The sequence below is a fragment of the Trichomycterus rosablanca genome, chromosome 1 (assembly GCF_030014385.1).
Source record: "Trichomycterus rosablanca isolate fTriRos1 chromosome 1, fTriRos1.hap1, whole genome shotgun sequence".
Classification (NCBI taxonomy): domain Eukaryota; kingdom Metazoa; phylum Chordata; class Actinopteri; order Siluriformes; family Trichomycteridae; genus Trichomycterus; species Trichomycterus rosablanca.
This window is the reverse complement of record NC_085988.1, coordinates 34,960,771-35,032,859: the sequence shown is the minus strand read 5'-3', so window position 1 is coordinate 35,032,859 and position 72,089 is coordinate 34,960,771. Positions and strand designations below refer to the sequence as shown.

General features: G+C 40.7%; 1 protein-coding gene across 1 annotated transcript; it reads left to right on the top strand.

Annotated features, from left to right (window-relative positions):
• The first annotated feature begins 27,073 nt into the window (after nucleotides 1–27,073).
• On the top strand, nucleotides 27,074–58,165 carry roraa (RAR-related orphan receptor A, paralog a). Its single transcript, XM_063000075.1, has 10 exons — nucleotides 27,074–27,158; nucleotides 30,877–30,962; nucleotides 36,015–36,156; nucleotides 44,519–44,911; nucleotides 47,436–47,557; nucleotides 48,772–48,904; nucleotides 51,579–51,686; nucleotides 54,003–54,113; nucleotides 55,422–55,534; nucleotides 57,670–58,165. The coding sequence occupies exons 1-10, from the start codon at nucleotides 27,074–27,076 to the stop codon at nucleotides 57,832–57,834; spliced, it is 1,458 nt and encodes a 485-aa protein (XP_062856145.1). The 3' UTR covers nucleotides 57,835–58,165.
• Nucleotides 58,166–72,089: the final 13,924 nt, after the last annotated feature.

Genomic DNA, 72,089 nt, shown 5'->3' with positions numbered 1-72,089 from the left:
CAGGGTGAAAGCAGGTTAAAAAGGTATGTAGAAAAACAGATGGACTACAGTCAGTATTTGTAGAACTATAAACTACAAAGTGCTTCTATATGGTAAGTGGAGCTGATAAAGTGGACAGTGTGTGTAGAAACCAGGAGGTGGTTTTAATGTTATGGCTGATCGGTCTATATATATAATAGGTGTACCTAATAAAGTGCTTGGTGAATGTCTCTATTTTTGCCTTTAATTAATCAATAGTGCCTACCAGAAGGAAGGATTCACTGCAATGTAGGAACCTAGATGCAACACCTCACACCCTCCTGACAGGTGCACTCCATGGATCGATTTAAGGAATGTGGTGCCCGGCTACAAAATTCTGACGCTGCACCTGCCTTCTGCGTGTTTGTCACATCGTTTCATTTAGCCGTTCGTGAGCCAATAGGGACCGTGTTCGGGGATTTTGTCATTTGTAATTAGCATTACGAGCTGCTTGTGTAGGTCACACATGCAGTAAAGGAGCATGTGTCATTTTCACCCTCATTACCTTTTGTCCGTGGTCAATTTCTGTTACACCATATGTTCATCATTTGGGACGATTGTGTCCCGGTCCTAAACGGCCAGTTGGGCAGACTATAGAAAGTGGGAATGGTACATAAACACATCGGTAGCGGTCTTTTAATTCATGGTTGCTGATGCTGAATTCCCATAGTGAGAGACTCATTCACATATGTTACTTTCTCATTAGAGCCTATGAAGACTCCCAGCTTTCTTTACACGAATGCTCTCTCAGTTTTTTTGCCTCTCTTTTTCCTCATTTCACTTAGCCTCTTCCTTAAAGACTTGATGCATTTTCTTCTGTGCCAGACAGCAAAACAGGCTTCAGTAGCCTGGACTTTTTAAACATCAGCTCAAACCGTCCATTTGCGCAGTCTCCAGACACAGACAAACTGTTTACTGTGGCCGAAGCTGCGGCCGAAAGAGCATCAGTTAGATTTCGGCCACGCTTACTTCATTTAAATCATAGCAGCATGCACCCTGTGTTTACATTTACTGCATTTAGCGGACACTTACAATATACACCGATCAGCCATAACATTAAAACCACCTCCTGGTTTCTACACTCACTGTCCATTTATCAGCTCCACTTACCATATAGAAGCACTTTATAGTTTATAGTTCTACAATTACTGACTGTAGTCGACCTGTTTCTCTACATACTTTTTTAACCTGCTTTCACCCTGTTCTTCAATGGTCAGGACCCCCACAGGACCACTACCGAGCAGGTATTATTTGGGTGGTGGATCATTCTTAGCACTGCAGTGACACTGACATGGTGGCGGTGTGTTAGTGTGTGTTGTGCTAGTATGAGTGGATCAGACACAGCAGTGCTGCTGGAGTTTTTAAATACCATGTCCACTCACTGTCCACTTTATTAGACACTCCTACCTAGTAGGTCCACCTTGTAGATATAAAGTCGGAGACAATCGCTCATCTATTGCTGCTGTTTGAGTTGGTCATCTTCTAGACCTTCATCAGTGGTCACAGGACGCTGCCCATGGGGTGCTGTTGGCTGGATATTTTTGGTTGGTGGACTATTCCCAGTCCAGCAGTGACAGTGAGGTGTTTAAAAACTCCATCAGTGCTGCTGTGTCTGATCCACCAGCACAACACACACTAACACACCAGCACCATGTCAGTGTCACTGCAGTGCTGAGAATGATCCACCACCCAAATAATACCTACTCTGTAGTGGTCCTGTGGGGGTCCTGACCATTGAAGAACAGCATGAAAGGGGGCTAACAAAGCATGCAGAGAAATAGATGGACTACAGTCAGTAATTGTAGAACTACAAAGTGCTTCTATATGGTAAGTGGAGCTGATAAAATGGACAGTGAGTGTAGAAACAAGGAGGTGGCTTTAATGTTATGGCTGATCGGTGTACAGTCTAAGCAATTGAGGGTTAAGTATGTGCCTTGCTCAAACAGTGGCAACCTGGCAGTGATGGGGTTTGAACCAGCAACCTTTTGATTACTAGTCCAGTACCTTAACAACTAGGCTATAACTGCCTCTAAGCCACCAAATAAAACAAATCATTTGTGCTGTGGAAGAAAAAATCCTATTGCAATTTATTTACACAGCAAGACTCTTGGCCCGGCACCTAAATTTTGGGAATGCATGTGTTTACTCTATATTTGGATGGCACTGGAGTGGATTAAGAACTCTGTACTGCAAGCCCATGGGATTTTGGCACACTTAAAAAGGGGGAAGTGCAGTTTGCATCCAAGCTCTAAGAAATTGCGCATTTTCCAAGCGACTGTAAATTCAAGCATTCTGATATATTGAAAAGATGTTGCTTTGATGTACAAATCCACGATTCAGCAGAGATCACTCCCCCATAGGTTAGGAGCTGCTAATTGCGAGAGATTGCTTCTGCATTTCTGATGAGGACAAGACCAGCGTTAATAAATAATAGGCTCCATGAAGGCAGAGGATTAGCCGGTGTGATAAGAACAATTCATTTGAATTGTTCGGCGAGATAACTGGGGAGGGTTTGAGCAGGAGAACCCGTGGTATGTACAGGGGTTAATGCCTGCAGCTGTACACTGTACTCACTGCTCTGATGTTGGGATATGAAAATGCATTCGGATGAAAGGAGGGAGTTACTGCCAGTTGGTTGCTTCAGATATTAACATTACAGTCCAAAGGTTTTAAGTGCACTATCAGATTTTTAGAGACGAGGGCATTTTTCCCTTTCCAGACTTCCAGATGTTTTTTTCTCCAAATATTCCCTTAACTGTCTAGATCTCTATATAACCGGATTGTAAAAATCTACCCTGACCACATCTGCATCTCAGGTGACCCTGTGTGAGGTTCTAACATCAAGGTGGAGAAGCACTGATTAAAACTATTATTAGAGAATAGACATGTTCACACTCAGGTGGAGCAACAGGATATTGCACCAGCACACCAGCACTGGGGTTCTTATCTCCCCGAGTTTGAAGCTCTGCTTTTGGTTGGTTTGGCGCACCCTAGCGGGCACAACTGGCAGTGCCTGCAGCAGACAAAATTGGCCACTAAAGTCTGCTGGGTGGGAAAAGACCGGACTAAAAAGGGGGTTGGGTCTTTGATGCCCTGATTAGTAGCCCGAGGCACTTGACCACAAGTGGAGGAACGTCTGAAGTATGGGCGAATAAGGGGTCGGTGGACTGTGCACACTTCGGAGGGAGTGTGTGTCAGGCAGATATACCAAACTCGGGGTCTCCAGCAGCGCAAGCAAAAAAAGGCAACTGTTCAAGGGTGGTGCAGCAGGTAAAGTATGCTAGCCCACTACCACTGAGATCCAGTGTTTGAATCAGCCGATCAGGACATTATTGGCTGTGTCTGTGGGAGGGGTTTCTGAACAGCCTAGTCATTGTGAGGTACACTTGTTAGTGTGCTCTTAGTATGGGTCCCAAGCCTGTATAAGAGTGTGTTTGGTCAGGAATGGTACGTGCCATAAAAACTGTGCCAATTCAGTCATGAGAACCAAAATGATTTACTTGGCAACCCTTAAAAAAAAAAATAGAAACCTTTGTCCCGTTTGTGTTGTTTGTATCAAGGAAAGCACCGTTAGCGTCCATATCCAACCATCTTTGCCTATCCCACACCCCCCTTTCTACTTGGTCCCTATTCTCACGCATGGAAATGAAACATGCCCGAATTGGGTGGACGGCTGTGTCGCCCCAGGAAACGTTGTTTCATCTTTTAATGTGCGTGCCCGGAGGGGGGGGGATGCCCACAGGGATACTGCAAATGGATGACACTTCAACCCTCATTAGTCAGGGGCGTTTATACGGTGCGCTCTTCCGCTGAACAGAGGCCTGGTGCAATGAACTGTGCTCATTGCTGCCCATGCGCCCCTCAGTCTGGGGCTTGTGACTGCTTTTTCTCTCTGCTTTTCATAATTTGAAGTGTCCAGCTGAGAGGACTTTATGTTCAGATTAACATCATGTTCCTGTGATTCTGCAGCGTTTATAAAACAGCTTTTTGATCGTGCACAGTGGACACTTGTAGTTCCCCAGTTACTGGTTGGAAACTGAATAACATTATAGGAAACACAATAAACTTCAGCATTCTTACTGTACCTCAGCGAGATTGCTTTTGCTGAACATAATTTGAGGAGTGATTTATACCCCATCTAGTCTGTTAAATGTGTGTAGCAGTATTATGCTCGGAGCAATTTACACGTGTACAATAAGGGGAAGCAAGTACTCAACCACTTCTGTTTCTGCTGTTTAATACTTCCACTTCAAAAATACACACAATGCTGACTTTGTACTTAGCAGTATGAACCTAATACATTCATAAGCACTCGAGCGGCTCAGAGGTCTGTTATGGTGCTATCGGCTGGCCGGGCGTCTACACAGACATGGCTATTGATTGGCACCCTGTTCAGGGTATTCCTGCCTTGCCAGTGTTTTTTTGGTGGAACCGGACTTGCCACAACCACCTCCTTGTTTTTACACTCACTGTACATTTTATCAGCTCCACTTACCATATAGAAGCACTTTGTAGTTCTACAAGTACTGACTGTAGTTTATCTGTTTCTCTACATACTTTGAGCCTTCTTTCACCCTGTTCTTCAATGGTCAGGACCCCCACAGGACCACCACAGAGCAGGTATTATTTAGGTGGTGGATGATTCTCAGCACTGCACAGACACTGACATGGTGGTGGTGTGTTAGTGTGTGTTGTGCTGGTATGGGTGGATCAAACACAGCAGCGCTGCTGGAGTTTTTAAACACTGTGTCCACTCACTGTCCACTTTATTAGACACGCCTACCTAGTTGGTTCACCTTGTAGATGTAAAGTCAGAGACGATCGATCATCTATTGCTGCTGTTTGAGTTGGTCATTTTCTAGACCTTCATCAGTGGTCACAGGACGCTGCCCACGGGGCATCGTTGGCTGGATATTTTTGGTTGGTGGACTATTCTCAGTCCAGCAGTGACAGTAAGGTGTTTAAAAACTCCAGCAAGCTGTGTCTTATCCACTCATACCAGCACAACACACACTAACACACCACCACCATGTCAGTGTCACTGCAGTGCTAAGAATGACCCACCACCCTACTCTGTGGTGGTACTGTGGGGGTCCTGACCATTGAAGAACAGGGTAACTGATGGACTACAGTCAGTAATTGTAGAACTACAAAGTGCTTCTATATGGTAAGTGGAGCTGATAAAATGGACAGTGAGTGTAGGAACAAGGAGGTGGTTTTAATGTTGTGTGTGGGTGTGGGTGTGGGGACTGTCCCGGTATTAATAGGGCAACATACATAGTGCCCAGGGTCACTTTCTGGGATTTACCACCAGTCAGCTGACTCTAAAAGCCTTTCCCAGCATGCATTCATGTCTCTCTGTTTTTTTCAAGGCTTTAGGTAGTCTGTTTATGCAATCATTTATCAAGCTGCATCTTTCTGTAGCCAGAATCAGAGCTCCGTGTCTTAATCTCTGCCCATCTCTGAGGTCAGTTCAACCAGAGATAAGACCGAAACATGCAGAGCACGGAACACCTACGAACACGTCGTACTTCATACGGCCGACTCTCACACAGATGCACTCAGTGACCTCCTTCCACAGGCGTGCATAGAGTGGTAAGCATGCTTTGCGCCTGGCTGCATAATCGGCTCTCGCTGAATGGAAGCAGGCCAGAGTTCACAGAGCTGTGAAAACAGTGGTGCAGGAGGCACTAGTGTGGTGGAAATAGTGTGTGAACTTTGGTTGACAGTAGAAAGTGAAGTCACTTCTCACAACGCTTAATCAGTGTTAGTACAGAAATACTGTACTGTTCAGGTCAAAAGTTTACATCCACAAGCATAAAGGTTTTCAGCTCTCGACATCCAGTCTGAGCTGTGCTTTTAGCCTGGCTAGTCTTTCAACCTGCACAATTGGCCGTGCCTGAGAGAGGGGGTCAAATGGGTTCCTTGTTGCTGCTTTGACTGCAACATCTGCTGGCAAATTCAGGGAGCTGCATGAGAGATTGTTCATTCACATAAACCCCTTCTAATGATTGAATTTATGTGTTTCAGCCACAGCGATTGCTAACAAATATAATAAATCAGTGATGTAAAGGATCCCAATTTGCAGCAAGAGATTAGGGAAGGCCCTTTCCTGTTCCAGCATGAGTGTGTCCCTGTGCACAAAGCAAGATCTATAAGGACATGAGTCTGGGCCTAAGCCTTACTGAACATGTTTGAAATGAACTAGAACATCAACAGAGGCTTTCCTAAACAACATCAGTGCCCAACCATACAAATGCAGAAAATATGTCATGTCATATCATAGCAGCCTGGTAGGAACCCCTTTAAATTTTTTAATTAGCCACACCCAATGCTAATTTGTGCCTAAGATCAATTTCTTTTTTTGTCATTTATCCTGGTCAGGGTTGTAGCAGGTCAGGTTTTAATAAGAAATACTGGCCTCAAGGCAGGAAGACCCTGGACAAGGCCCAAATCCTCATACTAAGCCAGTCACGTCTGTGTAGACACTTGGCTGGCCAACAGCACTGCTGGGATTGAACCCAGATCTGAGTTGTAGTGGGCTAGCATAATACACTAATACACCATCCGAACACCCCGGAACTAAATCAGTTATAGAAAATATAGATTTTACTTTTCCTGTTTCAGTGCAGGAAGCAAGACTCAAGACAAACTGGACTGTCACTTACCATCATCAGAGCCTAATTGTCCAGAAGAGTTGACACTGTTAAAGGGAAGGGGTGGGTGGAATAACATTATATTAAGTCACACATGGCGGCACCGAGGCTCAGTGTGTAGCACTGTCGCCTCACAGCAAGAAGGTCCTGGGGTAGATTCCCAGGTAGGGCGGTCCAGGTCCTTTCTGTGTAGAGTTTGCATGTTCTTCCCGTGTCTGTGTGGGTTTCCTTCGGGAGCTCCGGTTTCCTCCAACAGTCCGAAGACATGCAAGTGAGGTGAATTGGAGATACAAAATTGTCCATAACTACCGTTTCTGTCATGGATGTAACCAAAGTGTGTAAAACATGACGTTATAATCCTAATAAATAATAATCAATAATAATAGTCACATGGTTTTGGAAAGAGATGTCTAATAAGCTTATGCTCAGCTGTCTACATACTTTAGGCGAAATAGTATTTTTGCCTGAAGTAGTTATTGAGGGTTTTCTAAAATGCATTTATCACAATGCCCTACCCTTCAAAAATGAGTAATGATAAGATCACAGTGGGACTGACTGACCTACTGCTTCTGCAGGAGTGTAGAACATGCATTAACAGTCCTTCCAATTGTAACCTCCTCCACCGATGCAGACCCCACCCTGACCGTGGAGAGCTTCAGTCTATCAAGTACCCTTTCCAACACCACACTTCTTTCCTTTTACTGTACACGGGATCCATCTGTACAGGTGCAGCATCAATGTGGAACCTCTTTGACCACTCCCTCCCTCAGACACAGCAAATCCAGTGTGGTTTATAGCACAGCTGAGTTTTAAACTGGAGACCTCAAGATCTCAGAGCTAGCGCATTAGACCGCCAAGTCTGAAAATGTTGAAACAGCAGCTTTAAGTGTGTGTCAGCACAGCAAAAGCTTCAACTGCTCCCCGTTACTGACTACATTTTCACCCGACGTATGAGCGCTTCATCTCTGAATTCAGGTGTAGATTCTTAACGTCTCTTTTTTTAAGTGTCTGCCAGAGATTACAGGAATCTATAGGTCAGAATACTGCAGCTGTATAAGCACTTTCATGAGAAAAGACAGGCCAGCAGACAGACCGAAACTGAAAGAGAGAGAGAGAGAGAGGGAAGGAAATAAGCAGATGGAAGCAGTGAGAAATAGCAGCGAGTCGAACTGAATGCCTGAGAAAGCTCTGTTTTGGAGGTCCCATGACACAGCAGATCTGTTGAAAGGTTGGGTGCGTTTGGTTACAGCTCTATCTGGGTTTTATCAACGCATGGGGGATTCAGTATCACTCGCTAATGTAACAAGCCCCATTTGTCTCAGTCACACATCTCTGGAAGCGCCTTGCTGAAGCCATTGATGTCATTCATCAGGTCTGGCCTTGCTTGCTCTTTTCATCCACTGATGAGAGTACAGGGAAAATAGAGAGAGAGAGTAAGAAAGAGAAGGAAGCATTCTCATGACTGGGATTAGTCAGCCTGTCCGAGAGGCTGTTGCATTTCCACAATACGTTTTGCATCAGGAAAGGACAAAGCAACAATTATTTCCCATGTAAATGAGCATGTGAATTGATACACACACACCGATCAGCCATATCATTAAAACCACCTCCTTGTTTCTACACTCACTGTCCATTTTATCAGATACACTTACCATATAGAAGAACTTTGTAGTTCTACAATTACTGACTGTAGTCCATCTGTTTTCTTTATGTACTTTTTAGCCTGCTTTCACCCTGTTCTTCAAGAACCCCTCAGGACTCCCACAGGACCACCACAGATCAGCTATTATTTAGGTGGTGGATGATTCTCAGCACTGCAGTGACACTGACATGGTGGTGGTGTGTTAGTGTGTGTTGTGCTGGTATGAGTGGATCAGACAGCAGTGCTGCTGGAGTTTTTAAATACTGTGTCCACCCACTGTCCACTCTATTAGACACACCTACCTAGTTGGTCCACCTTGTAGATGTAAAGTCAGAGACGATCGCTCATCTATTGCTGCTGTTTGAGTTGGTCATCTTCTACACCTTCATCAGTGGTCACAGGACGCTGCCCACAGGGCGCTGTTGGCTGGACAGTGAGGTATTTAAAAACTCCAGCAGCACTGCTGTGTCTTATCCACTCATACCAGCACAACACACACTAACACACCACCACCGTGTCAGTGTCACTACAGTGCTAAGAATGACCCACCACCCAAATAATACCTACTCTGTGGGGGTCCTGACCATTGGAGAACAGGGTGAAAGCAGGCCAAAAAAGTATGTAGAGAAACTGATGGACTACAGTCAGTAATTGTAGAACTACAAAGTTCTTCTATATGGTAAGTGGAGCTGATAAAATGGACAAGGAAACAAGGAGGTGGTTTTAATGTCATGCTTGATCGATGTATACACTAAAACATCAAATCACAATGATTAACTCTGATAAATTCCTTCAACCGAATGACTGTCACCAGAGATAATGTTAATAAACCAGTATCCATGTACACTGCGGTGAAAAAGTATTTGCCCCTCACCTAGTTTTTTCTATTTTGGCTAATTTGTCACATTTAAATCATTCAGATCTCCCCGCTAATTTTAATATATTCTAAAGACAACACAAGTAAACATTACATTTGCGGCGTTTATCAGATGCTGTTATCTGAAGCAACTTACAATTATCACAGAATACATTTTTTGAGCAATTGAGGTTTAAGGAGCTTGCTCAGGAACCCAACCGTGGCAACTTGGCATTGGTCGGGCTTAAATAGGCAACCTTCTGATTACTAGTCCAGTACCTTAACCTCTGAGCTACCACTGACCCCAGTTTTGAACTAACACAGCTTTTAAACGATCATTCTATTTATTAAAGATAAAGATTCATCTAAAACCTATGTCACCGGGGCGCTCAAGTGATGCAGCACTATCAGCCAGTCGGCGACTACACAGACACGGTTGGTTATGTGTGAAGAAGGGGATGGCCGAAGCCCTGCAATGGATTAGCGGCCTGTGTTTTCCAGTTGTAATGGACTCCCTGCGACTTTGACCAGGGTGAACCGTTCAATGAAAATTAAATGACGTTTTTAAATACTCATGGAATTTGGAGCATGCGTGTGTGTGAGGTAAGGTCACAGTATTCTGTACATTTTTACCAATTCCGCACATTCTTCCAACTACACATCGGCGTAGCCAGGCAGCAGCTGGAATTGTTCCAGTTCATTCCAGAGCTGTTCAGTGAGGCTGAGGTCAGAGCTCTGTGCAGGCCACTGGAGTTTCTTTAAATCAAGCATTTTTTCATGTCTTTACAGACCTCGCTTTGTGCACAGAGGCACAGTCATGCTGGAACAAAAAGGGTCATCCCTAAACTGTTGCTGTAAAGTTGGAAGAATATAATTTCTTTATATAATTGATTTATTACATTGATTTATTTATTGCAGTGCTAGCAATTGTTGTGGCTGAAATACATGCATTTTATGTCCTGGCAGATGTGGGACTTGAACCAGCAACCTTTCAAAGACAATTATGGCTTTTATTCAGAGACTGCTTCACTGCCTAAACACTGGTGTTTTATTTTTAAGAGAGAATTGGCTCTGACAGAAGTAAAAGGAAAAAATAACACAAAGACATTCATGTTTCTGAGGATTTTTTAAAGCAAAGACTTGGCAGTTGGCAGCAGATGGTAGGAAAGCCGCTTGGGGCAGAAGCACTGTGCTTTTCTGAGTGGTCAATAATTGCTAAATAAAGAAATAAATATGCCACAGCGGAATGCATTAAGATACGAAGTGTTAATGCACCAAAGTCAAATACACTATATCAGGGGTGTCAAACTCATTTTCACCGAGGGCCACATCTGCACTATGGTGGCCCTCAAAGGGCCGATTGTAACGTATCCTGCTGTGATTGCAGTCTGCCTGTTAATTCTCTGACAATTTGTTGTTTTTCTTGGAAGCTAAATTCTGTGTTTGGTGTCAAAATGCCAAATTTATACTGTATATTTATATTGTACTCCTTTACCACAGACACGGCCCCATAAAAAAAAAAGAAAGAAAGAAAATGCCATCAAACTCATTAATAACTAAAACTGAACTGCTGTTTACTGTTGTTTACATGCCACACGGCACTTTATTAAAGCAATAAGCCACGAGAGACCGTGCGTTACTGCGACGCGAAGCGGAGTGCCTAAAACGTCTTTCCCCGTGATAAAATCATAGCAGGAACGCACGGTCTCGAGTGGCTTATTGCTTTTATAAAACGGCGGTCAACATAAAATATAATAAAATACAACAATGTTCAATTTATAAATGTTTTTATTTACAAAAACACTTACAAAAAGCATTCTTCCACGACCCCAGGTAGTTCGTTAACAGTGTTGCTAGGCAACATGAGGGCGAACATAACATTCACTTTTTCTTTTCAGTGGCGTATTAATATGGAATGATGTGAGGTGGTCATAGGTGTGCGTTTATAGGGGATTATACAACGGCTTCGAACGCGGCTCAGCCAATCAGATTTTAGGACCGGAACTATCCGCTTTATAAACATGCTGTATAATACTGTAACTGCATCTTACCTTACTTTACTATTTATCTTATACTATTTTTATATTTTCTGTACATATGCAAATTCTGCTGATAAATGTGTACATTGTCTACATATAGTCTTGTCTGTATATTGTATTGTTTGTAAATTGTAGAGAGCTAACAACAGCCGGAAACAAATTCCTTGTGTGTGTAAACATACTTGGCGAATAAAGCTGATTCTGATTCTGATAACACGAGACGTACCGTTTTTTCTTCTTTCCCATCTTTCATTACCTTCCTTCTGCTTCAATTCTCTCTTCTTGTACATTTTAGGATTATTTGTAAATATTTCTCAACATCACTTGTTGGAAAACCGCCTCAGTTAAACGCTGATGTGGAAACTCTGCCATCTAGTGGTGGGATGCGGTAACTTTGCGGGTCACAAAATCGACATGCATTATGTACGATTTTACAGTGTATTTTAAAACGATCATACGTCTTTTAAGCTCTCGCGGGCCACATAAAATAACGTGGTGGGCCGGATTTGGCCCGCCGGCCTTGAGTTTGACACGTTCACTATATGACTGAAAGTATTCGAACACCAAAGGAACTTACTTTTACATTTATGGCATTTAGCTGATGCTTTTATGCAAAGGAACATGCAATTGTGACTGTATACACTGTAGGCAATTGAGGGTTAAGCAGACATCCCAGGTCTCCCGGGAAGTTCCGGGAGTCTCCTGCATATACATAGCGGCTCCCTGATGCCCGCAAGTCAGATAAAATCTCCCGGAATCTAGAACGAGCGACCAAGAGCGACACAAACGCGCACGCAGGCGACACAGACTTGTTTCCCCGATCGCGTATTAAATCCGTTATCTGATATACAATCTAGCGCACTATGTAGGGAACATAAAACAATTGTCTAATATACTGTCTAGTGCACTATGTAGGGAGCATAAATCCATTATCTGATATACAATTTAGTGCACTATGTAGGGAACATAAAACAATTGTCTAATATACTGTCTAGTGCACTATGTAGGGAACATAAATCCATTATCTGATATACAATTTAGTGCACTATGTAGGGAACATAAAACAATTGTCTAATATACTGTCTAGTGCACTATGTAGGGAACATAAATCCATTATCTGATATACAATCTAGCGCACTATGTAGGGAACATAAAACAATTGTCTAATATACTGTCTAGTGCACTATGTAGGGAACATAAATCCATTATCTGATATACAATTTAGTGCACTATGTAGGGAACATAAAACAATTGTCTAATATACTGTCTAGTGCACTATGTAGGGAACATAAATCCATTATCTGATATACAATCTAGCGCACTATGTAGGGAACATAAAACAATTGTCTAATATACTGTCTAGTGCACTATGTAGGGAACATAAATCCATTATCTGATATACAATTTAGTGCACTATGTAGGGAACATAATTAATTATGTAATACACTATCTACTGCACTATGTAAGGGACACAAATCATCATCTAGTTATACTTTCTAGTGCACTATGTAGTGAACATGAATGCGTTATCTAATACACTATCTAGTGCACTATGTAGGGAACATAAATCCGTGATCTGATATACAATCTAGTGCACTGTGTAGGTAACATAAACCAATTGTCTAATTCACTATCTAGTGCACTACGTAGGGAACATAAATTCATATCTAAAATACCATCTAGTGCACTATGTAGGGAACATAAATCCGTTATTTGATATACAATTTAGTGCACTATGTATCCGTTAACTAATACGCTACCTAAAGCATTGTGTAAGAAACGTAAGTCTATTATCTAGTGCACTAAGTAAGGAACATAAATTATTTTCTAATATACAATCTAGTGCACTATGTAGAGAATATAAATCTATTATCTTTCACACTATCAAGTGCACTATGTAGTACACATTAATGTGTTTGTGACGCGAACATTTAGCTTAGTAGCTCAGTTAGCAGCTCCTAAAAGTTCTGTTATCACCCATATCCTTTGGTGTGTGCGAGAGGTTTTTTTTATAACAGCCATCATTCTTTGGTAAAGGCTTTCCCCAAGATTTTAAAGTGTATCAGTGGATATTCCAGCCTAAAGTAATGTTAGAAAGGAATGCCTGGCTCACAATCTATTTCACAAGGAACTTCCCAAAGGAGTTAAGGTCAGGACTCCGAATGCAGCCGAATGAAGTTCTTTCTCAATAAACTTGTCAGACCATGTTTTTATAAACCTTGCTTTGCAAGGACCTTTCCCAAAGCATTGTCACAAAGTTCTTTTTAATGCAATTGATTGTATACACCTGCTAGCAATATGTGAGGCTAAAACATCTAAACTCAGTAATTAGAAGAAATTTGGCTACGCAATATGGTTGATTATTTTTGTTGATGAAGCCAGTGATCGTTGTTCCTACATAGATGTTCAGAGTTTTAGTCTCATTTAATTGCTCATTAGCAGCGTATGCTCAATCCACTGATTCTTCCGGTCCTAAAAGCTGCTCGTATCACACAGATCCGTCTTTCCAAATGCACTTGCACACCGCCCTGTGACGGCACTGTGCAGCCTTGCGTAAACCTCCGTGCACCGCTCCGTCTGTACAGCAGATCATATTCAATAAAGCTACAAGAGCAGCGAGGCTCCTGCAGAATTGCATACTTATGCAGCAATTACAGAGGTAAAGCATCGGCGCTGCTCGCTGAGAGAGAATTCCCTCGTGCTCTGGAACACGCCGCTTTGTTGTTGTGGAAAGCTTTTCTCAGGGTAATTGTGCAGGCCGGGTTTGAAGCTTTTATCGTATGTATATATATATTGGGTCTCCTGCGTCTTTGTTATCCTGAGCGCGGGATTGGCTCCCCTGCAGGGTCTTGTGAGGACTGATTCGCTGTTTAACTAAAGTGCTGGGGGTTGGGAGCTCACAGACGATGCCATGTGTGTGGTTGAAATGTTACGGTGCGAATTAAGAGAAGGCTCGTTTCAGCAGCAGCTGATAGCTCAGTACGGTTCCTGTTTTGTCACAGTTTCACCTCCCAGAATCAGAATCGGAACTATTAGACACAGCATCAGGAAACTGGTGTCAAATCAGCTTTAATTTCTGGTAGCAACCTTTGATCAGCCAATCAAAAAGAGTCCTAGTCACAGCTAAGTGCGACGTCAAGCCTCGCCACTCTGTGTGAAAGTGTGTCTTTATTTTTTTGCCTAGTATTAATTTGCTGTTTGTGAACACACTTGTTTAACTCATGGTTTTAGTACAATGAACAAATTTAGGTGCTTAAAAATGATTGAAATATGAAGTTTAAAAAAAATTTTCGCTATCTCGACTTACTAATTGATTGTAAACATTATTGCTGTGTGTTAGATTCTCATGCATTTGCCAAGGTCGCAGAAGTGCAATTATATCATATTCATAGGGTCTGTTCGAAACTTAGTGAGCTGCCTTGCTTTCTACTGCCTACATAGACAGCTGCCTAAGTAGAGAGGCTTGTAATAAGTCATTGACTTATAAGTCAGATTATTCAGACGCGCCACAGCAATTACAACGATTACGTCAGTTTTCAGTTGAGGTTGCACAACGCGCTAGCATGTCAACTAATGTCTTCCCTCTGTGTACCAAAAACAGTTAAATTGTCCTTGACGAGCCCGAATTTGCAAATAAATGACACTCAGTGATAATTTATTTACATTTGAAAAGACCCCCGATCGTTGCTCCGCATTCATCCACCATATTTGTAATTTTTTGGTGAGAAAAGCTGTGCTGCACAGAATGCTGGGATTGCCTTCACCGCCAGAGAAGCATTGGATGCTTCCTCGTTATTCAGTCAAACTACTGTTCAAATTGAAGGTGCCCCTACTTGGCAGCATTTTAAGGCATCTAAGAATTCGAACAGCCTTCTTCTCAGGCACGCACACGCTAGGATGATGTAAAACGCTGTGTATGTAGAGAGCTCACTAGGTTTTTTATATCCAGTTATGTAGTGGATATAAAATGTTTAGTATATATAGTGGAAATAAAAAGTCGACACACCCCTGTTAAGATTCCAGGTTTTTTTTTGTGGCCTGTCTTTAGTATATGCACAATTTAAATAAAAAACAAGCTGAAATCTTTAAAGGTGGGAATAAAAAAAACAAAAAAAAAACATAAATGTGCTCCTAATACTTTGTTAAAGCATGTTCTTATTTTACGACAGCATTCAGTCTTTTTGACTAAGATTCTGTCAGCATGGAACATCATGACCTGACAATCTTTGCCCACTCATTGTAAAAGATCTTCAGATCTGTCTGATTGTGAGGGCATCTTCTGTGCACAGCCCTTTTTAAGTCACTCCACACATTTTTAACTGGTTTCAAGTCTGGGCTCTGGCTGGACCATTCCAAAACTTTGATCTTCTTTTGGTAAAGCCATTGTGCTGTTGATGTGGAGGTATGCTTTGGGTCGTTGTCATGCTGTAAGGTAAAATTTTCTCTTCATCTGCATCCTTTTAGCACAGGACTGAGATTTTTGTGCAAAAATTGACTGCTACTTGGAACTGTTCAATTCCATCCACCTTGACTAAAGCCCTAGTTCCAGCTGAAGAAAAACAAACCCAACCCATAATGCTGCCACCACCACGCTTCACTGTATATGGTATGAGCATTATGGCCAAACAGTTTAACCTTGGTTATATCAGACCACATATATCAGGTTTTTGCAAAATGCTGCCGGGCTTAGGTGCTTTTTCTTGCCACCACATCCCAGACATATGAAGAATATGGCAGATTGTTGTCACTTGTAGTACACAACCAGTACATGTCAGAAATACCTGCAGCTCCTTAGATGTTGCTGTAGGCCTCTTGACACTTGACAGCCTCCCGGGTCAGTTTTCTTCTTGTTTTATCAATTGTAAAGGAATGACCAGTTCTTAGTAATGTCACTGTTGTGCCTTATTTTGTGAACTTGTTGATGACTGCCATGGTATATGTAGTGCTTTGGAATTTTACTTTTAGATTTCTTTGATGCTTTGTGAGCTCTTTGTGTACCATGTATTTTGCTGTAAGATGCAACTAAGTAAACGTCTTACGGGAACAGTTGAATTTTATATGGGGTTAATGAGGGTCATTTTAATTGATGGCAGGTGTCACTGACTACTATTTAACATGAGTTTGAATGTGTTTGGTTAATTCTAAACGTAGCCACCTTCTACCCTTGCTTATTTGTTTGTTGGCGCTGGGTGTAGGAAGAATGCAAAATGGTCCAGTGCTTCCTCTTTTTGGTTCTCTTCCCCCTTTGGGAATAGAGCATGCACTGGCATGGTGACAGAGGCCGTTCCCTGTGTCTCTGGAGTCCCCTGATCTGAAGAATGCACTACACCTACTGTATCATAGATCAGAAAAAGCTAGCTCGGGTGGGTGTTGGGCCACGACAAATAACAGCACACATGCTCCACTACATAGCTCATCTGCTTAATGAACTTATCTTTTTTCATTCCCCGTGGGTATGAAGGCACATGCATGCACAAACACACCCCAGTCTGGTAAGCTCGTCAATCATTGCCAGAGAAACACGTAAATGAACACCCACATGACTGTGGCTTCTCCTTCATTCACACACGTGGGGAGACTAAGTCAGGAGGCGTTTTAGAGTGCGGGATTATTATTTTCAGCACAGCTGGGCAGTATCACTATATATGTATGTTGTAAAATTGACATCACATTAGGATTTCCTGTGAGTTTTGTAGGTAGCATTAGGCATTAGTATCATACACACATTTGAGCATAGACTGTGTATTGCTGATGCGCATATTATTACACACTGAACAAGAAATGTGCAATGATGCATAGCAGATTTTTTTTTTTTTTTTTCCCAGATAGGGGTGGTGCAGTGGTCTGTAACGCTAATGCCAAGTTCACACTACACACTACAACTTTTAAGTTGTTTAGATCGCTGTACACTTCACACTACACAACTGGATCTCTTGTAATCAGGAGTCTTAAGGCATTGTGGTTTTCACACTACACGATCTATCACCATGACGAGTCAAAACTACGTTTTGTTACGAAAACACACAAGAAGTGACGAGGGGTTTAATGATACCATGTCCAAAAATGCACGCCAGCAAGAAGCAAGCGATCAAAGTTGTTTGTGTGCTGCTGTGTAGCGTTAAAGCAAGTAGGAAATATAAATGAATCTGGGTGAAGGAGTGGGTTTGGCTACACGGCCAGCAGAAATTGTCTGTTCTGCAGAGAGAGTTGGAAGTCAAATAAATATGTTTTGCAATGCAACGTGGGTATTATGGTTTGGCATGGACGATAAGTCACAAATACTGTAAAGCTTGTGTGTGCCGATGTATTCTGATATAAGCTATATTATGTCCCGTTACACATATTTACAACTCTTCCCCCAGGGTTTTCCTTCTGTATTTTGCATTCATAACAATCACAAGCAACACCTTTCACACTACATGATTATGGGCGACACGGTGGCTAAGTGGGTAGCACTGTTGCCTCACAGCAAGAAGGTCCTGGGTTGGATCCCCAGGTGGGACGGTCCAGGTCATTTTTGTGTGGAGTTTGCATGTTGTCCGCGTGGGTTTCCTCCGGGTGCTCCGGTTTCCTCCCACAGTCCAAAGACATGCAAGTGAGGTGAATTAGAGACACTAAATTGTCCATGACTGTGTTCAATATAAACTTGTGAAGTGATGAATCTTGTGTAATGAGTAACTACCGTTCCTGTCATGACTGTAACAAAAGTGTAAAACATGACGTTAAAATCCTAATAAACAAACAAACAGGATTATGAGTCGCTGACAGGTCCAGATATTTAACATGCTAGGTATTTTTCTTGAGTCTGCGAGCGATCGGTTAGCGCTCGGCGAGTCGCTCATATCAAGCCATTGGGCAGTTCACATATAGTGATCGAGAGCCGATTTTTGAGCCCTGAGCGAACGCCGAGTTGCTTCCGAGCTGCCACATCTAGCGCGACCTGTTGGCGAGCGAAAATCAGGCCAAAAATCGTGTAGTGTGAACTTCGAGGTGTTATCAGGGTGTCTGCACGGACATAAATGCTTTGGCTAAAGCCGTGCAATGGATTGGTGCCCTGTCCAGGGTATTCCTGCCTTACGTCCAGTGTTTCCTGCTAAAACTATTTTATTAGCAACCCTATAGTAGCTGTAGATATAATGATACATCATCTATTGCACAAATGTACAGCATGTCAAGAAGAAATGCTTGCTACATTGTTCGCGCATGTCGTTTTTACCAAAACCTTCTAAGCTCCGAGTGCAGAGTATAAAAAATGAATGGCATTAGGTACAAACACAGATACAGCTGTGAGTTTCCCCCCGAACACAGCTCCCTGTTTCTCTTTCAGCCTTTTTTCTCTCTCATCAGCCTCATTAGAGCTCTGATCTGCTGCTGGATCATGTGGAGCAATTAAGCAATTAAAACTGGCGTATCGAACAAAAGCTACAGGCAAACACACGGAAGTTGCCATTGTTTTTTAAGTCCACGTGGTTTAGAACGGGCATAAATATTTCATTGCTAGGCTTTTATCTTCCAATTACTTATGTGCAGTGACATTTTGACATGGCATGACGCAGGGTTTTTCTTAGAATCGTGTGTGTGTGTGTGTGATCGATCTCACACAGTTCAAATAAAGTACATGCTGTCAGCTGGCTTTTATGCTGATAAGCTAACAAGCTACAACCCCCAAACAAATGACACATTTATTCTATTCTGTCTGTGCCGGTATGGCACTGCTGTCCTCTGCCACTGACATTCAAATAACCTTCTCCGTTTTGCTCGTAGCGGAATGAACATGGAGGGAGAAAATTCCTCCTACATGACTCTACTTCACCAAATACACTTCTGTACTCCACTTTGAATTTGGTCAGCTGATCTTAGACTGAAGAAGGACCGATGAAACACCTTTTTAGGTTATGAGGTTTTGTCGATGGTGATGGTGATTGGACATTTTAAATCGATGTTCACTCGGTTTGAGATGGTGACTGCGAAGATCATAAAAATCATGTGCTTTACATTATTTTTATGTAATAAACAAGCATTTAGGCTAGAATTGCTCTCTTGGGATACACCACACAGATCATGAAACACAAATTACAAACCTTGTTACTTTAAATCGGAGTTTTATACCGGAGTCGTATCCAGGGACCCAGTTGTATGTCCTCTACTGCTGAAGACCCCCTACTCTAACTCTTGTTCTTTCCGTGCAGTTTTACCAACCACTTATTTTTACTTGCACGATGGATTCACTCAGGGATCAGTATTGCTTATGGAGAGTCACACACTGATCTTTAATAATAAATGATAATTATTACATATTAATGCTAGCTCCCCATCTATTAATACAGGTTTGAATGGCACTCAGGTGGTGCAGGGCTAAGACACGCTAGCACACCAGAGCTGACATTTCAAATTTGTTGGTGCAAAACTCAGCTCTGCCACAACAATTGGCTGTTGTTCTAGGGGAGTGCTGGACGGGACCTCAAAATGCAGTTACGACCTCTGCTGGCTGATTGATTGCGCCTGCACAGAGTCGAGGGATAATGAGGAGCAGTGTGTGGCTCTCAGTACACAAAGCTGATCCACATATGAACTCGCCTCGTGCAGGTAAAAAGATGCAGTCCATACTGCACAAGTGTCAAAGGGGGTGTGCGTTAGTCACGGCTCTCCTCCGTCAGAGTGGAGGTCAACATCAGTAAAGAGAAAGTGACTAGATTCGGAGGAAAATTAGGGGCCAAATGGCAAAAAAAACAAAAATACAATTATAAAATACAGGTTTGAATGTCATTGATGCTGTCAGCCAGCAGGGCATCTACACAGCCATGATTGGCTATATCTGAGGGACAGGGTGGTGGTCCAGTGTTTTCTGGTGGAACAGGACCTGCCCAACCCCTTACCAGTTGTAGTGGTTAAGGTGGTTAAGGTACTGGACTAGTAATCAAAAGGTTGCCGGTTCAAGCCCCACCACTTGCAAGGCTGCTACTGTTGGGCCCTTAAGCAAGGCCCTTAACCCTCAATTGCTTAGATTGTATACAGTCACAACTGTAAGTTGCCTTGGATAAAAAACGTCTCCTAAATGCCAAAAATGTAAATGTTTACAGAATAAAGCGGTTGAGCTGCAACACCCGAGCCCCCCGTGAATCGCACTATAAAAACACAATCTTGTTATATAATAATAATAATCATAATAATAATATGTACACCGATCAAGCTTAACATTATGACCACCTACCTAACTGACTGGTCTGCGGCTATGCAGCCCCATACACAACAAACTGTGATGCACTGTGTATTCTGACACCTTTCTATCAGAACCAGCATTAACTTCTTCAGCAATTTGAGCTACAGTAGCTCGTCTGTTGGATCGGACCACACGGGCCAGCCTTCGCTCCCCACGTGCCTCAGTGAGCCTTGGCCGCTTGCCCATGCTTGCCCATTTTTCCTGCTTCTAACACATCAACTTTGAGGATGAAATGTTCACTTGCTGCCTAATATATCCCACCCACTAACAGGTGCCGTGATGAAGAGATAATCAGTGTTATTCACTTCACCTGTCAGTGGTCATAATGTTATGCCTGGTCGGTGTATAGCATATAGATACAAAGTAATAGAGGATCTTGACTTGATTGCTAGCTCCTAAAGCGGGTATTCTGTTTATTTGGTGACTTTTTACAAGCATGTTCTCTGTCTATAATGTAAGCGATAGCAGAAGCGCTGTAAAATGTCAAATCTTTCTGAGCATTTGGATGAAAGTGCCATTTGTTATTTTCCGGCTGGAAGGTCCATTGTTAATCTGGCATTAATGCTGTGCTGGATTCAGTCCCGGCATTGCTGTCCAATCACTTACATAAGCCTCTGACATGTGCACTCTGGCTTGCGTCATTCGGTCACTGACAGCTGTCAACACACCCCCACATACTCAACCACAAATTGCTTTGTTTTTTTTGTTTTTTATAGCATAGATGAAATATTTATTCAAGTGATCAGCTTGGAACCTTAGTAGTAAATTAACGTTGTATTGTAACATGTATTGAACGATTCATTTCGTTGTATCCGTCGGCTCTGCGTGTCTTTAATCCCGCAATCACGGCTTAATCCCATGACTTTATTAATCCAGCCCAGTGTGCAATCTGTCCATCACTGTTGGACTTTATTTTTGCCAAGGGTTTGATGGGATTGAGCATACAGAAAATTAAAGTGGGGAGTGGGAGGGGGGTTGACAGGATTCTTTCTTGAGGTTTGACACCCAAGGATAGATAGATAGTGCAGGTCTTTGGAACAGTACTGGATGGATGGAACATAAGATGTTTAATAGGGTTGAGATCCGATAACTAAGAAGGCCACTGATTATTGTGTGCTTTATTACTTTCACCCTGCTATACGTTTCAGTTAAGAAGTGTTTGAGTGGGTTGAGTGGCAGAGAAGCCACATCATTTAATTTTGATTATTGAGTGGCGTAAAAGAGGTGTTGTCATCAAGGATGAGACCACCCCCCTGACAATAGTAATGTTCTGTAACAGGTTCAGCTAGGCCCAGGTTGCAGAATCTTGCTACATCTTCCATAGAAGGCACAGATGATTGATATGTTGGTTTCTTCTAAACTGGGGATAATTTGCTCCAAGTGAGAGGTTTCCTACTTAGTCATGGTTTTATTCTCAATGTTTGCCAGCTCTTCTGTTGGCAATCCTAATGTTCTCTGATACCATGACACCTGGACTTGCGCTGGTCAGGTTTTCCGCCAGCTACAGATGTCTGTGCTCTTTATCTTTTTATGGAAACCTGTCCACCCTGGGAGAGCAAATTGCCCTAGAAACGGTGTGACGTCTCTTTTCCAGAGAGGACTCCATGTATGGACCCACACTGGGAGCGAGCTGAATCAGTTGATGGGGTGGGGTGCTGACTCAGTTATTGCCACATTCAAGTTGCTCTAATTTTCCTCTTTTCTAGCTTTTCTGAGAACTTGGTTATCACATGCAACCAGTTCTCAGTTCTGCACTATCCCTGTTCCATCCACTTTCTCTGTTGTGGGCTGTGGATGTTTTAGTGTCTTTAATTTGTCTTTAAGCCACAGTATTGTTGTATTTTTATTAATTATCCTAGACTTTAGGGTTTATGACAATTCTTGCATTTGCGGGGTTATACCAGTAGCTAGGGGTAACCCAAATCATTACAGTTCCATCATATTGATAATGTGCTCAGTCAGAATAACTTCAAACTGATATGCACTGAGCCAGTTTTACAAAGTGGCAGCAATCTGCCCATCTTATTTTACAGATCAAGCATTCAGACCCATACTGTCCTCTTGGTGTCCACCACCCCATATATTGTATGACTCATCCGACCATCTCTGCGAACCAGCAGCTATATAATTCACACCAGAGAACAATGAAACACGCCTTCATCTTTGTAATCAGGTGTTTTGGCAGAGACTGTTTATAGATGGACTGTTCTTGCTAGCCCAGGCATGCCAGCATCACATCCTGCGTTGATGCTCCCCCCCCCCCCCCCCCCCCCCCCCAACTCTGTTTTCTTCCCTGTCTGTATCTGTCTGTGTTTTACTTAGCTTGTTTTTTTCTTCTGACATATAGAAATGCTGATAGGAGTGTTGAAAATCTGCAAGCTTTGTGTTGATGTGCAAAAGCTGCTTAATACAGCGACAGATCGGTTAGCGAGGAAGAGTCTTTAAATATTCAATGTATTGTATCAGTTTGATTTCCTCTGCAGATCCAAATGAGATGAGAGCGCATTAAATGGGCTTTGTGTTTTTGTTTTGTGTTTTTGAATGCAGGATGTCAGCACTAGCGCACTGAAAAATGGCACGCCTGTGACAGACTAGCACTGTTTGTTTGTTTTTCCAACGGGCGGCACGGTGGCTCTGTGGGTAGCACTGTCGCCTCACAGCAAGAAGGTCCTGGGTTCGATCCCCAGGTGGGGCGGTCCAGGTCCTGCATGTTCTCCCCATGTCTGTGTGGGTTTCCTCCGGGAGCTCTGGTTTCCTCATGCAATTGCAGACAAAATTGTCCATGACTGTGTTTGACTTTAAACTTGTGAACTAAATAATAACCTTGTAGATGTTTTTAAATAAATAAATGTTTTTCCTACACAGAAAGTCTGTCTTGATTAAAGTGTAGAACCGTCTGCTGGTAATTGCCGTGATTTAGGCTGCAGGTCTGGTTCAGTCAAGCAGTCTCACAAGGCTCTTTACTCCTGGTCCAAACGATGCTATGAAATACGCCTTCATCCATCCAATCCACGTGCATGAACAATGCTTTTGCACCAATTACAATGCTTTCTGGTGCACGAGTGACAGTACTAGTGTGTAGTGTGCTCCATAGTAGTGGGAATGTCTGTAAGCCACTGGAGAGGATTTGCTCACGTAAGCCTTGATCTGAAACTGGAGAGAGGGGAAGAGAGAGCGGGATGAAGGAGAAGAGAAACAGACAGAGGGGCAGTAAGGAAGAGATAGCAGAAGCGAGGGGGGGGGGGGGGGGGGGGGGGGGAGATGGACAGGGCCGGAGAGAGAAAGAGAGAGAGGGAGACGACATGACACATCACCCTCTCCTCTGCATCCCTGTCGCCTCTGACTTGATGACCTTGAACTCAGCTCCAGGGAGTTAGAACAGAGCTCTCAATCAGCTTCTCTCTCTGAAGATTTGCTCTCACATGCTCACCATGCAGCATGCACACACCGATCAGCCATAACATTAAAACCACCTCCTTGTTTCTACACTTACTGTCCATTTTATCAGCTCCACTTACCATATAGAACCTACAATAGTTCTACAATTACTGACTGTAGTCTATCTGTTTCTCTACATGCTTTGTTAGCCCCATTTCATGCTGTTCTTCAATGGTCAGGACTCTCCCAGGACCACTACAGGTATTATTTGGGTGGTGGATCATTCTCAGCACTGCAGTGACACTGACATGGTGGTGGTGTGTTAGTGTGTGTTGTGCTGGTATGAGTGGATCAGACACAGCAGCGCTGCTGGAGTTTTTAAACACCTCACTGAGAATAGTCCATCAACCAAAAATATCCAGCCAACAGCACCCCGTGGGCAGCGTCCTGTGACCACTGATGAAGGTCTAGAAGATGACCAACTCAGCAATAGACAGCAGCAATAGATGAGTGATCGTCTCTGACTTTACATCTACAGGGTGGACCAACTAGGTAGGAGTGTCTAATAGAGTGGACAGTGAGTGGACACAGTATTTAAAAACTCCAGCAGCGCTGCTGTCTGATCCACTCATACCAGCACAACACACACTAACACACCACCACCATGTCAGTGTCACTGCAGTGCTGAGAATGATCCACCACCCAAATAATACCTACTTTGTTGTGGTCCTGTGGGGGTCCTTACCATTGTAGAACAGGGTAAAAGGTATGTAGAGAAACAGATGGACTACAGTCAGTAATTGTAGAACTAATGGTTCTATATGGTAAGTGGAGCTGATAAAATGGACAGTGAGTGTAGAAACAAGGAGGTGGTTTTAATGTTATGGGTGATATGTGTAAATAAACAATACACAATATTGTCGACACTATTGATGGCTTAGTTACATGCAGTTTTGTATGAAATGTATTTTAGTTCCAACAACAAAGCTCTGCAGTGTCATCATTTAGAGATGTGAGAAGATAAATGGGTTATGAAACCTTATCTTTCAATCAAAGGGCTCGTTAAATCTTATTAAAGAGCTACAACACCACAACAGACGATTCCAGGATTAGTAAACGTGAATTGCATTTTACAGCTCACTGGTCATCATGCTGTCTGCTTTTTACAATGCCATGCTTCTAATTTAAAGTGTAATTTAACATTACAGTGAGAATCAGTTTCTCTCCTCCATGCCTATGCGCCTGTGCTTCATTTGGACTAACTGTCATATAAACCATTTGTTTCATTGGCCGAAAAGGTTAAAAACTGAGCATCAAATTGGTAAACCTCATCAGCACTGCTTCACTTCATAGAAAATAATGAAAAAGCGTTTTTTATCACACATAATATAAACGCAGCTTAAGACTGCAATGATTTGCAAGGATTTCGCAGTCTGAAGGCCGTGAACTCTCCAACATGGACTTGATTGTAACTTAATCTTGCCAAAGCTGTAATCAGTGCTGGGTGTTCCAGTCCTCGGTTTGCACAACATGCTTTTCGGATTCAGTATTAAATTGGCTGATTACTTTGATTTTATGTACACTTACTGGCCACTTTGTTAGAAACACCTGCACTTATTAATGTAATTACACTCTCAGCCAGTCAAGTAGTTTCAGTCAGTGTTTCCATCAAAACATCAGGATGAAAGAAATGGAATCTGAGTGCCTGACCGTGGTGTGGTTGATGACATCAGATGCAATAATCCCGCTCTCAAGTGCAGCATGTTTGATCGGTTATCTTAGCCACTTAAACTTTAAACAGCAAGTGTCACATTTTAAAATCAGACCCTAAATCAGCAGGTGTATTTGCTTATTGTGTGTATATATATATATATGCCTGCTATTAATCCAGTGCTTTATTCTTCAGTATTAGTAATGCAATGAGCAGTAAATGTTAGTGCTTATTTTTATGTATTAATGAAAAATAAATATATTTTTAAATATATTTTCACCTCCATAAAATCAGTTTTTTCATTGTTAAGAAATTTGTTTATTTTATTTATTTACAAATATTTTAAAAAATCAAGTTCTTATACAATTTTTTATTTACATATTTATTTGTTTACTTATTACTCATTTATTTTTTTTATTTTTATTTTTTAAAAATATTTTTAGCTCCATAAAATTAGTTTTTCCATTAAATTTTTTTTTATATTTATTAAAAAATATATTTGTTTAATTCAAGTAGTTCTTATACATTTATTTATTTGCTTATTTTGTTTACTTATATGTACTGCTTAATTTTATTCATTTATTTTTTTTATTTTTATTTTTTTAAAATATTTTTAGCTCCATAAAATTAGTTTTTCCGTTGTTAACAATTTTTTTTATATTTATTTAAAAATATATTTGTTTAATTCAAGTAGTTCTTATACATTTATTTATTTGCTTATTTTTTTACGTATATGTACTGCTTAATTTTATTTATTTATTTTTTATTAATTTATTAATTTTTATAGCCCCATTTATAGCCCCATAAAGCCCCATAAAATCAGTTTTTTGTATTAACAATTTGTTTTCTTTTATTTATTTAAAAACAGTTTTAAAATTCAAGTAGTTCTTTTTTGTTTGATAGTTACTTCACCGCTACATGCACTCTATAACGCTAGTCCTATTCACCACTGGGAAGCGGTTTTTGGTTTGGTTTAAGCTCTCTCTAGACAAAAGGAGCAGCGAGCACATCCAGGAGGCCACAGCCTGAGCCAAGGTGTTCACAAAGCGCTCTGTTTAATGTGGAGGCCGGGAGAAAGGATAAAGCTCAAAAGACTGAAGCACTATTTGCTCAGCGGGCCTCTTCTTACTGTATCCTTTTCCCTGGGCACTTAGTCATACCCAAGCCAGTGCCCAGCGCTCAAATTCTGACTCTGCCCTCACCCGATACGCCATTCTCAGTCAGATCAGTCAGCTCAGCACTATGAAGGGCTTTCTGAACAGTGCCCGAGGAGAGACGAGGCCCAAAGTCCCAGCCTCGAGCCTGGCACCCACAGACGGGGTCTGTGATGCCAACACTGTGGGGGTGCTCACTCACAGGGTAATAATGAACGGAGACTGGGATTAAAGTGCTGGGACATGTGAGGAGGAAAAGCATTCCACTGCCACCTGCTGGTGGGACCTTGTAAGTGCTGCCTGTCTCCCAGACCCCGACCACAGCCAGCCTTAATTACTGCACGCCTCAGTTGTTCTAAGTGCATGTCAGAACAAATTATGTAAGTAATGAGGCTGAAAATGCTAAAGGAGCAGGAACACGCCGGAGCTCTAATGCTCGTGGCGGGAGAACGTAAAACAAACAATCAAACACAGGGCGCGCACGGTGAGAGCCCATCGTGCTGAGAAGCACAAAAAAGGCGATAATTATGTGTTTCTTTTAAGAACAATTCATTACAGAGCTAGCTTTTGTTCTTTAGCAATCTGGCTGCACTACGGTGTAATGATAGCTGATTATAATCGCAGCATGCCATTTCTTCAGAGAGCAGGATGGCTTCTGTCAGCACATGGCCCGTGCTGACTAAAATTATAGCTTATAACGTCTTTTTAGTAGTGATGGCCACTCCAGCTCTTTTCAGGGAGTCAGCACAATTGGCTCTGCTTGCCATGAGCCAACTCTGTTAACTCCAACATGCGTTTTGTTTAATATGGTTTTCAGGGTTTCTATTTTTTTTATCAAAGCATAACGTAAACATATACCCTATTTTTGTTAAGGATTTGTCTATAACTATAAATGTTTATTATTAAAAGTTAGATATTCTTGGATGCTCGGGTGGTGCAGTCATCTAACATTCTAGCACACATCTGCAGAGTGTTCGAACTCACGAATCGCAGCAGAGCCACCGACCTGGCCGGGCATTCACACACACAATTAGCCGTGTCTGAGGGAGGGGATGTCAGACAGGGTCTCTTCCCATTGCCAATGCGATATTCGTTCTCCAGGATTGTTTCAGGTGGAAGTGGAATGGTGTCTTATACATTGTGCTTAGCATGGCTCTCTGTACGCAATACAGTTTTGTGTGGGAACCCAACACTGGCAGGTGATAAGAAGCGGCTGCAGATTGGACACATAGCAGAGGGAGTGTGTTAATCAGATCTAAGCTGTTCAAGCAGCAGCGGATTTACTATCAGCAATTGGAAATGACTTGATTCGGAGATCATGGGTGCAAATTTATGGGAACTTAAGGGTGGGTTCTTCAGTTCCTCCAGCCTCCATAACATACAGCTGTCTAGATTGCACCTTGGTGTGAATTAGTCTTTAGTGTTTAGTCTAAAATGAATTTGTTCTGCTGTGATAGATTGCTCATATTGGTTCTTCTTTATCTTCCTATCTCTGGGACAGATTTGGTAGATTTTGTGATGTCCAAAGAGAAAAAGATCAGGATTGTATTGTGTTAATGTTGATGTGTTGTTATCAGCATGGTTTTTATCCATGACTGATCTTTCCACACTGATATAAACCAGATACCAGTTATATTAGCTCTCAGTAACCACCTCATTTAGATCAGCATCCCTACCCTAGGAACTCTAGATGCAAAACCCTGGACAGGGAGCCGGTCTATTGCAAGGCGCTGCACACTTACCCATTAACTCACTCATACCCAGAGTCACTAATCCACCTTCTGGCATATTTTATCAAGACAGTAAATAACACCTGAGTATATAGAGGATGTGCACATGGACATGGAGAGCACTGCAGTAGTTTATCTGATCATCATCTTATATTTAAACACACCTGGGTCGGGCTGGCACAGTAATGGATTGCTGTAATCTGATTACGCTTTCCTGTAACTAAGTAAAGTAACAGATTACTCTCGATTTACTGACTGATTTAGAGGTTGCTTACCTCAGTTGCACTATTGGGCCAAAACATTATGGACACCCCTCCTATTTATTCAGTTGAGTTTAGATGTTTCAACTGCAGCTTTTCCTAATAGGTACTTAAAATCAATAGCATTAGATGAATAATATACTTCCAACTTTGTGGAAACTTTTTTGACATGGCACTTTTCCATTTAAGTATGACTGTACACAAAGAGAGGTCCACAGAGATATGGACAGTGTTCCAAACCTAGAGCACGTCCTTAAGTCTTTACAATGTTTTGTAGAAAGGCTTTCATAAAAGGTGAAAAGTTGTAGCCGTGGGGACATAGCCAACCCTGTATTAATGCCTGTTGTTTTAAATAGGATGTCCGACAACCTTTGCTCTCGGGTGGTGCAGCAGTAAATGACACTAGCCCACTACTTGTGAGGTCCAGGGTTTGAATCCCTGGCTGTGCTATTGACTGGTCGGGCATCTATATACAGACACTCACTCACTCACTGTCTTAACCGCTTATCCAATTAGGGTTGTTGGGGCGGGGGATTCAGGGTGCTGGAGCCTATCCCAGCTTCTCAATGGGTGCCAGTCCATCGCAGGGCAGACACACATACACACACCCATTCACCTACAGGGCAATTCAGTGTCTCCAATTAACTTCACTGCATGTTTTTGGACTGTGGGAGGAAACTGGAGCTCACGGAGGAAACCCACACAGACACGGGGAGAACATGCAAACTCCGCACAGAAAGGACCCGGACCGCCCCACCTGGGGATCGAACCCACTTCTTGCTGTGAGGCGACAGTGCTTTCCACTGAGCCACCGTGTCGGCCTACATACAGACATGATTGGCTATATCTGACAGGGGAGGTGGCGTCCTGTCCGAGGTTACTGTTGCTGCAATTTCCCCCAGTGACCAGGACATGGTACTGGTCAGGTGTTCGCATACTCATGGCCATCTAGTGCAGAAGTGACCCACATTTTGTCCGTGATTTTTACCCTGACCCAGACAACACATCTGAACCCGTCAAATTTATCAAAACATCTAATTCTTTAAAACAAAACACAAAACGAAATATGCTTTATTAATAAAAGTGGTGACAATCTGGTCCCATTGTGGTTTACAAGGTGAAACGTAAAGCCTCCACAGGGGGGGCATTCATGTACAAGTTCATTTTTTTGCATTAGATTTTTTTTTCAATGTTCCTCCCAATCTGGTCGTATCCAATTACCCAATTGCATTATGCTTACTTTCTACTGATCCCGATCCCCACCCTGATTGAGGAGAGCGAGACTGACACACACCCCCTTCGACACGTGTGCAGTAGCCGGCTGCATCTTTTCACCTGCACCAGGCGAGTTCATATGTGGATCACCTTTGTGTACGGAGAGCCACACCCTGATCAACGCATTATCTCTCATCTCTGCGCAGGGGCCACCAATCAGCCAGCCGAGGTCCTAATTACATCAGTTATGAGGTCCCTTCCGGCACCCGCCCTGAATGAACAACAAGCCAATCGTTGTTCGTGTAGGCGCTCAGCCTGTCGAATGACAGAGCTGAGATTCAAACGAATAAGTTTGAGATGTCAGGTCTGGTGTGCTAGCGTGTTTTACCGCTGCGCCACCTGAGCGCTAGACAAGTTCATTTTTTATGTGCCTGTTAAAATGACTTTATTTTATTATTATTTTTGTCTGTGACCCATTTTTTTGGCTCGCGCCCCTTTGGTGAAAAACCCTAATCTAGAGTGTACTGTGTATACCGTGTAGGTGTGTGTGACTGGTCGTCTTTCGGGAGCTCTACTGAAGCTGGCTCTCAGCTGGGCCTGTCGTGCCTTCAATTTCACTTCTGATGTCCAGTCCTTTACATAAGTAGTGCACCCTCTCAAAGAGTTGGCCTTTTATCGCTCCCTGAAGGGTCTGCTGGTGGATTATCATGTATTTATTTATTATGATTATTTTTTGCAGTGTGTTTTTCTCTGTGTAGTAAAAACTGACATTGTTATTGCAGTGGTTTGCAGGGGGTTGTAGTCGGAGTTAAGATGGTCTCCTCTGTAAAACTGTGTAGTTTTATCTGTCGGCGTGTGGCAGCGAACAGATTTGTTTGAAGCTCCTCGCTGTTTCATGTAGCGACACACAGCCGTGGCGGAGGTGTCGTGCTGCGCCTGGTGACAGCCAAGAAAATTCCTGACTGTTTTCTTTTCTCTTTCTCTTTCTTCTCCGTAGCTCAAATTGAAATTATTCCCTGCAAGATCTGTGGAGACAAATCATCAGGCATCCATTACGGGGTGATAACATGCGAGGGCTGTAAGGTAAGCAAGCAAGCAAACAAATAATCTGTGTGTGTGCGTGTGTGTGAGCGTGCATGCGCGTCGGCGTCTGTGTGGGGCTCCGTGCGTGTGTGCGGTTGAATCGGTGGGCGTGAGTTTTATGAAAACAATATCTGAAAATGTGCTGCCAGGGCTTAATTAAAGTATTATAGGTCTGAACAGCCCTGTGTTCATCATCATTAATATGACACTGCAGGTCCCGATGAGTTTCGTTCTGTCATTATTAGCACAACGCGACTCCCGCCACTTGGTTTTCTTCCTGCACTTGCAGCAGATTTTTTTTATGACTTTAGCTCTGCAGCTAGTGCTACCTGAACAAATCAAACTGTCAAAGGTGCAGTGCTTAAAAGTATAGCGCTTAGTTAGCTCTTTTGCTATACAGTACTGTCAGTATTTGAGCCAAAAACTTTATACCTGTTTATTTTGGACGACACAAACTCAGGAAGAAAAATTACATGCGACGGAATATCAAAATATATAAAAATACTGTCGTTTGTTTGTTTATTAGGATTTTAACATCATGTTTTACACTTTGGTTACATTCATGACAGGAACGGTAGTTACTCAAAGTTCATCACCTCTCAAGTTATATCGAACACAGTCTTGGACAATTTAGTATCTCCAATTCACCTCACTTGCATGTTTTTGGACTGTGGGAGGAAACCGGAGCACCCGGAGTAAACCCACGCAGACATGGGAAGAACATGCAAACTCCACACAGAAAGGACCCCACCTGGGGATCGAACCCAGGACCTTCTTGCAAATACTGTAGTAACGTTATGTAATTGTTTTTTCCCAAGAGGCGTTCGGGTGGTGCAGCGATCTATTACGCTAGCCCATCACCACTGAGATCTGGGTTCCAATGTCAGTAGTTCCTTCAGCTGGGCGGGCATTCATACATACATGATTGGCTATATCTGATAGGGATGGCTGAAGCACTGGGTAGTTTGGACACTGCTACCCTTATAAAGCGCTTAATTAAAATGGAAAAAAAGGAAGCTGCTCCTAAAAAGCCATGCTGAATTACTTGGGAAAATTCTAATGCCAAAAGGGTTTACTGTCAGATGAGATCAAGATTAAACTTTTAGCACACAGGTGGCACAGCAAGATATTTCGCTAGCACACCAGCACCGAGATTCTGAACTCCTTGGTTCAAAACTCGGCGTTGCCACCGGTCAGCTGGGCGCCATCTGGCAGGCATAATTGGCAGTGCCTGCAGCGGATAGTAATTGGCCACCGTATCACTATGTGTGGGTGGGTCTTCATACGCTGTGTAAGGACCCTGATTGACATAAGAGAGACCTATGCAGAATGTAGGGGCGAGAAGAGGAGGGCTGTGCACATGTCAGAAGAGGCGTGTACAGCGACGTGCTGTCCTCAGATGCAATGGGGTATCCCTCAGCAGTGGAAGATAAATTGAGTGTGCTAAATCGGGAGAAAAATGGGGAGAAAATGTATAAAAAAAAAACTTTTTGACTGGACTCCAAGCAGGATGCTTGGAGGAAACCAAACACAGCACAGCATCAAAAAAATACACCATACTTAGCATGAAGCACGGTGGTGGTGGCATCATCTTGTTATGAAGTTAGGAGTGAAGAAAAAATGGATGCTGCCCAAGTACATGCAAATTCTTGAGGAAAACATGCAGCCCTTTGCTAGACAGCTGAAGATGGGCAGGAGGTTCACGTGCCAGCATAACAACGAAACTACCAAAACAACACTAAAAACAAAGCAGTGGCTTTATAATAGGAAGGTGAATGTCCTTCAGTGACCAAGTTAGAACCCTAATATAAATCTGATTGAAAATCTGTGGATGGACTGTGCATTGCTGGTCACCATGGAATTTGACTGAACTTGAACAATTCTGCGAGGAGGAATGAGCAAATATTCCCCAATCTAGGTGAGTAAAACTGGTAGAGACTCTGCAAACAGTAATTAAAGCAAAAGGTCGCTCTGCAACATACCAAGTCAGGGGACTGATCACATTTTCAACAGTTTTTATTTTCTCAATACTTGAATGCTGTAATGTAAAATGTATAAATAAGCTGTAAAATACATTTTTGTGCAGATAGCATTCTAATTATGTGTAAAACAATTAGTATTTGTTGCTTTGTGGAATTCATAATGGATAAAATGCATAAAACAACAATTTACAGATATTTGCCTTAAATACCTGCTGTATATAATTTGATACACACATTTTCAACCTGATTTTACAAGAAAATATGAAGTACTAATAAGTTGTATTAATCCACTAAATATTCCTAATGAATGTTCAGTAAAAATGTGAGTGTTTTTCTAACCCTATATTTCACAAAATAGGGAAAAACATCCATGCAAAACAGCAGGTGGGTCACTGATTGATGATAGTCATTTTGGATGTCTCAATAAAGGGTCATCTGGTGCATGCAGTACATGAATAATCCACCAAGGGACGGAAGACATATATCTAACTGTACACATTAGGTTTTTCAGGAAAACAATATACATACAGATGATGTAGAGCAGCGATCCCCAACCTTTTTTGCACCAGTTTCATATAAGATATAATTTTATGGACCGACGGGGATGGGGGATTTAAAATAGAATAACTATAGAATGGAAAATCAGTGTGAATCCTGAGCTTTTTTCGCTGCAACGAGACACTGCTCCCACCTAGTGGTGATTGGGGACAATAACACCCGAAGAGTTTTGGAAATTGAATTGCTCTTGTAGCGATCTCTAATTATTTATTCTTTCTGTTCGGGTCCGCAGCCCGGTGGTTGGGGACCACTGATGTAGAGGTCTCTAAAACAAGTGTATCAAATATGATACGCATGACATTATTGGGTTAAAGACCAAATGCCTCTGCACAAAGACTTAAAAAGAAGGAAACTTCGAACTCAGATCTCCATAGTAGGACTCGCCAAGCTTCTTAGTTGCAGGATTGTTGTACTAATTGAACTTGGTGCTACACATACTTACATTGTTACAGATTCCAGTTTGCTGTTCACAGATGTTGGTCGGTAGGAATCTCCAGGCACTGTAGAGCATAGCAAAAACGAACAAACGCTGCGATCCAACTCGGCTAGTTTTGAATAAAAGGCAGTCTGCGTTCAGCACATCGCTCACTCACAGCGTAGTTAAAAAGGGGAAAAAAAGAAAATGGCCAGGCCTGAAGAATAAACTGCTGAAATGTATCTTTAATGATTGCTAATTACTTCAGGCAGAGAGGCATTTAATGATATGTGCGAGCACACCGCTCCGGCCCATAAATCATAGCATTATAAAGGAGTGCCGCTTGTCTCCAGCAGCCCTAGCCCGCTTTCATAATGGCTGCCATTAAAAAGCAAGTTGGCAGCTGTCAGCTGTTTTCTTGTAATTAAACAGCCAATGAGCAACTAATTAAGACATATGTGTATGGAGCAGTGGAGTGGGGTATGTTAATGGTGTGCTGGAATCAATTCATTAAGTAAAAGCGATGATGGATCAACTCTATGGTTGTGTGCTCTCTCTCTTTCCAAGCCTCTCTCTCCACACCCACAAGGTTTTAGTATTATTGCTATTATTGCTACTCAGCCAGTAACGGCACACAAACTCAATATTGTTAACGGTCCCAGTCTTTAATTAAAGTATGGATCTACAGACAGAAGATAGATTCATGAAAATGTTGGCCCTCCATGAACCACCAGAACAGCTTCAGTTTGTCCTGGCTTCAATTCAACAAGTCATTGGAGCTATGCTAGAAGGCTTTGTAGCTGTTCAATAAGATTTAATTCACCCCTAGATTAACAATGAATGAGATTGAGAAATTTCATGAACCCACTTTATTCTTTTGCTGGGTTTTTTTTCCTCACATCTCCAGATGACGAGCACTGCAGAGCTTTCTTGTATGAACTAAAATACATTTTATACACGAGTGCATGGGAATAAACCGTCAATGCTGTCAGTCAGCATTATTAATATTGTGTACTGTTTTTGAACTGGTGCTCAGTGGCACAGCCAGATAGTGGTTTTGCCGTGCATCATATGAAATGTAAACGCTTATGTGAAAGCCGCCCAAGTGGTGTTTTGATGATGCTGGGTTGAGATTTGTGGGTTGACATCTGGTCAAGACTGAATATCATTGACATCATTTTAATACCCATTAAACAATTCAGTAACTCTTGTGCCATCTAAATAAGGGCATTGCATTTTAAAAGAGACCACTCCTATTAAAAAAAGACATCCTATTGATCAAACACTCAGATGGTGCAGATGTCTATCATGCTATCCTACCTTCAGAGATTCAGGTTCGAATTTCATCGGTGCTGTCAGCCGGCTGCGTGTCTACACAAACAATTTCCAAGAGTAGGAGATAGCAGTGCCTTGTGCCAAGTGTTTCCTGGGGAACTGGACCTATTGCCTTGTCAGCAAACGTATTCGTTCTCATTTACATACGATGCATTGTTAAAAAAAAAAACACTTCTAACTTCATTTTTTAAATATAATAACTGTATTTGTTTGTACCAGACTGATTGCCAACACTAGTTCTTCATTTCGAGTAAAACACTGCAAAATTCTTGGGAGTTTGAAGCCGAGTGTACATCAGCTGGTTCTAAAATTGAATGATTGATTGATTACTTTATCAATCCCCGAAGGGAAATTGCAGTGTTACAGCAGCTACTTACAAACCTCACAAGCATCACACAAAAACACATGGATGTAATGCAAGGAAATAAAATAAAAATTCAAATGTAATGCATAAATAAGATGTAAAAATCTAAAAATATATAGAAATATAAGGATATAAGAACATAACACCGAACAAAAAACTAAAGGCTAAGCCTAAAATGCCATTTGAAAAGAACACTTGTTACTAGTACTACTTTAAAATATCATTTGTAGGGATGAGAACCTTGGTTTGGACCTTATCTGTGAACTTTTTGCATACTTGGTTCAGGATTCCTGTATTTATACGAGTATAACTTTAGTATGAACATTAATGGATAACAGTTATGGATAGTAATTGCTTGATAACACAGACATAACTTTTTTCCCAACTTTGTTTTACAGGGTTTCTTCAGGAGGAGTCAGCAGAGCAATGCAGCGTACTCATGCCCACGTCAGAAGAACTGCCTGATCGACCGTACCAGCCGAAACCGCTGCCAGCACTGCAGGCTGCAGAAGTGTCTGGCCGTGGGCATGTCACGAGACGGTGAGTATGTTGGAGAACGAGTTATATTTCTTCAGGAAACAAAATGTCCAATACTTGAATCATCCTTGTGATTTGCACAAGCTTCAATAAATAAAGTAACTTTGATAGTTTTTATTTGTCTTTTAAACTGCTGTGCACAAATTTGAGCCCACTCTTTATCCACAAGATTTCTACATGGTTCATGTCAGGATCTGAACCACTCCAAAATTTCCATTTAGTTCATGTGGAACATTCAGATCTAAATCTGCTTTGGAAATTCAAATTCTTGTCCTGCTACAGTACCAAATTGCTGTATGTCCTCAGTTTCAGCTCATGGAAAGGTGACCTTGCATCCTTCTTAAGAATTTTCTAATAAAGTATGGAATCTAGTGGTCCTGATGCAGCACAGCATCCCCTCATTATCTCACTTTGGCACTATGGCATGTTTGATTATTAGTATCATGGCTGCCCATAACGTTCCATTTTTTAATTGGTTGGTTCATAGAACATTGATTATTAAACAGGGTTTGGGGATAATCCAGGTGTTTTTTGCAAATTGTCTTGACACTGGTTGACCGTGGTCTTCTCTTTGCGACCATCCCATGAATAGCATTTTTTGCAGTTGACTTTTGGTCATGTGACATTTATAACTTGGGTTATTGGCTCGTATTTCCTTCTCCCATTGAAACAAATAGGAGGGTGTGTTTACCACTGTCTGAACTGCACATACAAGTACTAAATTAAAAACAAAACACTTGGCTGCTTGGGTGGTGCAGCAGTCTATATTTGGGTTTGAATCTCTGTGGTGCTATCGGTCGGCTAGGCGTCCAACAGACATGATTGTCTGTGGCTGTGGGGAGTTGGATGGCAGAAGCCCTACGATTGATTGGTGCCCTGAGGTATTCCTGCCTTGTCTCAGTGTTTCCCGGTGGAACCAGACCCCGTCGTGACCCTGACTAAGACAAAGTGGTACAGATTACCAGATTATTTTATTCTGGTCATCTTTATCTTGTTCAGGGTTGCAGTGTGTCCGGATCCATTAGAAACACTGGGCGCAGGCAAGAATACCCTAAATCGCAGGGTTCAGCCATTTCCCATCAGACATAGCAAATTATGTCTGTGTAGAAGCCTGGCAGGCTGATAGCACGCTGAGATTCAAACCCAGATCTGAGCTGTAGTGGGCTGCCATAATAGATGCCACCCAAAAACCTTAAAGAAATACAACCCTAACATAACATCACACAAATGGCATGAGTGTTGTTTGTCTTTTTTGTGTATACCGTGTATTTTAACTTTATTAAACATTCGACTACATTAGAATAGTCATCATTCATATTCCATTGTATAGATATTTGTTCCATTCTATGTAATGGCTTTATTTGAGGAGCAAATACTTTTCTCTAAGCCAGTGACAAGATCATTGAGCAGGCCCTGTGTTTCCTCAGTAAAGTCTGCTATTGTTCTTCAGGGCATGACCAACTCTGGGAGGAGAGCTCCTGACAGCAAGTAGCTTTTATTAAATGACTGTCATTAGGAAGGCTCATTAAAGCCAGTGCAGGTGAGCAGCATCACTAGAAGCACAGGTGACCGTGTGTGTATGTGTGTACGAGGAGGAACCCCTGCAGGGGCTCTGACTGGGCTATGTGACTGTGGCCCATAACAGAAAGCAGTAATCAGGCCAGGCCATCTGAGTGGGCTGGGCTGCTCTCTTACACACAACCAGGACAGGCAAGGTCACCTCTGAGTTCACTCAGAAATAAGCCAACACACGTGCACACACACACTTTGTCTTGGACTTGGCAAAAGGGGTTTTACCAACAGTCCAAGGTGCTTTCTTTAAAATATACGCTGTGAGCCTCTGTACTCTGTAACTCTAGCAAATGTTGGACAATTTTCAAAATTATTTCACTGTTGCACTGCCAGATCATGATGAGTAATTCAGACTGACGATTGGCTAAGTCCAGTTTTCCAGTTTTGATATGATGATCGACAGGTCTGAGGTTTGTCCTCTTGGCTGAGAAACAGTTGAACTTGCGCTATGCTGCCATAGGTACGCACGCTTTTTGGACGTCTGTTTCTCGTTGTCTTTTGTAGCTTTCACGGATCTTATGCAGCAGTTTTTTTTTTTATTTCATGCCTTTTCTCCAGTTTTTCTCTGGAAATTTAGCAAGGAATCTTATACAGTAGACCCTTGACTTACGAATTTAATTGGTTCTGAAGGGCTGTTCTTAAGTCAAAATGTTCGTTAGTTAAACCTATTTTTCCCATAAGAAATCATGTAAATAGAATTAATCCGTGCCAGACCTCCCAAACCACCCCCTTACCTAACCTTTCTAATGTCTTAAATAGTCTTTTTTGTTATAAATACAAGTATATTTCCCTTAAATCTTAAATAATAGAATAGACATTCCTGTAATAAACAATAATAAACAACAATACACTGTAGTACTGTACATAAAAACACACATCACATTTCAGTACAGTACGTGTGCTGTATCACACACCATAATAAATTTCCTTCTTTTTATGTAAAATGTATCTACCAGAAACAACAATAACTCATATTTCTCTATTATTTCCTTATTTCAATAGTGTTGTATTTTGTAGGTGTAATTGCACGAAAGAAAGAATACTTTACTGAGCCAAATTCCTTCTTCTCTCTCACTCACTGTCCCCTCTGTCTGATACACAGTGACAGCTACTGTCAGGAGTAATTATACTACAACAAATGTAATAGATTTGTTCATTTTCTGCACATTCTTTGGGAATATTTTAATATTGAATTTTACAAAATATAAAGAAAACACCGAAAAACACCGTCCGCTGTCCGAATGTTTGTTCACTATATATATATATATATATATATATATATATATATATATATATATATATATACAGTGTATCACAAAAGTGAGTGCACCCCTCACATTTCTGCAGATATTTAAGTATATCTTTTCATGGGACAACACTGACAAAATGACACTTTGACACAATGAAAAGTAGTCTGTGTGCAGCTTATATAACAGTGTAAATTTATTCTTCCCTCAAAATAACTCAATATACAGCCATTAATGTCTAAACCACCGGCAACAAAAGTGAGTACACCCCTAAGAGACTACACCCCTAAATGTCCAAATTGAGCACTGCTTGTCATTTTCCCTCCAAAATGTCATGTGATTTGTTAGTGTTACTAGGTCTCAGGTGTGCATAGGGAGCAGGTGTGTTCAATTTAGTAGTACAGCTCTCACACTCTCTCATACTGGTCACTGAAAGTTCCAACATGGCACCTCATGGCAAAGAACTATCTGAGGATCTTAAAAGATGAATTGTTGCGCTACATGAAGATGGCCAAGGCTACAAGAAGATTGCCAACACCCTGAAACTGAGCTGCCGCACAGTGGCCAAGGTCATCCAGCGTTTTAAAAGAGCAGGGTCCACTCAGAACAGACCTCGCGTTGGTCGTCCAAAGAAGCTGAGTGCACGTGCTCAGCGTCACATCCAACTGCTGTCTTTGAAAGATAGGCGCAGGAGTGCTGTCAGCATTGCTGCAGAGATTGAAAAGGTGGGGGGTCAGCCTGTCAGTGCTCAGACCATACGCCGCACACTACATCAAATTGGTCTGCATGGCTGTCACCCCAGAAGAAAGCCTCTTCTGAAGTCTCTACACAAGAAAGCCCGCAAACAGTTTGCTGAAGACATGTCAACAAAGGACATGGATTACTGGAACCATGTCCTATGGTCTGATGAGACCAAGATTAATTTGTTTGGTTCAGATGATCTCAAGCATGTGTGGCGGCAATCAGGTGAGGAGTACAAAGATAAGTGTGTCATGCCTACAGTCAAGCATGGTGGTGGGAATGCCATGGTCTGGGGCTGCATGAGTGCAGCAGGTGTTGGGGAGTTACATTTCATTGAGGGACACATGAACTCCAATATGTACTGTGAAATACTGAAGCAGAGCATGATCCCCTCCCTCCGGAAACTGGGTCGCAGGGCAGTGTTCCAGCATGATAATGACCCCAAACACACCTCTAAGACAACCACTGCTTTATTGAAGAGGCTGAGGGTAAAGGTGATGGACTGGCCAAGCATGTCTCCAGACCTAAACCCAATAGAACATCTTTGGGGCATCCTCAAGCGGAAGGTGGAGGAGCGCAAAGTCTCGAATATCCGCCAGCTCCGTGATGTCGTCATGGAGGAGTGGAAAAGCATTCCAGTGGCAACCTGTAAAGTTCTGGTAAACTCCATGCCCAGGAGAGTTAAGGCAGTTCTGGGAAATAATGGTGGCCACACAAAATATTGACACTTCAGGAACTGTCACTAAGGGGTGTACTCACTTTTGTTGCCGGTGGTTTAGACATTAATGGCTGTATATTCAGTTATTTTGAGGGAAGAATAAATTTACACTGTTATATAAGCTGCACACAGACTACTTTTCATTGTGTCAAAATGTCATTTTGTCAGTGTTGTCCCATGAAAAGATATACTTAAATATCTGCAGAAATGTGAGGGGTGTACTCACTTTTGTGATACACTGTATATATATATATATATATATATATATATATATATATATATAGAGAGAGAGAGAGAGAGAGAGAGAGAGAGAGAGAGAGACAGAGACTGTCGGAGTCAACTTGTTTGTGACGTCACGTGTTTCGCGAATTTCGGTTCGTAATCCGAAATTTGTTCGTACGTTAAGTTGAAAAAGATCGCTCGTAACCCAAAATGTTCGTATGGTAAACGGTTCGTAACTCAATGGTCTACTGTACCTTCTTATTTAATTTTAATTCTTATTAATTTTAAAAACCACTTTATCTTGTGTTACATTATTGTCGTGTGCTGCTGTTTAGCGAAAACACAAATGGTTGTCATGGTAATCGATATTTTAAATAATAAAATGACCTTGTTGTTGTGTCCTACAGTGAAAGAATTTAAAAAAGTTGATTAACATTTGCTAAAGTAGTGCACTCAGGTGGCTCAGCGGTAAAATATGCTAGCACACCAGAGCTGGGATTTCGAATAAATTGTATTGAATCTCAGCTCTGCCATCTCATAACTGATGCAGTTACGACCTCTGCTGGCTGATTGATTGGGTCTGCACAGAGTAGAGGAATAATGTTGATCAGGGTGTGGCTCTCCGTGCACAAGGCTGATCGGCATGTGAACTCGCCTTGTGCAGGTGAAAAAATGCAGTTGGCTGCTGCTCACGTGTCGGGGGTCAGCACGAGTAGAGAGAAAGCATAACACAATTGAGTAAAAATTGGACGTGCTAAAAATCGGGAGAAAAGGGAGAAAATGCATAAAAAAATGGTCAACGGTAAAGAGCACCCTTTTTGTCATGCAGTGTAGTGTAAGGTGGTGAAATAGTAAATGTAATGTATTGATAGGCCATTTGATTTCTAATTCATTTGGATTATGCCCAAATTCAGCTGCCACTGTCTTCCCAAGCTTTATCAATCAAATGGAATATTCCATTTTCATCAAGTACTTTACCCTGTTCAGGGTCACAACAGGTCAGATTCTATCGGAAAACACTTGGAGTAAGGCAGAAATACCCTGGACTGGGTGCCAGTAGCACTGCTGAGAATTGAACCTGGATCTCAGAGGTGGTGTGCTACTTTAATAAACTGCTGCACCACCTGAGTACAGTTTAAACTTTTAATTGTAAGAGAAAAGCATTTCATATTATGCCTGTCTTGGGATTGGAATGAGTTCTGTGACAATTTTTTCTGGAAATCTGCTGGGTCAAAACATTTGTATTATATTTTGTAATATATTTTTCATTAGTGGTGCCCAACATTGTATAATGTCATCTAATTTTGTGACATGTTTTTACTAGTACATGGAACATTAATATTTGTGCTTCAAAGATTATAGAATAGAATGCCTTTATTTGTCATATTCACATATACAGGTGTACAGTACAATGATATTTTTCCTCATATCCCAGCTTGTTTGGAAGATGGGGTCAGAGCACAGGGTCAGCCATTGTACGGTGCCCCTGGAGCCGATGGTAAAGGGTCTTGCTCTTGGGCCCAAAAGTGGTTGTAAGGTAAAACTAAGATTTGAACCCTTAACCTTTTGGTTAATAGCCCAAAACCACTACCCACTAGGCTAGCACTGTCTGTTTGTTACATCTGACCATTGAGACATTTTCTGTCAGCATAAAGTGACTGTTTGGGTTTTAATCCAGGAGACCACTGTTCCATGTACTTTGTATCAGGGTTTAATCTGGAGCAAAAGAAGTTAAATAAATTTTAAATGAACCAATTAAAGCTATGCATATATCTGGGTGCCACAAGCTTGGTAGATCTAGCTTTCAGTTACACCACTGGCAATCTCATTATATTTTCCTTTGGTCAAAACCATGAAGCTTCAACACCCAAATCCAAGTCCAGTCCATGCCCATTGTTTACAGCTTACAAAAACCCCATATGGATAAAATAAGTCAGATATACTGTAGTCACCTGAGACCTGCTAGCTCCTGCACATAGATTTGTCTAGACATAAAGGATAAAATAATATTTAACCAGCTTTACCTTGGACCACACAAGACCCGGTCTCAGTAACAGTGATCTAACATGTTCCACAGGCTTTGGGCAGACAGAGGCAGCAGTTTTTCTTTATTCACTCTGTCACTGCTGTTTACTATATATCCGTGCTCTGCACGGAGGCATGTCCTTGTCTTGTTCACTGCAACTTGTTCTGGCCGAGCCTGCTGCCCCTGTCTGGGTTTGGCAGGTAAAAACAGCAGGAAGTTGCTGTAAAGATGTCAAAGTGGCTAAGTGTTTTATACCCATTATTCTCCTAATGTGCTGCGAACAAAACTCACTCCCACAGATCTGGCTGCTACTTTAAGCTTACTGTCTTTGCCTTGTGTCCCCAAGGCAAAGAAAATCGAACAAGGTAGTTTTTTTTTGTTCCACTAGTGAAGGGAGAGTGGTTGTTTATCTTTAGTGTGTTCTCTGGGAAACACAAATGAGTAAAATATGACAAGAAGAAAGTAAATTGAGATGTTTGAAGACCATTTCACAATACACAGTATACACTAATGAGCTAAAACATTAATCCCACCTCTCTAAATTGTATATGGCAATATCTGTTGTGTAACAATTGTGCATGTCATGGTTAGAGAATTATTAATGTTCGGCTAATGGTAGTTACTCATACTACAGGTGTTGAATGCATCAGATCTAATGAGGCATAAAGAACTGAATGATATTTATAAGAGGTCAAAAACATTATGACTCAACAACTGGGTTAAAGAATCCCAGAAACAGCTCACAGGTCATCAGACAACCAAGACTTACTGATGCGAGAAGACATGACGGCTATGCATTTGGTGTGAACAAACAGAAGAGCTACTGTGGCTCAAATTGCAGATCATTTTAATACTGACCTTACCTTAAGATGAATGTGTTCCAACACAGTATATTAAACTCTACAGTTTACACACAGTCACAGACCAATCAAAATACTCATGTTAACTCCATGACCTCAATTGAAAGCACTTACGGTGGGCACACAGGCGTTGGAGTAATGGAAGAAGGTTGACTAAGTTTTGATGAATCATGTTTTACCCAAGATCATATGAACAGCTATGTACCTGTGCATCACTTACTAGTAAGAGTTGAAGGATGCACTGTAGGACAATCCATCTCACAACGTACAGAAGTACTTGCTGGTACTGTCTTGGTGCTAGAATACCACAGGACTCTTTTTTTTATATGTGTTTTATATGGAGTCCATGTCTCGGCAAGTCAAAACTGCATTAAAAGCATCTTAGATAGGAGGTCCTTAATTGCAGACATATTAAAGTAACTGTAATACTGTAAAATCACAGGGTAAACTATAGTGTCGTACAATGCTATAAGCTCTAACAGAGCTAGAAATACGGTAATACAAACAACCACTTATTTGTCTTTGCCAGCTAGAGTCACTCACCCCTTCATACATGAAAGCACTTTGCAATTGTGCCCATACATATGTGACAAATTAAAGGAAATCACCATAGAATAGCTTAGTCAGGTATTGGGCCACTCAGAGTGGTGACTGCGATAGCTCTCAAATTTGAATCTCATGCGGTGCTATTGACCAGGCCAGGCGCCCAAATAAGCACAATTGGCTCATGCCTGAGAGACAGGAAGATCAGTTGGGTTGCATTGTTGCTGTACAATTGCAACCTCTGCTGTCTGGTTGAGGCTTCTGCACTAGTGGTGTGATAGGGTATTCTTGGCAAGCACAGGGGTGGTGCAATCACAGAATTGGCACTGATTACATACAGTGTGAAATATAATAGGAAATCCCCCAAGAAAGAAACTGTAAAACTTTTATAGCTCTGTATTTCTGACAGCATTGTATTTTCTGATCTACCGTACAGCGGTGAAGTTTGGGCGCATGTCGAAGAAGCAGCGGGACAGCCTGTATGCCGAGGTACAAAAGCATCGTCTCCAGCAGCAGCAGAGGGAGCAGCAGCAGCCGGGTGAAGCCGAGCCACTCACGCCCACCTACGGGCTCTCTGCAAACGGCCTCACCGAGCTGCACGACGAGCTGAGCGGCTACATGGACAGCCACGCGGGCGACGGTACCAAGCAGGACTCGGGTGTCAGCAGCTTCTACCTGGACATCCAGCCCTCACCCGACCAGTCCGGCCTGGACATCAACGGCATCAAGCCCGAGCCTATCTGCGACTTCACGCCTGCCTCAGGCTTCTTCCCCTACTGCTCTTTTAGCAATGGCGAGACCTCGCCCACAGTCTCCATGGCTGAACTAGGTGAGTACAGCTATGCTAGACATGGCAATTTAAGAGACACATCTTGTTTAATGTAGTCTTGACATCAGAACTGGGGCATTTCTGGACCCCCTCCAAATGTGGTACTATGCCAATGCAGAGTCTGGACAGTCAGATTGCAATTCTCACACCTTTAAGATAGTCTGTGGTATGATTACACGTTTATGGTTGTACAATATGACAGTGTAGACATTCATTCGTTCGTGTTCATGTTTTACCACTGCTTTATTCTGGTCAGGGTGGGTCTGGTTTCTCGTTCGTGTTTTGACACCCTACCCTCTGCGACCACATAATCGATTGAGAGTTTTTCAAACTCAGATACCCGAGTCGTGTTTTTAGCTGCTTTACACTTCGACATCTTGGACATTTTGTCTAACCGATTCCTAATGTAACTGAGCGTCTTTAGAGTTCGCTGAGTTTATAAAGAAATAAACTGTACTCACACAAACTATCGGGAGCATAGTACTTTACTGGCTTGTTTTTTTGAGGTGCAGCACGGACTACAGAGAAATGATCATGTGTGTAGAGAAGCAAACTTTTACATTGATTATGGAATCTAATATGTTAACCTAATACATAAACACATACATCACAAACACATACATATGTGTTAAAGTGACTTAAAATCTGGTGACTGCAATAGCTCTCAAATTTGAAACCCATGCGGTGCTATTGACCAGGCGCCCAAATAAGCACAATTGGCTCGGCCAGAGGGAGAGGAAGGTCAATTGGGTTGGAGAGATGATCACGTGTGTAGAGAAGCAAACTTTTACATTGATTATGGAATCTAATACGTAAACCTAATACATAAACACATACATCAGACATTGTCAGCACTTCACCACAGAAAAGTCTGTTACACTAACGTAATTATCATATGATTGCTAGGACCCCCTCATATTTCATACGCTATGTGAATGAAAAATGTTAAATTGCTAAACACAAACCATTAAAAACCATAAATTTTTAATTTCACAGCAAATTGCGTATTTCACTGGAAAAGGCTCATTTCATGATCCGTGACACGATTTTCACAGACGTGAATTAGGTAAGGCCGTAGCTATAACACCTCCACTACAGGGCCTTGGCCATCCCACTTCAGACATAGCCAAACATGTCTGTATGTAGATTTCGACCGACCAACATCACCGCTGCTAGTTCAAATTCTAGATCCCAGCAGTAGTGTGTTAGCGCAATTTACCGCTGCGCCATTCAAGCACCACGATATAGACTGTACCGCACTACATTCCAATCATTAAAGCTGTGCTGTAAACTGTCACCGTAATGATGCTGCTTATTTCAAATTGACTGGACCCAGCTGTTATATATCATTTCCATGTGAGCGCAAAACGAGAAAGCGTTTTATTTATACAGCACTCAGATGAACATGTCTAGAGAGTGTGAGTTTGTAATTAAAGGCAGATCTGTCATGTGCATATGTTTCCCGTTTAAAAAATCAGACACAACAGTAAAATACAAGCACACCCCTCCCCCACCCTTCTCTACTGCAAACAGTACTGTGTAAAATTACACATACGGTAATAAAGCATCCTGGCTATATCGTCGAACCCTACACACGCGGGTTGGGTTTGAACACGTGAGAAACAAAACATATGTGAACAGACATTCGCAGCTGAAGATCTAATTCTGCAGAGTGAGCGGTGCCTGATCTAAATGCATGAGGGAGAAGACGTAGTAGAGACACTCCATTTACATGCCGCAGGGAGAAGCTATAAGAAGATGCATGAAATATATGCAGCAGGGAAATGTTAGAGACCTTTCAGATGTTCGCAGTATGGAGAAGATGTAAGAGTGACACTGGTGCTCAATACACCAGGGGATTTGGGATTGGTGTGGGGGGGATGAGGTTGCACCAGGGGGTTAGAGATAGGGGGAAGAACTCAACCGTGGGGCAAATGACATAAAGGTGGCTTAAAATAGAAGAAGGTTGGAGACTCATCTCCGAGACTCATTAAAAGTGCCTCTTTTTTGTAATTAGTTTCCATTAATTAGGGCCAATCAGGATTCAGCAGGGCATGCATCAAGGGAAATAATTTTTTTAGGTTCCCCTTGTGATGTGGGACGTCTTCTAACTGATGTGTTTTCAACATGATTGGATTTTTATACTTTGTTTTTTTTCACTCACTCTCACTCTCTCTTTCTTTTGCTCTTTGGTATTAAAAGCAAATGTGACCTTTGTTTCTGAGAGTGATGTGCATACATTGTAGCCCCTTTCCATCACGTGATAGACGCAGTCACACACAGCAATTATTCTAATTCTCTATGATGTGCTCCATGCTGGAGGCAGAAGAGGAAGATGCCAACAAGCCTCTAAATCAAATGTACAATCTCCTCCTCATTGTGCAGTAATAACTTTTACCCCTAAAAACAGCCTTTTGTTGCTTGTGAATTGGAAATCAAGCAGTAGGTCTTTGACGGGTTGAAGAGTGTGTGTGTTGGTGCATGTCTGTGTTTTTGACACATGCATCCTGCATGTCTGTTGCAGAGCATCTGGCCCAGAACATCTCAAAGTCCCACATGGAGACGTGTCAGTATCTGAGAGAGGAGCTGCAGCAGATGACCTGGCAGTCCTTCCTGCAGGAGGAAATGGAGAGCTATCAGAACAAGGTAACACTCTAATCCCCCGCACTGACACAGCCACCATAGTACCTATGTCAGACTCAATTTCATTTATTTTTATTTACCGCAGCGGTAAATTACGCTAGCCCCCGACCACTGGGATCCAGGGTTTAAATCCCCAGTGGTGCTATCGGCTGGACGGGTGTCTACATACAGACATGATTGGCTGAAGGGAGGAGGGATGGTGGCCAAGGCCCCATAATGAATTGGCATCCTTTCCAGGGTGTGTTACTGCATTGGCCCTAGTGATTCCGCTGATGAAATGAAATAGTTGGGTTCAAAATGTATGTACTCCACCAAAAATACATTTATATATTTGGGTTTGGAGAACATACAGAATTTGATCAAATAATGGTTCTCAAAAACACACTACAAAAAGCATTCAGCCTATTGTCAAGGACTCCAACCTTTCTGATTTGAGACCGAGAAGATCCCACAAGCCATTCCTGTTCAATCAAGCGACTCCAAACCTGGACTTAATTTTTTGCCAGGTGGGCAAAAAGAGACATAATGTAAGTGGATTGCATGTGGCAGAGCAAATATTGGCACTGATTGGCTTAATTTGTCATAAATAAACATGCTTGGCTCAACTTTTTTTAGACTGGTGACTGGTGTGTAACAGGTTAGACCCATAATTTGGGTGGGAATGTAATTCAAATGTTGATGCTCGGGTGACCTGGTGCATTATGCTAGCCCCCCACTGCTGAGATACGAGTTCAAATTTCAGTTGTGCTATCGGTTGGACGAGCATATACACCAAATTTTACAGCTGGTACAATGCAGTCAGGCAGGTAACGTTTGCCTGGCATTTGCCAAACCCAGACTGTTAGATAGGGATGCATGATCCATCACTCCTCAAAACACATTTCCACTGTACAGAGTCCAGTAGCGGCGTGTTTTACACCACTTCATCTTATGCTTGACATTGTGCTTGGTAATGTAAGGAATTCATGCAGCTGCTTGGCCATGGAAACCTATTTTATGAAGCTTCTGGCACACAGTTTTTGTGTTGATGTATATGCAGATGGACTTTACATGGTCTGCCACTTCAAGGCTGAGTTACTGTGATTCCTAAACACTTCCACATTTTGACAATATCACTCACAGTTGATGGTGGAATATCTAGGAGGGAATAAATCTCATGAACTGCTGCTAGGAGATCAGATTAACACAATTTTTTTCTTTCTCTTCTGCTCCACCAGCCCAGAGAAGTCATGTGGCAGTTGTGCGCCATTAAAATCACAGAGGCCATCCAGTACGTGGTGGAGTTCGCCAAGCGCATTGACGGCTTCATGGAGCTCTGTCAGAACGATCAGATCGTGCTGCTGAAAGCAGGTAATCGTGGGTGTCTGTATGGAACTATGATAATGGGTCTTTCTGAAAACCTAGTGAGCTCTCTACATAGACAAAAATGCTGCCTACTGAGATGCCTTATTCTGACTGACATTCTGACTGAATAACGAGCGAGCTCTGTGTGCTTTCTCATCTGCAAAGGCAATCCCAGCATTCAGTGCGGCAACTTTTCTTACTAAAAATTTCTAATATGGCGGACGGAAACAGAGCAGTGAGCTGAGTTACTTTTAAATGCAAGGGTTTTTTTTAATTCATTTTTATTTTGCCACAAGTTATTTACAAATTTGGGTTCATCAGTGACAATGTAATAGTTTTCTGTTACAGTTTTTCTTAGTAAGCTAACACTTCTGCAGTAGGCAAGGAAAGCCAATGACGTATAAATAATCTACCTTCTTAACCCTTCAATGGTCTGCCCAACCATTTGGTTAAGCTTACTTTGAGTCTAAATACTCTGGTAAAAATAAGCTGTATATAAATAATCTTGATTGGGCCGTATCTACGTGTTAAACTCAAAAATATTAAAAGTACTGTATGCACTAGTAACAAATAATAATTGTTTGTTGTTGGTATAGTCCCAAGAAACTAAGAAATGCAAAGAAATGATTTTTTTAAACATTATTTTCTTGGTGAGACCACTAAAGGGTTAAGTTCAATATCAGTTAGAATCCGTAGTAGAAAGGCAGTGGGCAGCAAGGCAGCTCACTATGTTTTGAGACAAACCCTATGTGTTCGGCATTATCCACACATTCTATGAATACAATGAGGACAGGTCCCTTACCTCTCTTGAGTCTAGGAGAGATTTTCTCTGCCATTGTTGCCTGTGGCTTGGGCTTGCTTGTTAGGGATCTTTGGACATTGAATCTTAAAATCGCTTTGAGACAATGTCCACAATAAAAAGCATAATCCAGCTTGACTTTGAGGGAAAATTATAGTAGTTTTTAAAATTGAATTGCAGTAATTGTGATTAAAAAGGAATGAGGCAAAGTCTCAAACATTAGAAAAACATTGGAAGACACCCCCCTACAGAGATGAATTTCAGAAGCTACTTGTTTCCACCATGTCTGTATCTGTTATTTGTACTAGCTACATGGATAATAAAAGTGACCCACTGACTGAAATCCCCTTTCTGTAAAAAAAAAAAAGCCATTTTAGCTCTGTAATAGCTGCCATCACTGTGTGGTCATGCTTTAATTCAGTGTTTAGTGGATTTAGATCTCCCACGCATAACTATGATACATCGTCCACCTGAGTCACTAATACATGAGAAAGCAAATGCAGGCAGATCACATACACAATAAGACATTGTATTTAACATCCAGATGAGGAGTTAACAGATAACAGATTACTCACTAGTGCTATTTCCATCTTCACCACCTTTAAAAACAATGTATCCACTAACAGTTAATTATAGAAAACTCTAGTTTAACACATGTTTAAACTTGATATATAATATAGTGCACATTATGCTTTACTTTTGGTCAGGGTTGCAGTGGGTCTGGCTTCACTGGAATCACTGGGTTCAGTGCCATGACACACCCCAGACAGGACGCCCCCCCTAAAGCCATAATCGACCTTGTCTGTACTTTGGACCCCAGTATTACCATAATTTACCTTAGTGGCCAGTGCACATGTTGTCATGCCAAAAAAAGATCAAAACCTTTCAACAATTTGGTGAAGAAAAAAATCTAATGCACTATGTTACTTTGCCCGACCAAGTCATTACATTTGCGTAAGAAAAGTCAGCGCTTTTTAAGTCTAAGTGTGGTAGTGATGGTCCACATGGGGTCCAGTCACAAAGAAGCACAGATCTAATGCAAAACCAGTTCAATGGCAGTAAACTGACCTTCATAAATAAGTCAATGCATTAGGGAGTGGTAGCTCAGTGGTTAAGATACTGGACTAGTAATCATAAGGTTGCCTGTTCAAGCCTCTCCACCACTGTAGGGCCCCTGAGCAAGGTCCTTAACCCTCAATTGCTCAAACTGTATTTAGTCATAATTGTAAGTCGAGAAGGTAGCCCAGATGAGCAAAAGTATGTGGACACCTGACCATGAGCTTGTTGGACAATCCCCTAGACGTAACTCTCCTGGAGAATGTTGTATATATGCCCAAACCTTTGCCACAAAGTTGGAGACATGTAAATTCATTTCATTATGTTTCACCACTGGTCCATCATGGTCAGGGTCATGGTGGACCCAGTTTCCCTGAAATCACTGGGTGTAATGCAGTAACACATGTCGGACAGGACGCCAATCCACACGTCTGTGTGTAGACTCCCAACTAGCCGACAGCACTGCTGGGACTAGAGTTTTGGATTCAAATGGTAGTGGGCTATCACAGTTTACCAATGCATCACCCAAGTGCCCTGGCACATAATTTATCAATAATTATATCAATAATTTTCACATTCTGTTAGTGATGAGTATGGCTGAAATATGTCATCTCATTGATTAGGAGATGTGCCCAAACACCTTCACCCATATAAGGAATTACATGAGGACATTCCTTAGTTTCTTTGCCCCATACATTGAAGAAGGATCTGGGGGTTATTAAAAAACTACAATAATTCTCAAAATTACAATAAATCTGTGCGAGCCAGAATTTTATTGCAAAAACAGCTAATAATGTCATGCTGCTGTTTCTCTTCTCTCTGTAGGCTCCTTGGAGGTGGTGTTTGTGAGAATGTGTCGTGCCTTTGACCCTCAGAACAACACAGTCTATTTTGATGGAAAGTATGCTGGCCCTGATGTGTTTAAGTCATTAGGTAGGTAAAGGATCGTGTCATGTTGTTACGTTGTGGGAAAATTTGGTGGGAAGGAAAGCGCCCCCCCCTTTCCCAATCTACGTCTGTGTGTTTGTGTGTGCGTCCACTGTAGGCCTGCTTTACTGGTTCTTCACCCTGCTGTCTGCTTTTGTTTAGTTTCCAAGACATCAGACCTCGAAATGCATTAGAGGGAATGAATTGAGAACCCCCAGTTTTTATTTGCATAACTGACAAATCATGCTGAGCTTCTGTCAACACACGCATGCCCTGAACAGACTGCTCCAGCCTGGAATAAATCTATCCCTCCTGTTAATGCAGTGCAGACACACTCCTCCTGAAGTGCCTGTGCTCGACTGTAGCTGAACCCTACAAATATTTCTTGTGTCTGGGGGGCGTTAAAAAAAACACAAACAAGATCGAGTGTCAGTGAGGAGAGTTTTATCAAGTCTACAATTCATACAGTGGTAATCCAAGCACTGCATTTCTCTAGTGTAAGCAAATAACATTTATGTTTGAATGCCACGGCATTAGTACAATCCCTCCACTGTAGTTCCTCCTGCACATCCCAAGCCTTTTGAGGCACAAAGCTGTCCAAATGCCAGAGTGAATACAAATGTGAGGATAGAGAGCGAGGGAGAGACTGGAGAGCTTGTACACCTATGTGTGTGCGTTTTGTGTGTTTGTCTGTTTAGATTAGGGAAACACAGAGTGTGCGTATTTGTGGACGTCCTCGGCGATCTCGCAACAATAGCTTCTTATTCAATCTATTGAGCATACACTCTTAAACAAGCCGGCCTCTGTCCTTGATGCTCAAGAGGCTTTTGCTGCTCCTCTGCCATCAAAACATTGTACGTGTTTATGTGTGAACCCATCCAGTCACTGATTTCACTAAAAGTCTCATCAGTGGCCCCTGTCACGGTTGTATAACAGCACTCATCGGCCACAGCATGATTACTGCGTGATAGGCAGAACGAAGAACAGAGACTGTCAGTAATGTAACTGTTGTTTACTTGATGTGCTGCTGTTTAGCTGAATACACGCACACAGACGTACACTGATCAGCCATAACATTAAAACCACGTCCGTATTTCTACACTCCCTGTCCATTTTATCAGCTCCACTTACCATATAGAAGCACTTCAGTTCTACAATTACTGCCTGTAGTCCATCTATTTCTCTGCATGCTTTGTTAGCCCCCTTTCATGCTGTTCTTTAATGGTCAGGACCACTACAGAGCAGGTATTAATTAGGTGGTGGATGATTCTCAGCACTGCAGTGACACTGACATGGTGGTGGTGTGTTAGTGTGTGTTGTGCTGGTATGAGTGGATCAGACACAGCAGCACTGATGGGAGTTTTTAAACACCTCACTGTCACTGCTGGACTGAGAATAGTCCACCAACCAAAAATATATCCAGCCAACAGCGCCCTTTGGGCAGCGTCCTGTGACCACTGATGAAGGTCTAGAAGATGACCAACTCAAACAGCAGCAATAGATGAGCGATCGTCTCTGACTTGACATCTACAAGGTGGACCAACTAGGTAGGAGTGTCTAATAGAGTGGACAGTGGACACAGTATTTAAAAACTCCAGCAGCGCTGCTGTATCTGATCCACTCATACCAGCACAACACACACTAACACACCACCACCATGTCAGTGTCACTGCAGTGCTGTAAATGATCCACCACCTAAACAATACCTGCACTGTGGTGGTCCTGTGGGGGTCCTGACCATTGAAGAACAGTAATTGTAGAACTACAAAGTGCTTCTATATGGTAAGTGGAGCTATTAAAATGGATAGTGAGTGTAGAAACAAGGAGATGGTTTTAATGTTATGGCTGATTGGTGTATATTTACTGTGATTATTATTGTACTGTAGAACTCTAGAGCAATTAAAAATCTTATTGTTGTAAAGTAAATAAGTATATGAGAATGGTAAAGGCATTTATAAAGAGTTCCAGGTATTACCGATTTATTTTATAAATGTTGATATTTTATACTTCATTTTTATTACCGTCACACCACAGGAGATTTTGCATGTTTACCAAATAAAACACATCTTTCATCTCAAAGTCAAACCGTCATATAAGACATACCATTTTACATTACTGACAAGTTTTTTGGAGGAAAAACACATCCTAATAAATACTTTTATTTGTATATGGTAAAATCAGGAGTCATGTCACCCACCCATATATAAGAGAGATAGAGAGGGAAAAAGAGAGTATGTGTGTTTATATCTTTCAGTGCTCTGGATCAATATGTGCTTGACATTTTTGTCAGCATAAATCTAACTATTTTCCCATCTCTGGCAGGTTGTGACGACTTGATCAGCTCAGTCTTTGAGTTTGGGAAAAACCTGTGTTCTATGCACCTGTCAGAGGACGAGCTCGCCCTTTTTTCGGCATTCGTGTTGATGTCGGCAGGTAGGAAAAAAAATAACTGCGGTTATGGAATCTTAATGCACTCACGTCGACTCACATCCCTCTACACCACTGCTTCAGTTAAGGTCAAAGTTTGACATACACTTGTAAGAGACATGTATGTCTTGAGACTTGAGCAATTTTATTTATCTTTGGGACATGACCTCGTACATTGTTGTTTCTTGTTTTTTGTACCCATCAAATACACGGAGCCACTAGTGTTATAATTAGAATTTCTCTGAAGGGCTGTACAGATCATAGGTCATTTTCACAGGTTAGAAATGCCAGTTCTAAGCAACCTTAAGTCCCAAGATCACATGTTCATACTATGCTATGCAAGTAAAAGAATAGCGTGGGAAGACAAGCCAAACTGTCACTTTATGCTGAGAGATAATCTGTCCAGATAGTCAGATGTAATCCAAGAACCACCAGAAAAAAAAGGCTGCTATCAAACAAAAGCCATGACATGACTAGCTGATTGTTATGATTTGTTTTTCCGAATGTCTGGTTGTCGAATGATTACACTGAAATTTGTTTGATTAAAAAGTTCAGCTAGGCGCTCGAGCGGTGCAGCAGTCTATTCCTCTAGCTCCACTAGCTATCAGCTGGCTAGGGGTCTACACAGGCATGATTAGCAATGTGTGGGGAATAGCTGGGATGGCTGAAGCCCAGCAAAATTGGCACCAGGGTTCCAACTTTGATGAACTTTTTTAATGGACAAGATAGAGTTATTTTTACACATCTGTGTGCTAGTGTGGTTCATCAATGTCCATCATCATTTGTATTCTGTGTTTTTCATCAACGTCCATCATCATTCTTAATCATTTGTATTCTGTGCGTTTTTAACTATTTAAACCATGTTCTTGTGAATTTGGCCTTAGTCGCTAATTTGTATGATGAGTAGGGGCAAAGTTAGGTCATCTGTAATTACTAAAGTTCACTAAAAAAACAACATAATAGAATAGACTATCTCTATCTCTGGTTACCTGTGGTGGTTGCAATTCTGTATTGGCCAACTTCATGACAAACGCTATTGTAGTTTTTTAAGTAGAGGGGGTTGTGGGATTTATGTGGATATATATAATAGAAATTGATGAAAACGACATGTATCTGAATGTCATTGATCACTTTGGACAGATGTTAGAATGAGCTTGTTTAGACTTACATCTGTTCTATAATCTGAGTGTTTAGACAGAAGACTGAATTAGCTTTAGAAGCATTTTTGATTTCATTATGTTTTTGTATTGTTAGATTTGTAACTGCTTTATTCAGTGTTTTAAACACAAGCTGGGTGTGTTTGTGTGTGCTCAGACCGTTCCTGGCTCCAGGAGAAGGTAAAGGTGGAGAAACTGCAGCAGAAGATCCAGCTGGCTCTTCAGCATGTCCTTCAAAAGAACCACAGAGAAGATGGCATACTGACAAAGGTAATGAATGCAAACACAACCGTGTCAGTTTAGACCCTGAGTTAAGTACATGTGGGCAAGTGTGTAGAAGGTTTTTAAACCCAGGTATGGTCCAGTGAACTGGTATTTGGTCTGTTCAATTACACTGGACTGGGTTCCAGCAAGTGAGATATGGTTCAGACCTCAACATGTTGTGGTGGGCAAGCATAATAAACTGCTGTGCACCTTTAGTTATGTGATAATGCACTAAATCATGATTAATCTTAGACCTTAAGCTGCCATTTCTCCAGGGTTTATAGTCTGACAAATGTGGTGTGGATTGTTACGGGGCATGCAAGCATCAGCCACCAAAATTATTAGTCTGACACACCTATAAATACTTTATTTTTACACAAGTAGTACACTTTATGGACAAAAGTATTTGGACACCTGACCATAGGCTTGTTGGACATCCCATTTCAAAAACAAATAATATAAAAACAGTGACCTCTGTGTGATCTTTTCAGCCACCTTTCTATGAGGCTTCTTACAAGGCTTTAAAGAATGAATTTATGCCCATTCAGTCAAGAGAGCATTTGTATGGCTGGGCACTGATGTTGGTCAGAAGAGCTTTAATTGAAGTTCCACTTTATTCAAAAGGAATTTAGTAGGGCTAAGGTCTGGGCTCTGTGCAGACCACTTGAGTTTCTTTTAACCAAGCTTTTCTTCATGCCTTTATAGACCTTGCTTTTGTGTACAGGGGCACGAGGACCTTCCCTAAACTGTTGCCACAAAACATACACCTCTTAGCAATTGTTGTGGCTCAAACACATGAATTTATTACAACCCCAAATCAGAAAAAGTTGGGATAGTATGGAAAATGCAAATAATAAAAAACGCAGAGTTTCTTACATTAACTTTGACTTTTACTTGATTGCAGACAGGATGAACCTGAGATATTTCATGTTTTGTCTGGTCAGCTTAATTTCATTTATTAATAAACATCCATTCCTGCATTTCTTTCTTCGAGGTACACTGTTTTCAAACATTTTAATAATTTTCTCACACATTTGTTGACAAACTGGAGATCCTCTGATCATCTTTGCTCATCAAAGACAGCCTTTCCTGGATGCTGCTTTTGTACCAAACCATGATTACAATCACCTGTTGACATCACCTGTTTAAAATTGCATAATTATTTTGTTTTTTCACCTCATTACTAGCCCTAAATTGCCCCATCCCAACTTTTTTTGGAATGTGTTGCAGGCCTGAAATGCAGGAATGGATGTTTATTAATAAATGAAATGAAGTTGAGCAGACAAAACATAAAATATCTCAGGTTCATCCTGTTTGTAATCAAATAAAAAATAAAATTTAAGGAACACTTTATTTTTATTTTATTTGCATTGTACATACTGTCCCAACTTTTTCTAATTTGGGGTTGTAATTAGAAGGGGTGTCCCAATACTTTTGTTTATATAATATGAGTGTGAACACTGATTTACACTGGGCTCACAGATACAGAATGCACATGTCGTTACATGAACTAAGTCAGAACTTAGTCAATGAATTAAAAAAAATTAATTCATTAATTCATGTCTTTAGACGCCCTTAACAACAGATTCACTCATTAACTTTTATTTTGCAAAGACACAACGCAGGGATTTCATAATCAATTGTCGTTTAGGAAGAAAGTAATCTGTGTAAAAACATAACCAAAATAATGATGCTATCATTTGAACGAGCCCAGAATTGATTTTGAGTATGGATTTTTTAAATTATTTGGTATAATTTATATGCTACATATTTCATCTATTCTTCCTACCTTTCTTCAACAATTGAGATAAAATCCATAATTTGTCTTCCAGTTAGTAAGTAATTTATGGTTGAAAGCATTAAATCATGATATGATTTGACAGCTTGACAGTTAGCTAATGTGTATAAAATGAGCCCATCTGTGCTGTGCTTAGTGTGTATGCATTGTTTCTGGATACTGATAGTGCAGTAACTCTAAAGGAAGCAAGAGGATGGGACGGTTTTTGGTGACCCTCCCCTTTTTAAGCTCCCCTACTGAATCCCAGTAACAGACCTGTATGTTCCTCTCTCTCTCTCTCTCTCTCTCTATCTCTCTCTCTCTCTCTCTCTCTCTCTCTCTCTCTGTGTGTGTGTGTCTACAGTTAATATGCAAAGTGTCGACCCTGCGAGCGCTGTGCAGCCGGCATACAGAGAAGCTGACTGCTTTCAAAGCAATATACCCGGACATTGTGCGTACCCATTTCCCCCCCTTATACAAGGAGCTCTTTGGATCAGACTTCGAGCAGTCCATGCCCATGGATGGGTAGCGGCCTCCTTGACTGCCCCCCTTAGCGGGGCCAAAAAAAAAACACCGTGGGGAATGTTGAGCATGAATCTAAGACACTTTACCAGTGCCCTGCACACACATACGTACACAGACACATACACGCTTATAAACACAAAACAGGACAGCTAACCGGCTGCACGTCCAACTTTCGTTTTGTCGGTTTCCTTTGAGAAGGGGTAAGGCATGGATTTCATTCAGTGCACTGTTTTTTTTTAAGGTTGGGATGAAGAGTACAGAGAAATTATTGAGGAAATGAAGACGTTTTCTTTTTCTTTATCTCTCTTTCTGGCTCAGCCTAAAGCACTCGTGCATAATCAAGCATGGTTCTCTGATTTCCAATGATGATTAGCTGGAATTTGGATCCATAAAGGACATGCTGTTAAATTAATCAATTAAATCCTTCACAGAAGAAATCAGCAATCACTTACTGGGAATTTCAGTACAAAATCCAAAGCTGTATTCACAAAAAATCTTCTAAACAAATTGGCATAGAGGTTCGATTTTTATTTTTCTTGTTTTATTTATTTTGTACTCGAGTATGAATTTAAGCAGCTGTTTAAATAAGAAATCCAAAGCCTAAAGTAGCGCAAAATGTCTGTAAAGTTGATCAATCTTAATGAAATCACTTCTGCTCTTTTTCTGGCCTTCTCATGAATGACTTGTATATGTAATTCCTATATTCAACACACTGCTGTATGCTGAGATTTGGACAGCCTTCATCAAATATTCATGTGCACAAGTTTGCTTCTTCTGAAGAATGTGCTAACATATTTACACTGGAACAATCAACAAAACAGAATTAAAGCATTGCTAAACGCAGAACAGTTTTGTCTTAAATTGTCCCATATTACAATTTTATAATAAAATAATAGTCTTGACAGATATTAAACATTATTCCATGCTTGAGCCAGGTGATACATTTCTGATGCATTGATATTTTATCTACCTGCAAGGGTATACAATGTACTTTCACTTACTCACTTTCTTAACCACTTATCCACTTAGGGTCGTGTGGGATGCTGGAGCCTATCCCAGCTTTTCAATAAGCGCAAGGCACACAGTAACACCCTGGACAGGGTGCCAGTCCATCCACACATACACACACCCATTCACCTATAGGGCAATTCAGTGTCTCCAATTAACCTGGATTGGTTGTTTTGAGACCTGACTGTGCTACCCACCGTGCTGCCCATTTTATTTCCAAGCAAATGTTAAATGTCTCAAAATAAACATTTAAAGCCTCAAATCATCATATTAATCTGCGATTAGTGATGCCACCCATTTATTCAAAATGTGTTTTTAATTGGTTGTTTTGAATGTCGAAGTATTTAATTATGCGAAGGCCAGAAAAATACCAACAATTTCCTCCCATATTAATTTTGTTTAACTAGCTGCAAAACCATGTTTTTTTTGGTCTAAAGTGTCTTTATTTGAATGGCTACTCAAGTCCAAAAACAATGAAATACTCTATAAGTAGTTCCACATGTATATGCTGTATTTATCTCTGCAGGCATTTAATAACTAGGCGAGTAAGCATTTAGATTTGTATTTAATGTATTTCCACATCAACCACTCCCAACTACAATTAATTAAACAGAACATCATTTGTAGCTAAATCATCTGAGTCAACCCCAACCTTACTTAGAATCCTTCCTAATTCTTATTCTCACTTAGTTTTGTAAATAGGTTTTAAGAAGCAACTCTTAGGAATTCTATCAGATTTTAATTAAATCAGATTCTTTGTGGATACAGCATCTGACATAGGAATAAAAAATCTATAATAATAAGAAAGAAAAAAAAAACAACGAATGTACAGTAGCTATGTAATATTGTTGCATTGATCAGGACCCACGCAGTATGCACGTGCTAGGCTTAGCCACCTCTCCTTGGTTTCGTCTTTTGCTGGGAAGGCTGTGCCGCTCAGAATGTAAACCAGCAGTGAACAAGGTGTAGAGAGTAGAAATCAGGAGAGAGACTGAGACTGAGAGAGACAAAGAAAAAAAGAAAAATGAGAATGCGTAGGAAACGTGGAACGGAGCTGTCTGCACGGGGTGACGAGAAGCGACACCTTTCTAAGGACAATCGTAGACAAAGAAAAGAAAAACGAGTAGAATTCTGGTAATTCTAGATTTTGGAACAAAAGGAGGGGGTAAAATGCAATTACTTTTAGCTGTCAAGACTTCGTTAACATGGTTGCTTGCTGATCTTATGTAAGGCCATCTGCTATTAAATTCTTTTCTGGACAGGTGCTCGCAGTTTAACAGAGCACACCGCCACGATGCAAGGGTCCATTCCGCCTGTTTTCTAATGTGCTACAGGGTATACGGTGATAAGTACTTACTATACAGAAAAACGTAATGTTTATAGAATCTATTTTAAATAACGTGTATGATATTAGTAGCTAGGCTATTCTTAATTGTCGAAAAATTGATAAGGCACTTTTTATTTGCACCTTTTTCGTTAATTTAAGACTTGTATATTTACCTAGTGTTGTGTTGCATGTGCAAACAGAAATACAAGTGAAAACCACCGACTCACAGCTTCTACAGCCCTGAGGAGGTGTGTGCAAGTGTACAAAGTAAAAGTTGAATGCTGGGTAAAGGCTGACAGAGCCGTAGCTGTATGTATAAATCGTTTTTGGCTTCCTTCCTACAACTATGGAATGGGCTGACCCTGATCCTAGATCAGCTTGTTTTTTCGTGCTCTACAGCACTGAGACACTATCACTGCCAATACTCATTTCCCATCCTCCCGCTGGAGCTATTCCGGTCTGAAACCAGCACAGATGTGGAAAATCCAGGTCCACATTCGAGTTCAGGCCAAGTGTAAAAGCACAAACTTCGTTCAAAACGCAGAGCATGACATGCTGGCTGGGATTTAAAATGACGTTATGCACTAGACAATGGTTCCATCTAGTGGTGGATAGTATGTTAGCATACAGTACCTTAAAATGTATTAATCCTCTCACAGTTTTTTAAATTGTATACATAAATGATAAGGGATTTGTATTGTTATATTTTTTGCCGCAGTGCTGGCTTAGTTGCTAAGGCACTCAGCTACCAATCGGGATGGTTCAAGGCTCCAGGGGGGCTGACCCTGCGCTCTTATCCCAACTTCAGTGCAAGCTATGATGTGCAGTATGGAGTTTATAATAATAATAAAGCATTTTATTAGCAGTGGTGAATTATGCCATCCCACTGTCGCTGAAATCCAGGGTTCAAATCCTCAGTAGTACGTCAGCATACAGACATAAATGGCTGTGTCTGAGAGGGTGTATAGCCTTGGCCCTACGATGGATTGGCATCCCGTTTCGGGTGTGTTATTGTATTGGGCCCAATGATTCCGGGGAAACCGGACCCACAACAGTGTGAAATGAACCAGCCATCCATTTTCTTAAAAACTAGCATTTCAAACGAGTGCTCCTCTTTTTAGAGGGTGGCCTGACCTAGGCAGTGTGGCTGTAGTTTTATATGTTCTGCACTGAGCTATGAGTTATGCTTAGTACCATAATTATGGTCTTGCATTATTCTTTAGATATTGATCAGAAATTGGATTTGTTTCTAAAAGCTACTTTGACCTTTTAAAAACAGTCACTACCATATTGATAGACCTTACAAAGAGTATGAAGTATTCAAAAACTTTCATCCAAATTTTTGTTAATTGAGTGACCTTTCGAACAGTCACTACCATACTGATAGACCTCAGAAGTATGAAATATCTAAATTTTTATCCGATTTGTAGTTAATTGAGTGCATTGGCCAGGTTATTAGGGATTGAAACAAGCTGGGAAAATAATCATTTGGACGTTGTACTGGCCTTTTCTCTTACTATTTGATGCAACATAATTTTATTGACCAAGCAAAAGTATCATTTTAATGTGCAATCTGAGATGTTATATGTGTAGAATACATTTGAATGCACTGTATGCTAGGAGAACATAAGCTGTATACAGCCTAAGCGTATATTTCTAAATGGTACAGCACACAGGCTGTTACTGACCAGACCATCATTCTGTTCCATCTGATCATGTAAACGTGTATTTTGTAGGATATTCAGGGTTGCGTCTGGCTCATATTTTTTAACAGGTTCTCTGAGAAAGCCTTTGCCCAGCTTTATGGATAACAAGGACACAGTAAAGGAATGAAAAAGAAAAAAAAATATTCAAAGCCTTGTCTGGTAGTAAAGTTCTATTTTTATAAAATGTACAGTGCACAAGCTGATGAAAGAGGCAACGGGAGAGAAAGAAAGTGAGATTTTTAAGCACTTATTCTTGCAATAATTAGACTTGTGTGTTTGTTTTGTTGAAAAACAAGACAATAGTAGTATTAGTGTTTTTTTAGAATACCTAATTGTTGTGTAGTGTGTCTAAGCCCTTCAAATGTGCCATAATGTTTTTTTTTCTATGTTTAGTACGTCCACATACGGTTGTTGTGACATTCCAGTAGAATTTTAATGTGACGATGAAATCCACACATGATCCAGATATACCACTCAGATATCTCAATAACAAATCTGCCAAACTTTTCTAAGTCTGTAGTTCCAAAACGATATTTTCTTTATTTCTTTATAATGCTCTGTGTACACTATACTATAATGTCCTGTTTTCCTCAGGGAAGAGTTTAACTCTGACACAATTGTTATTTAACCTAAAATGAGAAATGCTAGGTTCTTGTTTATTTTATTTACATTTCTGTTAGATAGGTCATTGTAACTGCTCAGATCTTATTCGGTTTTATCACAAACATGAACATTACCGTTATTTACCCAGATTAATTTTGCGCATTGGTCCTGCCCTATATTCCCCAGCCCTTTAAGTTACCAGGGTCGAAGTGGCTTATTGACATTTCATACACTAAATCTTTGGAATTGAACATAATTGTCTAATCCTAAAGCACATCTTCTGTTATGCACTGCAAAGTGGTCGATTGATGTCACTAGCCAGAGTATTTAATATAGCATGGACACACTTGTCAAACTGTGAATGACAATCCAGCTGAATGTTTTGAATTGGCAGTGTGTGGAATTCAATATGAATGCTCAGGGAGAACATTATCATAAACATACCGGGGCAGACCATTTCGTACATTGCTTTTTTGTTCTGTTCTTATGTAGCACAGTCTACAACAGGGCTATTCAGTCAGTGGCCCACTGGCCAGACCAGAGTACGGTTTTACCAGTGAATTAAAAGTATAAAAGAACATAATTTTGTACATATAGGTACATTTTAACTATACCTGTGTGCTTCGCATGATTACTTATAGTCAGTCATTAAGATGGGTTAATGAAAAGAATAACAACAACACATGAATCTGAATAAGATGTTCGGTAACCACAATTTGCCAGAACAGCTTCATAAACTCTTTTTTAATTGTATTTATGCATTTTTCCCCACTTTCTCCCAATCTAGTCATACCCAATTACCCAGTTGCATCTCCTCTACTGCTGCAGACCCCTACCCTGATCAAGGAGGGCTGTACCTAAGACACGCCCCCTTCTGACACATGTGCAGTAGCCAGCTGCAGACTGTTAGGTAGTTTCATGGGAAAGCCTCACATTTGTGACTCTTTCACTTGGTATAATTTTTGTAATATGGTCTGACTCTGGACTAATTGAATAGCCCTGGACTTCATTAACAGAATCTTAGACATTTGACTTACATAAAATATATTTAGACACTTGCTTCATAAACAGTTAGTTTAATGTAATTCAATAACTAGACACTCACATACTCCTAACAGGGTCCAAAATCACCAAACCTTCAAGCAATGAGCTGTAAAAGCACCCTTTTTACTCCAGTTTATTCTTTTTTAGATGTGGATTGTTCGAATTTTCACTTATATTGTATGAATATGTGCCAAATACCTCGTGTACAAAATTTGCTCCACTAGCAGATTCTGCCCATGAGCCAGGAGTGCGTAGTGTGTTATTGCTAATACGGGTTTCAACAGGGTAGCCATAGCTGTGGAGTTCCCTCTAAACAAGCTTCGATAAACAGATGACTGTTGTCATTTTTTAGTCTACTTGATCCGTTTTATGATGTCCTGAAGTTAGTTACAATAAAACCCAGCTACACAGTAAAAATACAAATAAAAAGACCTGTACTGAACTTGGTCAGTGTAGTTTGTATTAGGTATTAAAAGCAATACAAGTAGAACTTTAAACAAATGTATTTTTTCAATCGAAACAAAGGTACTGAATCATCTCTGGATTTGTTGTTTTTGACTTGTTGATGTACAAATTGCTCGTTCCAGTGCTCCATCAATTCCCATTTACTGTGTTGTTGTAGTGAAACGGTATCCTTCATCTTTTTTACTCTTTGTTGAGTTTTGTAAGAAGCAATATGATACACATGATCTGGTGTGTTTGTGCTTGTGTGTTTGCTTAAATCAAACCCCAGACAAGGCTTTAATAAAGTGGATCAGGAGCAGCATGGTTGTAATAATGGAAGCGACACATGGATATATTCTCTTTCCCAGGATTAGCACATTTAAGGTAGCACCAACACTCTTAGAAATAAAGGTGCCAGCAAGGGGGATTTTACTGTGATGCCTTAGAATAAAATATTTTATTTGCTTGAGGAAAAGCATGAAAATGAATCATGATCGGTCACAAACTTACATTTTTGGTAACTAAAGTGGGCACTTTTACTATGCACTTAAAGTGTATTGTTGTGGAGGTGCACTATGGGAATTAAAAAAATATTAGAGTAACCTGGTATTAGTTAGTTTATTTATTAATTTGTATGTTTTTTTCTTTGGTTCTTTGGCACTGAGCAAAAAGAAAACCTTTTCTGGTACCCTTATTTTTAAGAGTGTAGGCCGGACAAGCATGACGGTGCGAATAATATTCATTCTATCCACACGTATGTACATTATGCAAATCTGTCCCTGAAGAGCCTATGCAGTCACAAAAACCAGATCTAGTTTACTTACACCATTTTACTTACTCTAATACTTTATGAAGGCATGTAGACTGCCTAAAGCCATTGATTAATATTTGACATCAATAAAATCGATAGGGTGACGTCATGCTTGTGAGGCTGTTTCAATTCAAAGCTAAATGTGTTCTTAAATTGTATAGATTCTCAGTCATTTTTATCACATTTTTCAACGTGACCTGTTGTTTTCTGTCCTAAAAGCACAGCTACTAGGGTAAAATGTTTTAAATATTGAAGTAAAGACAATAAAACAACAAGAAAAAAAACTAGCCATAAAGAATGTCAAGCAATAATATACGGTATATTACTATTCACCTTTGTGCATGTAAATACATCTCTTATTTATCACCTTGGTTTCTTTTACATACTTTGTTATTTCTGTTGTGTATATTTGACTGGTTTTTGTTCCCGGGTGGAGAACTAGAAACTTCATATGGCCTGTAAAACTGTACAGCTTCATTTCCCTTTCTTTCTCTCTCCCCCCTCGGCTTTTTTGCTTTGAATTCACAATATTTAATGTTATTATTGATCACATGTATAAAAGTAACTTTGTAACATCTGTCTGTATAGGTAAGAAGAAAATACTGCTATTAAGACCTACTCAGTGCAAATATTTATCTGTTTATTGGATACATCATGCTGTACAGTATCTCTGTTTTTAGTAGACTTCTCTCTTTTAAGATGAGTTTTAATAGCGGTAGAGTGTGCTGACTTTTCCTTTTGTGTAAAACTGATGTGTGGTGCTAGGTAAGTTACTTTTGTGAACAAAACGATTCTTAATTCCTAGACGAGGCCGCTCGATTAGTCAGTTCGTTTCACCGAGTATTGATATGTTCTTGATATTAGGACTCAATAAAAGATAAGGATAATGATAAGGATAATGATAGTGGTAAATTTATTTTAAATCTCAGCCAGTACCTGTATCAGTGTGCTGGTCTCGGGATGCATTTGTTTCTTCTCACGTTTAAGATATAAGTACAAGCAGTATCATTTAATTAAGATGCTTTTAAACGTTGCATTTCTAATTTGTCGCGGTAAATAGAATAATATCGTTTAAGCTAAAAATAAAGCAGTATTGTGTTGATCCATTGAACCACTGGCTGGAGCTGGAGCTGTTCAAATTTGTCAATTTAAGAACTGGAAAGTTCTTTAAATAAAAGATGATAAAGCTTACTGAATTTAATATGGATTTTTGGCTCTCTTTATTTTAATTTAGAAGGTACAGCAGGTCATATGTATTTATTGTTTCTGGAATAGTGTGTATTGCCTCACTGTCATGAGGACTTGGCTCTTACACACAAACACATACGCACACATACACATGCTGTGGTTTAGTGTTAATTCGTCAAGAAATGACTTTTCCCAGTCATATGTTCATTTTAAATTTTATGATGTTCTCTCTGTAGCAATTATGACCACTATCCTTGCAATAATACACATGAAACACCACTGAGTGCCTCTCAGTGGGCCAGGATGCAGAAAAGACTTAGTTTTCACTGTTTAGTGTAGGTAAATGCTAATGTATTTGCACATGTCTGTGTTTTCTTTCTTGTTTTTATGAAGTGTCTGTGTAACTGATTCTCTTTTTTGTTTCTTACCATGTGAACATGGTAGCTGTAGTTCATACAGTTTTCTGTATCTTTCATTTTATAACCCTGTTTGGCAATGCACAGCACAGTCAATGTCCAGTTTTCTGCTGAAATCAATGTAACGTCGCTGGGATACGTTCTAATGTACAGTACAGTCTGACTGCAGTATATGAATGAAGTATCTTGATGCAGACCCAGGCTTGTGCATTTGTAAAGAAGATCTATAGACAATCCACTCTGTGTTTCCCCATATTTTACAGTGGTTCTACTTTGTTCATTATTGCAAACAAATGACTTAAGCATTGTATTTGAAGTATTCATCTGTGTATGTAAGATACATAATACAGTACACATTTGGATTCGGTTCCAGTTGTGTGCTAAATTTGAGCTTGCGCAGGGTTAGGGGGTATAAACGAGGCGATACGTCAAGACCCTATTTGCTACTGAACGTACCATGAGGACAGATGATCGTGTACCTTTTTATCCAGCTCTTTTGAACTCTATTTAGGAGGTAGTATCTTACACACATTAGTAGTTTTGCTCCTACTCTTTGTCTGATTCTTAAATCTGGAAATTAAGTATTTTGATTCATTTTGTAAATACAGTTGTAAAGAAAATAAGAAATTTAATGTTGTCTTTTAAATACTTTTCATTCTAATATGAATGTTGTTATATTGTACTTAGAAACTGTACCTTTAATATTACCTTTATTAAAAGTGCATTGGACACATCGATTTTAGATGTGCTTTATGTGCTGTTATCCCATAATAAAATTTACCGCTTGTAATGGGCTCTCACTTACTGGCTGTTTATTTATTCTTTATTGGTTGATGACAGAATAAGAATATTGGATACAAGGTTAGACAGTAAGGTTACATTTATTTCAGACTCTTTATCATAAAATGACATGCATGTCATCATCCTGTCAGATGCTATATGCTGTTATAAGTGGTGATCACATATCACAATGTCATAATAGAACAATGTCATGACAGCTACCGGTACTCATTAAATAACACTTAAAATACCTGCCATTAACTTTTAGGGCCACATATGACATTTGACATGTAAGGTTAATGGTGTTGTGTCCTATCAACATTGGCATTAAGGTTTCAACCAAAGATTCCAACAAAACTGCTGAACATAATAGGTGTACCTAATAAAGTGCTTAGTGGGCCAATTTTATGAAATTAGGACATTTTAAATACAGTGGTTTCTTGTAACTACGTCCCCTAAATCTTTGAAAGAGAGAAATTTGTACCCTTAAACTCGATGTGTGTGCCACTGTCGCTTTGTTTAGCGCTTGGCTTGAGCGGTAGGGTCATTCCTAGCATTCGGTGCCATTTGAGTCCCCATGACATAATATGGTATATGTTGTGTAAAAATGGGCTAATACTTATTTCTAAAAGCTTGTCTTACATGATTAACCCCCGGTCTACCATAGAAAACAATGATGTGTTCCCAGGATAATTTAATTTAAAATAATTACTCTGATTTCAGTGCAAGTAGGCTAAACTGCCATGTTCCCAATCATGTTTTCACAAATTCATTTACAAATATAAGTAATAAACAAATTCTACATTTTTAATTATTATTTTTATTATAGAAGACGGTGTGGAATCTCCTAGAAATACACCTGAGCTGCTGGGCTGTTACATAATTTACTGTTGCTGAAACATCTATGATATCACTAGACTGAAAAATGTTCCTGATAATTCTTTTAAGTGTTCAGTACATTTGATGGTTGAAGGTGGGGGGTGAGGGTGGGGGACACGAGTTGCCTCTTTTTAATGAAATGTACTGTTCACTGGTATGATGTCCACTCTGTTTCTCCTCTGTCCACCCTGTTACCTGTGTGTTTTTTTTAAATACTAATTAAATAAAATCTACATTTATTATGCATGTCTTTGTGGTTACATGCAGGGAATGAATCAGTAAAATGAAATCATTTAAAAATGGAGCCAAATTTAATTGAAATTCCTTTTTATTCTAAAAGAAATGTATTCAAATTTGTGCCTTAAAATACAACATATCTTTTTTTAGATAATGCTTGTTTAATAATACATTCTTAAAATAAATTTGCAGGATAAAGTGAGGAGCTCTTAGAAAATGTAAATAATAAAATAACTGTGCAAAACACTTATTAATAGAGATGAGATTGTCCTGTAACAGTGGGGACATTATTAAATTATTAAATAAAAAAATTATTAGAGTATAATATCCTGAGCTGGACCAATATATATTTCTAATAGTTTAACAAGCCCTCCTTCAGATAAAATGAAAAATCATGGAGGTTTGCATTTTTTGATAGAAAGTTACCAAGCTAAAATGGCATTGAATAGTCGGAATGACCCGGTAGAGTAAAACATCATCAAGTATTAATATTGAAAATATTTATATCAAACAAACCAGCAGAATCTCACAATCACATTGCTTTACTTCAAATAAGTGAGCATTAAAAAATCCAGAAGAAGTTCAATATTTGATAATGCTTTGCTATCACTGCACGGTAAACAGCAGCACCTTGACCCAGATCAACCACACAGCAGCACTGCTTACCTACTTCAAATTCTTCAAAGAGCTTCTCTTCTTCAAATTGAGACCAAATCTATATAGGGATATACAGTAATTCACTTGTTTTTCTTCTTGTTGGCCATCTTGTATGTTTCCAGAATATTTCCACAATATATAAATCCATATAAAACTGTGTCTGTCCACCTAACTAACGAAAACTGTTTTAGTCGATTAATTTATTCTCTCTTTTGCGGTAAAAAGCTGAAACTCAGATGTCACTTTAACCTCCAAACAAAAAAGAGAGAGATTTTCATTGCCAGCTCATCTAAATGACGCACAAAAAATAGCAGATATTGGATTAGCGGAACAACTGAAATTCTGCCCAGAATCTGAATTCAAAAGCTCTGATTGGTTTATACAGCTGTTTATCAAGACCTGAACCATGACTGAATCTCTGAATCAAATGCACACTGATTCATGTTGTTGTTGTTTACACACGGCACTATAATGAAATAGAGTGAGCAAAACGAATCAATGTATTGAATAATAACACTATTAAGTACAAAATCATTAATGTTATATAATATAATAATACTATTAATATATTATATATTATATTATATTATATAATATTCATATAATGAAATATATGCAGTTTGAGGGGACCATGGAACGCATTAACAGGTTTGATATAATTTTTCCAGGCAACCGTTTATGTATACTTCTATGCATTATACTGGAACATTGGGACTTTTTACACACAATAGAACACAATAAAAACAAGAATATATTATATGTTGCTTCTCTTCAGCCTTTATTGATCTATTTGTGATGGAACAAAATTAGAGTAAAAAGTTTATGGAATGTTCAATTTATAATTAAGTATAAAAAGAGAATCCACCAAAGGCTCAGTCTTTGCAAGCAATGATGAGTCATGGCTCACATTTTTGTGCCAAACCTCTGGAGAGAATTGTTGATTATTTGACTATGAACTTTTGTAACTGTTGTACTTTAACATCTATTTAATTGCTCTTGTGTGAATTACAAAGGCATGGAAAAAGAGGCCAGATCTGATATATTGCAGATCCCTCCCACTATGCTGAACAAGTGAAAATGGCACCCAGGCCACTACACACAACACGCTTAATGAAAATGGTAACTTCACAAACTTATTATTACCACTTTGAACACAACTGCTTTAAACAAACTCTCTGTAAATAATTCAACTATATTCCACAATATTGTGAAAAGGTTTAAAAAGAGACAACTCAGTCCGTTGAAGTTAAGGCTGGAAACCACTTAAATGTGCGTGAGCTTTTAGATGGCATTGCATAAGAAATCATTACGCTACTATGGTAAATACAGTCACATGGGCTAGGAGGTACTTCAGATAACCATTATCACTGAACACAGTACACTGCTACAGTGGGGTCAAAAAGTATTTAGTCAGCCACTGATTGTGCAAGTTCTCCTACTTAGAAAGATGAGAGAGGTCTGTAATTTTCATCATAGGTACACTTCAACTATGAGAGACAAAATGAGAAAAAAAAATCCAGGAAATCACATTGTAAGATTTTTAAAGAATTTATTTGTAAATTATGGTGGAAAATAAGTATTTGGTCAATAACAAAAGTTCAGCTCAATACTTTGTAACATATGACAGAGGTCAAACGTTTCCTGTAAGTCTTCACCAGGTTTGCACACACTGTAGCTGGTATTTTGGCCCATTCCTCCATGCAGATCTCCTCTAGAGCAGTGATGTTTTGGGGCTGTCGCTGGGCAACACGGACTCCACAAATTTTCTATGGGGTTGAGGTCTGGAGACTGGCTAGGCCACTCCAGGACCTTGAAATGCTTTTTACGGAGCCACTCCTTCGTTGTCCGAGCGGTGTGTTTGGGATCATTGTCATGCTGGAAGACCCAGCCACGTTCCATTCTCAATGCTCTCATTGATGGAAGGAGGTTTTGGCTTAAAATCTCACGATACATGGCCCCGTTCATTCTTCCCTTAACACGGATCAGTCGTCCTGTCCCCTTTGCAGAAAAACAGCCCCAAAGCATGATGTTTCCACCCCCATGCTTCACAGTAGGTATGGTGTTCTTGGGTTCTTCTTCTTCCTCCAAACACGACGAGTTGAGTTTTTACCAAAAAGTTCCATTTTGGTTTCATCTGACCACATGATATTTTCCCAATCCTCTTCTGGATCATCCATATGCTCTCTGGCAAACTTCAGACGGGCCTGGACATGTACTGGCTTAAGCAGGGGGACACGCCTGGCACTGCAGGATTTGAGTCCCTCTCTGCGTAGTGTTACTGATGGTAGCCTTTGTTACTTTGGTCCCAGCTCTCTGCAGGTCATTCATCAGGTCCCTCCGTGTAGTTCTGGGATTTTTGCTCACCGTTCTCATGATCATTTTGACCCCACGGGATGAGATCTTGACACCAAGGGAGATTATCAATCGTCTTGTATGTCTTCCATTTTCTTACAATTGCTCCCACAGTTGATTTATTCACACCAACCTGCTTGCCTATTGTAGATTCACTCTTCCCAGCCTGGTGCAGGTCTACAATTTTCTTCCTGGTGTCCTTCGACAGCTCTTTGGTCTTGGCCATGGTTGAGTTTGGAGTCTGACTGTTTGAGGCTGTGGACAGGTGTCTTTTATACAGATAACGAGGTCAAACAGGTGCCATTAATACAGGTAACGAGTGGAGGACAGAAGAGCTTCTTAAAGAAGAAGTTACAGGTTTGTGAGAGCCAGAAATCTTGCTTGTTTGTTATTGACCAAATACTTATTTTCCACCATAATTTACAAATAAGTTGCCATGGTGATGGTGGACGCTGGCGCATTTGGCTGCCGCTACCGTTACCGTATTTTACCGTATTTTATTGTATTTTTTATCGTTTTTCGTTTTCATCTTTTTACACACCTTGTGGATCTATTTCTTTTATGTTACTTTTGATACTTTTATTTGTGCTTTTGATACTTTTTGTTCTTTCTACTGTACATCGCGTCTGCGGCCGGTGGTGAACGGTGGATGAGTTTTCCTGGGATCGGCACGATGTTGAACTATTCCGTTGACCAGCTGAGGAAGTTCAACAACTGCACTACTCCATCGTGTATTTCAGTCATCAAACAGCTTGGACTCCTTCGCCGGCCTCGTTATATTCACAGGGGCTCCCGGAGAAAGCTTGT

Coding starts and splice junctions, on each gene's coding strand:
- roraa (XM_063000075.1), top strand. CDS start 27,074: ATGCTAAAGGAGCAGGAACACGCCGGAGCTCTAATGCTCGTGGCGGGA. Junction 48,905..51,578: donor GATCGTGCTGCTGAAAGCAG/GTAATCGTGGGT, acceptor TTCTCTCTGTAG/GCTCCTTGGAGGTGGTGTTT. Junction 54,114..55,421: donor ATTCGTGTTGATGTCGGCAG/GTAGGAAAAAAA, acceptor GTGTGTGCTCAG/ACCGTTCCTGGCTCCAGGAG.